General features: G+C 28.8%; 3 protein-coding genes across 7 annotated transcripts; all 3 read left to right on the top strand.

Moving 5' to 3' along the window:
* The first annotated feature begins 7,810 nt into the window (after positions 1-7,810).
* NELF-B (negative elongation factor B) lies at positions 7,811-24,935 on the top strand. 3 transcript variants are annotated; one of them, XM_087152614.1, is made up of 11 exons: positions 7,811-7,832; positions 9,058-9,470; positions 11,000-11,116; positions 13,269-13,580; positions 15,063-15,211; positions 15,298-15,400; positions 16,837-16,932; positions 18,389-18,448; positions 18,579-18,732; positions 21,215-21,513; positions 22,549-22,729. In XM_087152614.1, the coding sequence occupies exons 2-11, from the start codon at positions 9,162-9,164 to the stop codon at positions 22,678-22,680; spliced, it is 1,731 nt and encodes a 576-aa protein (XP_087008740.1). In that variant the 5' UTR covers positions 7,811-7,832; positions 9,058-9,161; the 3' UTR covers positions 22,681-22,729. The 3 variants fall into 3 exon arrangements, with proteins under 3 accessions (XP_087008740.1, XP_042911449.1, XP_087008741.1); XM_043055515.3 differs by lacking the exon at positions 7,811-7,832 and adding an exon at positions 8,511-8,726 and having other exon boundaries at positions 22,549-24,935; XM_087152615.1 differs by lacking the exon at positions 7,811-7,832 and adding an exon at positions 8,521-8,539.
* Positions 24,936-28,542: 3,607 nt separating this feature from the next.
* Positions 28,543-47,882, top strand: LOC107440252 (DNA repair protein RAD51 homolog 3). Of its 3 annotated transcripts, none has more exons than XM_087154275.1 (8): positions 28,543-28,879; positions 31,567-31,807; positions 34,217-34,368; positions 34,454-34,581; positions 37,585-37,719; positions 40,724-40,915; positions 44,484-44,547; positions 47,140-47,882. In XM_087154275.1, the coding sequence occupies exons 1-7, from the start codon at positions 28,762-28,764 to the stop codon at positions 44,526-44,528; spliced, it is 1,011 nt and encodes a 336-aa protein (XP_087010401.1). In that variant the 5' UTR covers positions 28,543-28,761; the 3' UTR covers positions 44,529-44,547; positions 47,140-47,882. The 3 variants fall into 3 exon arrangements, with proteins under 3 accessions (XP_087010401.1, XP_087010402.1, XP_087010403.1); XM_087154276.1 differs by lacking the exon at positions 47,140-47,882 and adding an exon at positions 45,365-46,589 and having other exon boundaries at positions 28,609-28,879; XM_087154277.1 differs by lacking the exon at positions 47,140-47,882 and adding an exon at positions 47,080-47,098 and having other exon boundaries at positions 28,614-28,879.
* A 4,048-nt stretch (positions 47,883-51,930) lies between these two features.
* LOC107440251 (small nuclear ribonucleoprotein E) lies at positions 51,931-66,087 on the top strand. Its single transcript, XM_087153868.1, has 4 exons — positions 51,931-52,283; positions 56,563-56,625; positions 56,703-56,781; positions 65,881-66,087. The coding sequence occupies exons 1-4, from the start codon at positions 52,203-52,205 to the stop codon at positions 65,943-65,945; spliced, it is 288 nt and encodes a 95-aa protein (XP_087009994.1). The 5' UTR covers positions 51,931-52,202; the 3' UTR covers positions 65,946-66,087.
* The last annotated feature ends 1,425 nt before the right edge of the window (positions 66,088-67,512 follow it).

The raw sequence follows: 67,512 nt of genomic DNA, 5'->3' as shown, positions 1-67,512 counted from the left end.
AGAATACAAAAGAAATAGGAAATAGAAAAGAAAAAAAAATTATAAACCAAATTTTTGACAGAAAAATTGGCGTACATGCTATTGCACAGGGAAACGCTCCACCCCCTGAGCCATCTCTGCTCTAATATATTTGTCTCTGGGCCAAGGGCTTTTTTGCGAAAGAATTATTGTATTTGATCAAATATTTCAAAAGATAAGATGTGAAACTTGACATATTAGGGTAAGAAAAATTTGGAACACTATAGCGGTTAAACTATAAAACCAGCTTTTTAAAACTTTGTTTACCTCCTATATTAAGATGATAAATCTGAATTTGTTGGAAAAAAAGTATCTAAAAAAAAGTGCGTTTTCTATCGTCCAAAAAAGTATATTTCGCTACGGGTAAAGTTATAATACCTATTATGAAAACTTATACATATTTCTAAAAAATTATAATTATCAAAGGATTTTATAGAATGAATATCCGACCAGCAGTTCTAAAAATACTCGTTTTTTTTTTTTTTCTTTTTTTTGTGAAGATTACTAAAGTTTTAATTTTCTAAAGCAGCGGTTTTGCTTTTTATTTCTTTCAGCCCTAAATGATTAAACTTCCCTTGGTGGAACACTCACTTTAAAAAAAAAGTTATTTAGCACATGTGAATTTGCTGCGAATAATAGTTTTTTATTTTTTTTCATTCTTTCATCTATACCAGGGCCTGATTATTGCCTAGGCCCAAAAGGCACGGGCCTAGGGCCTTTCTGGGGGCCTCAAAAATTTCTTATCTCACAACTGCATCAGGGGGCAGTTGTTGTTTGGGAGTTTGACTCGGTAGTGAGGATACTGCAAAGGAATAATTTGTGATTTACATATTGATTCTGACATAGATTTGAATTTAATCATGAATATAAATTTTCAGTATACAAAAAATTGAAATTAACTTTATATTAATTTAATTTTAATGATAAAGCACAAGGTATAAAAAAATAAAACAAAGGAAGGACGTAAAAGAGATTGATTTTTCAAATTGAATTTTATTTTATAATGACTTTGAATTTTAACAAGTCTTCTGATTTTTCTTCTTCATTCCAAGGTGAAAAATTAATTCAATTTTCATGATAAAGGACAAGGAATGAAAAAAATTAAAACAAATGAAGGAATTAATTTTCACTTTAAAATGACTTTTAATTTTAACAAGTCATCTGATTTCTCTGATTTAGTCTAAGATAAAAATTAAGTTTACATAAAAGGAAAAATATATATATTTACACAAATTAAAATATATGTATATATATCTTCCAGCGTGCCATATTTAAATTGTTTCTTACTTAACGAAGTATAATCTAAACACATCGTTAATTCTAAAATTATAACCTAACATTTATTGTATATTAGAGTGTATTGTATATTAGAGTATATTGTATGTTATACATGGTTATTATTATTTTTTTTGACTTAACAATGTAATATTATTTTTCGAATTATAGCTATTCGAAACAAAATTGGATAGCTAGATAGCGAAAAAGACTAATGAAAATTTTATTAGCCACCATAAAGCATTTTATGCACAATTTTAAATATATTCTATATCGAGTACATCATTATATTTTTTTTAAATTAATAACCATTTTATTCAATTGTATAAACAATTAATTTAATTTCGAAATTGCAATTAGTTAAAATTTAAATAATGATTTATAAATATGCACTCAACAAAAACATTTACAAGATTAGTATTTGTAATTTTGTTCAGTATTTCCTAAATGAAATATTTAAAAAATTTATTCTATTATTCTGAAATACAAAAATTGAATAAGCATTGCAGCTAAAAAGAATGTAATTGTAAGATGTAAATGAATGTATTGAAAATAATAACAAATCCAAAAAAATGAAACTATATAGAAAAGTCTAAAATATTTTATACTATTAATGAGTTGTTCCTCAGGCACAAAATCTCGCGTTTTAAAAAGCTCAACTAATTCAAATGAATTAAAAAGAGAAAGAGAGAAAATTTGAAGTGATAATTGACCCACAGGAAAAATTAGTGAAAGATCTAGTCAAGTTGATCTATAAATAACTAGATCAGTACGAAAACCTCAATAGCCTGGCAGTAAAGGCGTTTCACTAACTAAAGAATAAAAATTCTTTCGCTAATGGTGGTAAATTGACTTTTTTTCTCCCCAAAGGCGAAAGTTTACGCTACGCTTTGGAGCTTACGTTTTGGAAACTTGATTCGAGACTTTTATTTCCTTATTCAAATCACTTTTAAAAAAATTCTAATTATATTTATTGTGATTAACGAACGTTAGATACTTTTATCTCATTCAAATTGAACTTTTTCATAACTTGGAGGGAAAATGTTATAAATGTCCTGATTGGCGCTGTTTAAAACTATTATTTCAAACGTTAACAGCTTACTAATAAAAAAATTAAAACCTAATGCAAGCGTAAGAAAATCCGCTTACTCACGGGATAAAGAGCTAACCTGCCAATACGGTAACCCGGGTTCGAATTCCAAAGATGACTGGTTGATACGAATTTGCATCTGACTCGCACCAATCACTGTGCTGATGTAAAAAGTCCACATAGGCAGATGGATCCTGAATTAAATTCCACTTGCTGTCAGGCTAAAAGTGAGAGGTTTTCCTCTCCATACAAAGCAAATCCATCAAAAACTCCTCCGCGAGTTGAACATTGGAAGTCATAAACTCAAGAATTCGGTTGGCGGATATAAAATAAAATACCCTCCTCTTGTTTCTGCTTTGACTTTTACAGTAAAAATATGATTTAAAAAAAATTTAACTTTCCATAAAGTGAGAATTTCGTTTTGCTTTGCAAAAGTTTGTGTTGCCGCTACCTGGCGTGAAATTGACTTTCGACTTGACACTCTCCGTGGGGCGAAAGGGTCACACGTGGAAGTTCATTGGCAAGGGTCATGAAACTTTTTGAGTCTATCTAACCATTTATGTTATTAATTTTAATCTATCTTTATTATTTTATGAGTTATTAAACATCAAAATGGGTCCGAGACTTTATAAGCACCCTGTATATACTTTAGAAGTCGAAAGTTGAAGAAAAAAGAAAGAAACATTTTCGAAATCTAAAAATCACTATCAAGGGAGATGAGGTGAAAGAATAAAGTGTATTTGATTGCCATTGGAAACATGGATGGAGGGAACATTAATTAGTAAAACCCTCTTCAAGTTACAATCGTTGATGAAACATGTTTTCATGTCCCACCCTATTTTTAATGGTGATTCATTATATTTTGGTGCATTGTTTTACTTCCTTTTTAGTGAGGACTCTGAAAATGTACATTGAAGGCTGTTGTTGTAGTTCATTTACGTCGCACTAGAGCTGCACAATGGGCTATTGGCGGCGGACTGGGAAACATCCCTGAGGATGATCCGAAGACATGCCATCGCAATTTTGATCCTCTGCAGAAGGGATGGCACCCCCGCTTCGGTAGTCCGACGACCTGCGCGCGAAGTCGAGCACTTTACGGTAGAACAGTTCAACGAGAACCAATACCGCACACTAATCCAAGTGGTCACCCACCCGTACACTGACTGCAGCCAGTGATGCTTGACTTCGGTGATCTGCTGGGAACCGTGTCTTAACTATCAGTCCACTGCGGGACTTTTAATACGATATTATTTATTTGAACAATCGAATTTCGAAACAAAACGAGGATTTAGTAACCCGTTTTTGAAGAGTCCGATTAGGGTAACTTCGTCGTCGATCTTTTTCTCGATAGTTCATAATAGGGATATGGACTATGGATCATAACTATGTGGACTTCATAATTTTTTTAATGTGTTGATTATTTACAAAATAAGAAAAGGGAAACAATTCCTGCGCTTTCTCCTCCTACAAATTGTGAGAATTTGCGCCCATAATATTACAGGGTAACAAAAAAGTATAGGGATCACTTTTGTGGCTATCTACCACTAAAGTTTTAAAACCTTTTTACATATATAGCTTACTGATCTAAAACTCTGCTATTAGACTTTAAATTGCAATACTATTTTATAAAATCACAAAAATGCCTTTGAAGAAATTTGACAAAAAGCTAATTGGTCAAGTACAAGCATTTTTAGAACTTCGCTGGAGCCACAGGATTATACAAACCCATTTTAAAAAGAAAGGTATTGCGATTTCACTCAGCCATATCAGTCGCATCAAGAATTCAAAACTCGGATCGATGCAAAATATTGCAAAACCAAAGAGAAGTGGATAACCAAGCAAATTGAAGAAATCAGATTTGCAGAAGCTTGATAAGATGACATCAAAACCGGATCCACCAACACAGGCAAGCATGACTAAAGCTCTTAACGTAAGTCAGCAAGTTGTAAGCTATCAACTAAAATAAAAGTTGAAGAAAAAATGCCATAAAAAACCTAAATGTCATCATTTAAGAGAGAGATCGGTGCAGATTAGGAGACAACGTTCATGGCCCCTCTACAAGCTTCTCCGTAAGGACAGATGGCGAAAGTTCATTAAAACTGATGAAGCTTGGTTCTATCTATCTGATACAGGGGTGATTGTGCTCCGGAAAAAATCCGGATTTCCGGAATTTTCGCTAACAGTGATCTGGAAGTTTCCGGAGATCGAAGGTCCAGACGTTTCAAAATATCATTTATCACAGAAGTTTCCGGAAATCAAATTTTCAAAGGTGGAACTTAAAAACACAGTTTATTTTATTTGTTTGTAAGGGAGAGCCAGGAAGATACTTTATAAAGCTTATATTCATGATTAATATTCATTTTTTATCAGTAAATAATTGTTATAATCATAAACTCAAGAAAGAAAGACATATGTATTTGTAAATTTTAATTACTTCTCCAGGTCATCCTAGCTATGTGTAAATGGTATAGGTATGTGTAAAATTTTAAATATATTTTAAGTAAACTAAGAAATATAGGAAAAAAACCTTGTTTAAATTTTTTTCAATTTAAACTGTTTTTTTTTGTTTTTTTTTAAACTCAAGAAAATTTCCGGAATTTTGACTTAGGCTCACAATCACCCCTGCTGATACCAATGCTAAATCTAAAGTTCAATATCTTAGTAGCGGGCAGAACAGGCGAGACTTGACACCATCAACTACGGTGCCTCATCCCAAAAGCGTAATGGTTTGGATGGGTATATCCGCCCATGGTGTGACCAAACCTCGGTTAGTGAAACCTGGGGCCAAAATAAATTCTGAGTATTATATACAGAAGATATTACAGCCCTTTCTTAAGGATGATTACTGCAGATTGTACCCTAATGGTAATGCTGTGTTCCATCAGGACTCTGCCCCATCGCATGCATCCAAGGTCACCCAGAAATTCCTAACAGATCAGCAAGTGCAATTCCTGAGACCAGAACAATGGATTCCAAACAGTCCTGATGCTGCACCATGCGACTATTTCCTATGGGGACATCTGAAAAACAAACTGAATAAGCGAAGAATTTCTACATTGAGAGGCCTTCAAAGAGCTATTAGAGAAGAGGTGAAGAAAATCCCCCAGAAAATCATTTTGCGGGCTTTAAAATCCTGGCCGAAGCGTTGTAGACAAATCTATTATGCCGGAGGTCGACATATTGAGAAGCATCGCTGAATTTATGTAATAAATTTTGGAAATATAAACATCTAAAAATGATCCCTATATTTTTTTGTTACCCTGTAGATTAAAAAATATTATATATTCAATTAAAGAAATTATATGAAATTTTATTTTATCCAACTAAGTTTTTTTTTCCTTGTAAATACAACGTTTCGATTACGTTAAATTAGTAACTTGTATGTCTATCATTAAAAGTATCTTGCAGAAAGCAAAAAAAAAAATAATAATATTATTAGCAATAATAATTGTATTGTAAATTAATAATGATCATAATATTCAATAAATAATAGAAAATTATAAAATCAAAATTTTTTTTAGTGAAAAGAAAAATTTCCTTCCCCAAATAACTCTTTAAGAAAATTATGTATGAAATGAATGTATTTTAAAATAATAGTTCTTAATATAAGATTATTTTATCTATAAAATGCAAATTTGGTAATAAAAAAATTTTTTTATAAATTTTCTAACCTTATAGAAATATATTATTTATACAAATTGCTTGTGCATCATAATTATATTGTTAAAGCCAGAATAAAAGTAAAACATCTGTTTTACTTATGGAATTTTGATTTTTTTCAGCAATTTTAATTTTAATTACTGTTTTTGAAATTTATATTAGCTATGTAGGGAAAGATAATTTTTGATTTAAATTAATATTCATGAAAATTTATCAAATTACTTTAAAGTGAATTTTTATTTGTTTTCCAACACTCCTATTTTTTTAAAAAAAAACCCTCCTATTTTCCTTACTATTTTCTGAAAATTTTAGTTGCTGTCCCTGTTAATATATATGTTATGTGTATCGGCAAGTAGCGAACCAATGTACAAGTGATATAAAGTAGTATATATCTTAAATTGTAATTATAAAACTAGTTTTTCACGTTACCAGTTGAAGCAAATCTACTTACTAAACTTAAAAAAAAACTGATAAATGTATTAGATTTTTAATATGAGCCGATGACCATTAATGAAATATTAAGAACCATAATTATAAATTATATTATTGTATACCATAACTTCATTACTGCTGTATTTATGTACAGAAAATTACCAGGAAGCTCAAATGACATGAATTTTGAAATTTTATTGAAAAATAATTGAATAATATTTTTAATAATTTTTGCTTTCTTCTTTTTATAAAGGAATAATTCGAACAATGAAATATTTACAGTAGTGATAATTATTCCTTAGTGAAGTTAGCTTAAATAATTTCACTTTTTTTTTCTTATTGAACATTTCGTTCCTATTTTACATTTAAATGAAAGCTATTTTTATAAAGTTGCTCTGTTATTCTTATATTCAAATTATGTGTAAATTTTTTTTCAAAAACAAAATTTCCATTGCCGTTATTATGATACTAAAAAAATCGTTAAGTTGCCTTGGCATAGATATGTGTATCTATTCTTCTTTTGGTCTTTGATTTTATTCAGGTCAACGGGTTCATAGATCTGGTCCGACTTCGTCAGGCCATAAGAGAATAAGCAACAGCATAGATATGTTTCAAAAGAACATTTCTCAATGAAAATGAAATTTCACGATAAAAAAAAAGCCCTGATTTCTATAATTTAAAATGGGTCTTCTCATAAAGTTTACGGTACAGATGAAAGAATTTTGTTTTAAAACTAATAATTAGTTTGAGTTTTTTCAATTTTAAAACTATACATGTATTGAGTACTCGACTGTCAGTAACAAAACTCAGAAAAACTTAACATTTTCTTTGTATTTAAAGATTAGCTTTTTAGTTGAAGTAGAAAATTGTTAGTATAGATTAGGATTCTTTAATTAGTAAGCTTTTGCTTAAGAACATTTTAATTTAAGGAACTTAATTTATGAATCAGCTATGTTATGTATTTTTTAAATTCCTGGCTAAACTTAAAAATTTTGCTCCATAAAATCATTTTATGGTTTAGTTTTATATAGCTATTGATGAAACTTTGATATTGTTATTGTACTATTAAATACAAGAAGAAAAAAAAAATTCATTTCCATATACCAGAGTAAAAAAGGAGAGAGAAGTATCAAAACATGGAACCGGTCTTTTCTCTGAATAGTTTTCCTTCATATTTTTATCACAAATTTGTTATAATCTACTGAAGAAAAAAGGAAAGAACACCGCTAGATGATTGACGATCGAAATGAGGTGGAGGTGGCGTAGAGCAGAACTCTCTACCTATGGCAACACTTCACATGCTTTCCCCATCAGCATGTGGAAAGTGAAGTGTTTAGCAAGCGAAGGAAGCAAGTGTGTTAGTTTCTCTCTTGATTTTCATATAGATTAAACTCTTTTATCTCGGAAAATTATATGGAACTGAAAACTACATTAAACATAGTTCTAAAGAAGAGTATCACGGAAATTGAAAAAAAATATTTTTATTAAATACTGTTGCTGTGCTGTTGTTACTTTACGTCGCACTAGAGCTGCACAATGGGCTATTGGCGACGGTCTGGGAAACATCCCGGAGGATGATCCGAAGACATGCCATCACAATTTTGATCCTCTGCGGAAGGGATGGCACCCCCGCTTCGGTAGCCCGACGACCTGCGCGCGAAGTCGAGCACTTTACAGTAGCACAGTTTAACGAGGACCAATACCGCACACCCTCGGTCCCTACGCAGACTGCTCCAAGTGGTCACCCACCCGCACACTGACAGTAGCCAGTGATGTTTGACTTCGGTGATCTGCTGGGAACCGTGTCTTAACGATCAGTCCACTGCGGGACCTTTATTAAATAAAAAGGAAAAATATTAAGAAAAGGAAAATATCGTAGTACATTCCTATACACCTGAAAAGTGGATGAGAGGGAAGGGAGAAGGACTAAAGGCATGAAATCGGTCTTTCCCCAATGCGAGTGAAAAAAAATTTTTTATTTGGTTATTCAGCAGATTTGAGTATTCAGCAAATATCACGCAGTACAAAAATAATCAGCTGAAAACCATGCTGCTTGTTTCCGTTGTAAATAAAGAATTGTGATCTTTATTTTTTTTAACTAACATTTCGCAATTATATAATCTTAAGATCTACTTATTGGCACATTAATTCTTTGATTTATATATTATAAAATCTGCTGAATGTTTTTTTTACTGTATATGTATTTAAATTGAAATTTTAACAATATTTAATCGACTTTAAAACAGATAAGGTATACTCATATAATTCTTGCGTTGCTAACATTTTTATAACTATTTATCCATTATACATTTAACCTTGTTTATGATTATAATCTGATTTTGTATAATTTCATTTAAGTAAGAGAAGTTTCTTGAAGAATTTAAGGATTGTGCACTTTGTTTTAACTTATATTTCGTTGTTAATTTTGCCTTTATTGTGTATCTTACCTTTATTATTAATCTTACCAACATTGTTTAACTTACATTTATATTATCATATTTTATTTTATTCTATTTTTAAGACCATTCTGAATTCTCACCATTAAATTAAGGATTTTAACTAACTAAAATATTCTTTTACAGATCTTAACTAACAAGATCCTTTTTGGTATTGATGAAATAACGAAACCTTAGCACGTGTGGGGCACACATATTATTAGCTTCATCATTGTTTTTAAGTTGAAAACATGTCTGGACTAGAAGAAGTGGGAATACCCGGTAAAGATTATTTAAGAGACTCTCTGACAAATTGCGCTGATCCTTTAAAGGCCATCGAAGATTTTCAAACAGAAAATGGCATTCTCCTTCCCTCTCTGAGACCAATGCTGCCTCTTCTTGACCGTCACGGTGTTCCTCGTCAAGAGTTTCATCTTTCTGTTCTGGAAGAATTAAAAGATACTTTAATAGCTCAAATTGAAAATCTATCCAAACATGATGGAAGAGAGAGGGAAAGGAAACTGAAAGAACTTCTCCAAAAAAGTTTTATATTAATCAATGTAAGTGGTTATTTTTCATGCATTAACGGGGATACTTCCATATCGTGATCAGTAGAGTCAACTACCATCGCCAAGGTAGAAAATAGATTTTAAACTTGCACATTTAAGAAAAGTAAAACAAGTCAGATGTACTGTTTGTCTGAGATAGGTACTCTGACCGCCACTAAGTCTGCGGCAGTCTGGTGCGATGGAAACAAGAAGAGGGCATTTTAGGGAGGGTAGCTTCGATGAAGAGGTCTCCTTTTCTTTCGCTGAAACCAGTCCTAAAGAGGGACCCCGCATGCCTACAAGAAATAATCATACCTCGTTACCATAGTCACCGCCACAGCTCCAGACGAATGTCTGGCAGAGTACCTATCGTAGACAAACAGTGTGTCCAAGAGTGGCTACTAGTTATACCTTTCGAGATGGTCCCTTTCTGTGATGTTTTTTGTTAGTTTCTTGTGAGCCGCTGCCTTGAAGTTGCCAAAACTTGGCTATTATTTTGCCACTGATCATGATACAGAATTCTCTTCGTATTAACTCATAAATTTTTTTTCTAAATTTGAGAATAACTTTGTCGTTACAGATATTACATTATTATATCTCTTGATGGGGGATATTTCTGTTTTGTGATCTGTCTCCCCAACTACGATCGCCAAGATGCCTAATAGGTTTTAAACTTGCAATTTTAACAACAACAAAAAACATATAGATGTTTGCCCGGAGGTGGCTATTAGTTGTACCTTTCCAGTTGGTCCCTTTCTCTGATCAGTGTTTTCACTACAACGCGAGAATCTCGCATATTTTTTTCTTTTCTCGCATCAAAAAATGATTACCGCGAAAAATTCGCGCATTCTATAAATCAATTTCAAAATTCACGAATTTCTCGCATTTTGGTAAAAACTTCGAATTACGTCATTTAGAATAAAATCCGTTTATCTTTTCTTCCTGGATCTTTCATTATTTTCAACATCTGCCCCATTATCTAGCTTCCCTATTTACCAGTATTGTTCAGAACCTCTTCGAACAACAGAACACAACCATGGAACCCCTTTCAGAATACATTTCTCTGCAACCACGCGTTTACCGTAGGAAAAGTTTCTTCATGTAAGACGTTCAAAATTTTTATGCACTTATGTAGGATGGACAAATACCGTGTAAAGGCAAAATCTTCTATGATGATGCACCAAAAATATTCAATGCTTTAAAAAATAGAAGGCGTTAACAATGTATTATAATTAAAGAAATGATATTTTTTTCAAGAGTTTTTGTTTTTTTAGAAATCTCACTTAACTTTTTGAAATCTCACCCTGTTTTTGAGAAAGGGTGAGAAATTCTGACCCATTTTTTTTCTATGATGAAAACACTGGTGATTTTTTTTCTTAGTTTCTCGCGGGCCACTGCCCGGAAGTTTCCAAGACTTGGCGATAATTCTGCCACAGACCGAAATATCCCCACTTGATAGCATTTCAGTTACAAAATAGTTACAAATTTAGTTACAAAATTAAATCATCCTTTAAACATTATTGAATCTTTTATTTGTTTAGGTGCCTAAGATAAAACCTGTTGTGCTATGTATCTTGAAACATATGGATAGAGTTGAAGAAAGGTATTTAAAACACCTTGTTAGCAATAAGCAGCTTTATGATGAATGTGATGTTCAAGTGAGTGCATTTTTATAATGTTTATTCATTTTAAAACACAATTAAATAAGTGAGTTCTGGGACCCAGAGTTTTTGGATTCGGCTTCAAGTTTTTCTGACAATGCCATTTGAAAACAGACTGGACAGTTCCTTTATTATTATTTTTTTTGTTATAAAAAAACAATTTGTTGTTGAATTCATATGCTTTAGAAAAAAACTTTTTCTTTTATTATAAAACAGGTTATGGGTTTTGGACATCCTAAACTAGTTTTGGATAGGACACTTGGGTTTTACTGTTTTAAGCTGTCCTAAACCGACTAAAACTGTCTTAAAGTGTCCAATACCTTGAACATTGGTAAAAGGTAAAAATTCTATATGTGTAACCATTGTACACATATATTAATAAATATTTTATACTTTTTATACAATTTGCTTTAACTTATTAAAGGAAAATTATTTAATATTATTGAAAAAGATTTCTAACTTTTGAAGCTGCCAATTCAATGAATAACAAAAGTGAATGCCATAGCTTTTAAATACGAATAAATGTGCTTTTAAAACTGATAAATTATGTTTTTGCATAAGGATATATATAATGCAATATTAAAAATAACAAAAAAAAATTTTAATGAAACATAAATTTTTTTTCATTCTGTTTCTTATTCAAAATTTAACCTTTTATTTTTCGCAATATTTTTGTTAAAATTGTGACATAATTTGAATAACAGGTTTTTGGACAGTTTAAGCCAGTTTTGGACAGGACTGTTTAAACTGTAGATTAATCCATTCTGTCCTAAACCTTGCCAATTCTTTTACAAAATGTTTTCCAATGCTGCTTCATCAATATTTTTTCATCAAAATAAAAATTCATATTCAATATACATTTAAAAATTGAGAATTTCATTAGTGTATTTTGAGTGGGATGGTTGTACCAGATTAAGTAGTAATTTTCATTAAGTTTGTAAAAATTGTGAGTTTTAATTTCTTCATGATTTTAAGTTTTTTATTGTAATTTTATTTTTTTATAGTATTATTTAAAATACTACTACACAAAATTTTATTAATCAACGAAATACATCACATTAAAATTGTATAAAAAACATTGGGATTTTTTTTAGATGTGAAAATTTATAGCAATAATGTCGGAAAAAAATGATTGAAACACTGCGTGGATTGATTATGATATCAACGCAAACCAAGTGTATCAAAGAGTGATTTCTTGCACCCACGATTAAACTTCGTGTACTATTATAATTTAGGTATTTTTTAAAAAATTATGAAAATATCAATAAGAATAACTGAGGTATGAAAAACATCATGATTTTTCAGAAAAGAAGCAAAAATTTGTTGGAATAATTGCCGAAAAAAATGATCTAAGTACTACCTAAGTGATCTAACTACTACTAAGTGATCTAAGTATTGTATTAACAATGGAATCAGCACAGGTTCTGAGTGATAAAATGGCGACTTAAGTGCACAATTTAAAATTTTCATGTGGACTATATCAAATAAACACTGAATTTGTTTTATTTTGACCGAATTTTGAAAAGAAGGACAAATGTACTGCTTTGATTAATTAATTTTATTTTTTTTTTAAAAAAGTCCCCACTCGCAGTCATATTCTATTTAGATACAAATTGTGGGGGGGGGCAATGAAAGAAAGAATGTCATTTCTACTGCAAACTATCTTTTAAACTTTCATGATTACAGAATTTTTATTTTTTTTTTACTTATTATCAATTTGAAATGCTAGCTGAAGCTATTACAAACTTTTTACATTATTAAATGAGAATCACAAGCATTTCTTTCCCCTTAGTCATATTGAAATTTAGAATCCCATGTTGTAATGGGTAACTGTGGGAGTATTTAATTGTTTTTTTTTCCCATGTGACACAAATGTGGGTTAGTTCCATAGAAAAGTCCTCCATCGTGGCTATTTTGTTCCATTGCTTGATTCAGGAGTTCTTGTCTTTTGCATTGGGTTCAAAATTATAAGGCTTCAGTGTTGTATGTTGTGCTTATGCATTAAGAGAACCAATCTATTGTTTAAGCGGAAGCTTTAAATGTTATTTAAATCTTCTTCATATTATTTAAATCTTTATATAATTTAAATTTACATTGAATATACTGATATACGAAGCAAACTTATAATAATTATTTTATTTTTACGCAGGTTAAGCGACAAATATGGCAAGATAACCAATCGCTGTTTGGGGATGAAGTTTTGCCTCTTCTTAGCCAGTACATAAAAGAAAAAGAAGATTTGCTTTTTAAGCATTCAGAGCCTATTTCCCAGTTTTTTGCTCCCTCCCCCAAACAAAGAAGACAGGGTGATGTCATCCAAAAATTGTTGACGATGATCGGACATAACGTGAAACTTTATGACATGGTCCTGCAATTCTTAAGAACACTTTTCTTAAGGACAAAGAATGTACATTACTGCACCTTGAGATCTGAATTACTTATGGCTCTTCATGATTTAGAGGTAATGTAAATTACCTAAAGTATTATACAAAGTTACAGAAGTATTATTTATAATTTCAAATTCTAAAAGTCAAAAACTTATAAAAAAAATTTCTAAAAATTTTATAGAATTTGGTTTTGCTTAGTGAGTAGCCAATTTATCCTATTTTTAGGTCATCTTCCTAATTTTTGTACCATCTTAATACTATTTCTCTATTTTTTTTCTGAAACATTTCTTTTAAAGAGAACAACATATTAGTAATTCATTATACTGAGGATATATTAATCACTTCTTATTATAGCGTAATAAATTATAAATAATCATTTTGTTTAAAATTACATATTTTAGGTAATTTTTGTTCTTAGTGAAAGGAACTGTTATTTTAAAAAAAGACCACAATCTTTCATTGATTATAAAAATTACATTTAAATACTCCTATATTAAAACTCCCCAATATTTTTCGTTGATCTTTCTAAAATTGAATGTCTAAATAGTTTTGTATTCTTTCTTGTCTTAAGACTACATATGTCCCATAGTGGACTGATGGTAAAGACTCAGTAAAACACTGAAGTCAAGAGAATGTGGAAAAAAACAATATACAGAAATTAGATTCTAATTAAATAATATATAAAGACCTGTTTGAACATTTTAATAATAATATAAAAACACTTTTTGACATGTAATTTGCTGTTTGAATGTAAATTAATGCCAAATATTGGGCAACACTTTTAACGTATTTATCTAAAGATATGAATGTTAAGTTTCACAATGATTTTAACTATAAGAAGCTTTACTTAAAAATAAGAAAATTACTATTGATAATAAGTTTAAAAAATTTTTTACAGATAATTTAAGTTAATCGGTCTCTTTCACAATATTTTGATTTGCTTATGGTAAAATTCAGACATAGTAACTATATAAATAGAATTATAATAAAAATTTTCAGTCCAAAATCACGCTTTGGCAACCACTTTGACGAGATTTATAAAAGTTCAAAATTCACCATTGAAATTTTTCTCAAATTTTCAGTCCTGCAGTGAATTTATCATAAAGCACCGCAGTAGAACATCGAAGTCAAGCATCACTGGATGCTGTCAGTAAACGGGTGGGTGGCCACTTTGATCAGCCTGCGTAGGTACAAAGGGTGCATGGTATCAATCCTCGTTAGACTGTTCCACCCTGAAGTGCTCGATTTCGCTCGCAGCTGAACAGGCTGCCAAAGCCTGGGGGTCATCCCCTCTTCAGAGGATCAAAATTGGGATGGCATGCCTTCGGATCATCCTCAAGAAATGTTTTTCCGACCGTCGCCAGTAAAACATTATTTGCCTCTAGTGCGATGTAAACAAAATACCTACCTCAGATGACACACTTTTAAATTATTTAAGTAGAAATTTCAAGATAGTGGATAAAAAAGATTTTTTAATTTTTTCTTTTCATTATGCATGTCTTAAATTTTGTTAAAACTGCTTATATAAAAATTAATCTACCAACTGTTGTTTTTAGATCCAGGAAATTACTCATGTGGATCCTTGCCATAAATTTACCTGGTGCCTAGATGCCTGTATTCGGGAAAAAAACGTTGATGTCAAACGCTCAAGAGAACTTCAAGGATTTTTGGATAGCATCAAAAGGGGAAATGAGCAAGTTCTGGGGTAAAATTTCTTTTGAATTGTTATCTCTTTCTCTTTTTATGTAACAATATGTGCTGAGTTCTTATGAATTATATTTCTTATTTTAGGGATTTATCTATGACTCTCTGTGATCCTTATGCAGTTAATTTTCTAGCAACATCAGCTTTAAAAATTATAACATATCTCATAAGTCAAGAAGGGTATGCTAGGGTGAGTTATTTTATTTTGTTTGTGAAATGAATAGATTTTTAATATTTAGTTAAAGCGACAGTTGTTAAAAAACAGATTATATGCATATTTTTAATGGGCTGATGGAAAGGAAATATTAAATTATTTTTTTATTTTATATTCTGGGAATAAAATTATTGGTGCAAGTTTGAAGTATGATTCTACTTTCTTTCTTTGCTCAAAAAATTCTCATACGTAATCAATCTCATCACACTATCTCACTGAGGAAATTTTATTACTTCATCACAATATTAATCAAATAAATAAAACTATTTTTATATGATATTTTAGATTTCTAAATGAGCTATATTGTTTGCTGAAAAAAAATTCTGTGTTAATAATTCAAAAATATAATTTAGGCATTCTCTCAAAAATTTAATCTGGAATATAAATTTGGTAAAGAATATAAATTGTAAAATGATTGTATGGCATAACTTAGCTGAAGTTTCACCATTCTAAGATACTGATTTGTTTAAAAAAAATTCAATTAATATATTTAATGTAGACATAGATAGCCTGGTCGGTAGGGTGCTGGGCCCATGTCCGAGAGTTCGTGGGTTCGAACCCCGCCAGCCGAAGACTCCCCGTGTAGTAAAGTGACTGATGCACGTTAAATCTGTCGAGCCGCAAAAGTCCTCCATGTTCCCATAACAAATCAATACCTCTGGGGGTACTGGATTGGAAATCGATCGTTCTTTGATTCAGGTCAAAATTACGATCTGTGGATGAATAAATGGATGTATGAATGGGTCCGCCCTATAAACGGGTGTGACGTATGATGTGGCAGATGTCGAATTCTTGGCCATAGGTGGCGCCACTGGAAAACAAGAACAATCGCACCCCCTCTGCCTAAACAGGCATATGTCAACAACAATATAGACATAACAATTCAGATGTGAACTGTGAATGTAGTTTAATTATTTAAGTTTAATTACTCCCAAAAAATCTTGGTTGCCTCATCTAAAAGTCCTGTTTTGAGATAAATGTGTTTCAGTTATAAATTTTGGAATCATCATTATCAGTAAATTATACTTTTGCATAACTTCATTAGTATTTAACTGATCAAGTTAAAATTTTTGGACAATATTTTTGTCATGTTACTCTTAAAAAAATTGTAAAAAAGAAAATTTCATTTAAGCTTACACTTGAGAGTTTTTGTTCTTATTTTGATTGATAATTTTTATCAGGGAGTTCAAAAGTAGAAAGCAACAATGGGGGTGGGGTGGCGATTTAGAATATTGCAATGCAATAAATATAGTTTTGCAATAAAATGTAAATTGTGTCATGGCTAAAGGACTCTTTTTTCCCCATTTGTAATATTGCTAATTATTCTTATTTTTATGATTCATTAGAGTTTTTATAGTTATGTTTAATCATTACAATACAGCTTTCAATTTTAACTTATTTTTATTTTAAAGGAAAATGCTGTTTTAGTTTTATTGCTTCGTATGCTGGCATTGGGCTTACAGGCATGGGAAATGATTAGTACTCAGATATTTAAAGAACCTAAACTGGTAATTATGTTACGGTTACTTTTAATTTCTATGCATTTTATTTTTATTCTTTGTATATTTGAATTTTTGTTTTTAAAGTTTTTTATAATATAAATTTTCATTCATTGAAAAAAAATACTTGTTTTAAATTCAGTTAAATATTTCTTGATATTGTGAAATTTTATGCACAATGTCTTTAAAAATTATTAACAAAATATTTTCATAATCATATTTTTTTTTAAAATCTATTATTAGTTGATTATGGTATATAAGAAAAGTCCTTTTTTTATATACATTAAGTGAGCTAGTATTCTTCAGTGTACAAAATTTAACGAAAAAATTAAAATTCTCATAACATTATTCACAAATTAAACCAAATAGTATAAATTTATACAATAAAACTTTGTATTTGAATATTAACATATTTGTAGTTTTATTACTTGTTTTATTAATTAACTATTAAAAAGTTGTTATTAAAAGATAAGTTTTTAAAATTTGTATTTTATTATGTGAGGAGGAAAAATTTTATCTACTGATCTTTAATGTAATGTTATTTTAATAGAATGGGAGTAATGACTTATGGTAACATGAACTTCTTACGCAAATAATGCTTATTTTTTCATTCCCTCATTGTAAAAAAAAAAATGGCACTTTTGTGAGGGATTGATTCTGATGATTTTAAAAACTAGTTAATAAATATATTTTTGTTTCACTGTGTTATATTTTAAAGCTGTTAAAGGCTGACATGTGTTCTTAATCATAAATATTCTTTTTAGTATAACTAAAATTATTATTCTTGCATCATGTTATCAGTCCCTCACTTTATTAAAATTGTGGTAATTTTAGTATTTTTTAAAATATTAAACATGGCTGCTATACTTTTCTTATCTGGTAGATTTGCCCTTATCTTATTTCGAAAAATTAGAAATTTCTGGCATGTTTTTTTTATTTTTTTTATTTCATTACCTGAAAACCAGTATTGTAGAGAATGAACCTATAATTGTGTTGCTATCTACAGCATAAAAAAAAGATTATTTTTAGATTTTGGAACAGATTGAAATGTTAAACAAAATTATGAATATTAATAATGTTTCTTTCAAGCATTATTAATATTCAGCTTCATTAACATTCATAGTTTATTTCTTTCGCTGAACCTTTTCTTTAACTAGTCTTGTTTTATCAACAGTGGGCTCATTTAAACAGTATAATTGTTTAACTATCCTAAACACAGTAAAAACAAAAAGCAAAAAAATTTTTGTTCATGAAATTTTGAAACAGATTAAAATGTTAAAAAAATTATTATTTTATTTAGTTATTTTTTTGAAAATTTAAAAGATATTTGTTTTGTTTGTTTGTATAAGGAGTTCTCAGAATTTAGTTTTTCTGAAAACAAATTTTCATGTATGGGACTTCGTCTAGTATAACTATTTTAAACTGTATAACTTATTGAAAAGTTAACATTCATTGTGTATTTCAGGATGCTCAACTTGTGACTAAATTTCTACCATCTCTGATGTCACTCATTGTAGATGACCAGGTAATTTATTCCTTATGACTCATGACTCTTTTTTACGTATTAATACAAATTAATACATGAAAAGACCTTATGACTCTTTTTATGTATTAAACGTTTTGTAACTTTACTAAAGACATTTTGCTTTTTAAAGATTCGAGCTATCAATGCTAAATTGCCTCAGGATGATAGAGAGTCTGCCATCACTACTATTGAGCACTTTGGTCCACCCCCCGATGCATATCAGGCATACATACAAGAAAATGGTGTTGCTTCAGTGTTAGCTATGTATTACACACTACAGAATGGTAAAAAAAAATTATATTTCATCTGGATTTTTTATTTAGAAATTGGCTAAATTATTTCCATAAAAACATCATTAAAATTATTGCAAGATGTTTTGTGGCATTAAAAGAGATATATCATTCAAAGACAATGCATTATTCAAAATGAAGTTATTTATCTTGTTTCAGGCTTGACAATTATTTCATTTTTTTTTTCTTTGTTTAATAGAAGGATTGCTTTTGCTTGATGGAGAGCATTGCTTTGTTTTTTCAATAACTAAATTAAATAATTTTCTTTTTGTTTTGAATTTTACAACAATTATATTTGAAAATTTAAGTTTTGCATTTCAATTTTTTATAAATATAAACATTGCAATTATAGGACTTCCAAGAACTTAAAATTACACTGCTATTTTTGTAAGTAGAATAAGGTCAATAATTCGGACTAAAAAGTTGTTCTTTTTTTTATGATTTTAATAATCATTGTTACATTTTGATATTTCATTGTATTATGGTGTTAAAACATCACCTTTGTCAATATTTTAAATTCATTCAAAGACCAATCATAAATATCTTGATAAACGACAAAATGCTTGATAAACGACAAGAATAATGGCATAATTGCATGAAGGTAATTGAATTTTGGTTTTAAAAAAAAAGAAAAAGAATCAAAAAATTGACTTAGAGTTTTTGTATTTTTAGCTTAATCCTGAAAAAATACAGTAGAAAGCTTGCAAAATATCCAATTTTAAAACTCATTGCAACAAACAATAGCCAATCTTGTTCAACCTATATTGACTTATTTGACTGACTTATATTGACTTATTTTTTGAAAAAATTCACGTGTAACATATTTTCTCAGTTTCATTAAAATTAGAAAATAGAATATTCTTTCTGTCACTATTTTTTATTTTTCTTTACTATGCAGTAAAGCATTATTGGATAAATTAATCTGCCGGCGTAAATTAGTTTTTGCTTTTAATCTTGAATGAAATACATTTTGTCTACATAACTGTTGTGGTTCTGTTAATAAAATAGGTAATATTATGAATTTTTAAATTTTATCTAGTTCTTGATTCATAATTTTTTTATTTATGTTTTATAACAATTATCAGAAGACAAAGTAAATATTTTCAGAACACATACTTTAAGTTGGAAAATTTTATTTTTACTGAATGTTCTTTAAAAGAGTAAATTTAGTTGCTTATTTAATTAAAAATGATATGCCGTTCTCTAGAAAATGTGAAGTGCCTTTTGCTTTTATGTAAGATAATATTTTTACAAAAATATTTTCTTGTTTTTAAAAGTTAATATATTTATTTAATCGAACAATTCAAAAGCATTACATTTATTTTATCTTAAATATCATGATTAAAAGCTCAATTTTAATGTCTTCTGACCCTTGTCCCCAACCTTAATGCCAGGTGTTTAAAGTGAACTTTCTTTGTATTTACAAAACATGCTAAGTATACATTGTACATATTATTGTTGCTTAATGTTAACAGTAGTAGAAATATCTATTTAATTTTCCCTTAGCCTTTTTGTATTTTTCCTATTCATCAGATATAATGTTGCCCCTTAATTTCCTTACCACTACTGTCTTTTAGTTTAGTCATAACTATTGTCCTCTAGTTTGTTTGTAACTGCTGTTTCGTCCTATAAATATCATTTAACTCACCAGTGGTAGACCACACGTAGGACAAAATAATTCTTACTACTCTTTATTCTTCACATGCAGGTGAAACATAGTAAATAATAAGTATTGTTAATTAAACATCTTGCAAAATATAATAATTAATTTCCAAATGAAAAATAAATAATTTTTCCAGATAAACATTTAAAAAAATTTTTAATGCACTAAATTTTCTTTTTTAATTTTATTTGACCTTCAAAAAATTTCACTGAATTATAAGATTTTTAAAATGTTATTTCTAAAGTGTTGCAATTTATTATACAAGTTTTAATGTCCTTTTGCTAATTTAATCTTATTATCACTACGGTATATTTACAATGAAAATTTAAAATTATGTAAATTATTAAAAATTTAAACATTCTAATATTTAAATGCTTTCTAAATTTCAAGTGGTAGTTTTTATTTTATAAGAAAATATTTGATTTAAATAAATTTTTTCTATAAAAAAATTTATTTTTATGATGTTTTAAGACAACTAATGTTGCAAAAGTACTATAATTTATTCTATATCTAGTATTTATGTCATTTTGTTATTTGAAATGTATTAACATAGCAATATATTTACAAAAAAAAAATTAATGAAACTATGCTTATTTACTTAACTTACAAAAAACTTTACAAAATTTAAACCATCTCATATTAAAATGTTTTCTAATTTTTTCAAGTGAGTAAAGAAAAAAAAACTTTTTTTTTTTTAAATTATTTGATTTAAAATAATTTTTAATGTTTTTTTTTTTCAAAATCAGTTAACTGATTTAAAGTATCAAACCTTGTACAAAACAAACATTTATATTTTTGATTTCAATTCTGCAGCTCGACAGAAAGATCGCCATGGCTTGATGAGAGTTCTTGGCACTCTTGCCTTGTGTGAGAATGACAGAGCATTCGAAGATCCGTTTCTGAATAGTTTGATTTCTTTTTTGGTCACCAACTTGCTGGAAGAATTTTCTGCTGAAGACTTCTGCACGGTGGTATTTGACGAGTTTTTTCTAACGGGACTGGCTAAGGAGAGTGTTGTGGGGCACATTTTAAAACTGTTGGCTTACGTATATACGAAACTTCCACCCAGTCGATTGGATAGTGTGATGAAGGCACTGCAACCATGTGCACAGGTTATTAAAGTTATAGTGGATTATAATGACTTTTATCTGTTACGTTTAATGTATTAAAAATTTAGCGTAAAAATGTTTTAAAATTCAGCATAATTATATTTTGTCATTAACTATATAACCATGGAATAAATATATATATGTAATATAACTTTTTAGAAATGTGAATATAATTTTAATTAATTTTATTTTTTCAGTAACAATTTCGAAATTCATTATAAAAGATGTTTTTTAAGAATTCATAATAATCTGCATACTATGCAAATTATTATTGTTGTTTTAATTATTATTGTTATTTTTGTTTAAAATTAATTGCCCGTGGGCATATAGATCCTTGAATTTTTAACTTTTTTGTATTTAGTTTTAGAAATATTAATTCATAAAAAGTGAACTTTCTCTGAAAACTGAATCCGTTTCCAATGTATTAGTTCACTTTTCAAATCTCTAAATTGCATTGAAAGTTGAGAGAGTGGTCATTTTATATTAAAGTAAAACATTAAGATTAAAAGATTTTTCTTTTAAAATCGGTATCCTAAATTAAATTTATCAGACCGGAGACATAGTCAGTGATGTGTTGCATGGAATTTTATGTTTTTAACGTTATATATATATGAGTGACTTAGAAAGCTTCAACTAATCTCTTTATGTTATTCTTGTTCTGTAAATCTTTTTTTTTTAATTCACTATTCTAAACGAAACGCTCTTTCTCACATTTTAATATTCACATCTGGTCTTTTAAGCTATATTTAGTTCAAGTATACATTATTTTACATTTTGGCGATTGCCCTCGTTACTAATCTACGAGAGCTAAATTTTCCTAGTCCTATTTTAATTATTGTTTCTCTTTTTCCCTGAGACCTAAAACAATAAAGGGGAAAACTTATGCTGCTTTCCCTAGGATCTCAAGCACACAGATATCAGAGAGCGATTTGGGCTCCACCAATTCTTAAAAATTCATTAAATAAAAGATTATTTCATTCACTTATGTTTTGTTTATGCCTTGCACTCTGTCTTGACTTATATATTTTTTTATTTTAGCACTATGAAAGTATACAACCTGCATTTATCGAGATACAGAAATTGCTGAAAAATCATCAACCAGTATGCATTCCAAAACAAATGGAGGTCGATTCTCCACTGCTTAGTGTACCTACTCCTGCTCCTGTTTGACTTCATATTCAGTGTCATTCCATTCACTCTAAGCATTAATTCAGTTTTTTTTTTTAAAAAAAGAAAACTAAATCATTTGATATGTCTCTATATTACAAACATGCAAAATGTGATCTCGTTGCTTAATTATGTTGTTTGTATTGAAAGACTATGGGCATATATTTTTCATCTCATTATTTCATGTCTTTATATTCTGTTATGAGATTTGTAAATATTTTTTTGGTTTAAGTTTGTTTCATATTTATTTTGAGTGTCAAAATATCATGTTTTGTGTTGCTAAATGTTTCATTTTTTTTTATTTCCATCACTTCTATTAAAATGTTTTTATTATTACAGTAGGGAACCGATTATCTGGAACGGTCGGGACCATCGCCATTCCGGATAACTGATTTTTCCGGTTTTCTGAATCGATACAAAAAGCCGTCTTATTTTTATTGTTAAACCCAACTAAAAAAAAAAAATTTGGGAAATAATCTTAAAAAGAAGAAAAAACGATGAAGTAATACACTAATGATTATTTCCAAAATGATGGTAAGGTAAACATCTTTAAAAAAAGAAAGAAAAATCGTAAAATCTTATGAGGAAAAAAAAATTTTTTTTTTTTAAAATGGCGAGAAAATTTATTGAATTTTGTTCCGGTTTTTGGTTTTCTGATTTCCGGATAACGGGTTCTGTACTGTACTAAATTCATGTTTCTTTTAATGGATTTCTTTTCTTCAGTGCTGAAGAGCAGTTTTTTGTATTTTTTGGAAAAATTTGGATTTGGAAGATTTTTTTCTTCCAAATATGTCTAGAATGAATCACTCCCATTACATAAGGTTTTTGAAAAGTATGGAAACTGTAAAATATCTAGAGAAAAAATAAACTTTGAACCAAGAATCTAAAAATACGCATACAAAATATTTTTGAAAATTCATTCAATGAATCAGTTTTTCATCTGGCTTGTTCACTTGGAAGCAACCTCTAAAATCTTAGAGAGGAAGCCCATTTTTTATTTCAAAAATATTTTAAAAATACTTCCTCCTGGAATAAATATTCCATATTGACTTACAGAATTTTTCAGCTTGGTCAAAAATGGTATTATAGTTGCTAAATGAAGTATATGTTTTATAAAATGGTGAAATGTGTCAAAAAGTACATGACAGATCAGAAATTTAACAGTAGTTGTGCTTGATATTTTGAAGGGGGAAAAAACTGCTTCGTTCCTCCAATTTGGATCTTTCTTTAGGAATAGCCTCTTCGTGAGGGGATGGGTTGAGTAATAATTTAATCTTGATAGGTGGTTGTACAGTTAGTTTATTATTTTGTGGTAATATAGTTTCTTGTTTTCAAGATTACACAATTTTTTTTTTGTAGCAAAACCGAGTTCTTTCCAATCTTGTATGAAAAGAACGCAGGAGTCATTCATTTCTGTCTCTCAATTGTTGGTTTAGCCAATATTGAAAATTGGTTCTTTTTGTTGCTATTAAATTATATCAAACAATTTTTGGGTACATTCAAGGTTTTTTTCTCGGTTTTAATCATAAATTAATGGTTATAATTAATTAAAAATTTTAGTATTCTTTTTCATTTCAGAGGGCAGTAAGAAACCTGTAATCTCATCATTTGTACATTGTATCAATACATTGTACCTCTTATTGATGTTACTAATATTACTTTTTACTACAATTGATAAGCAACGTATAATTAAATAAAACATTTTGTATTCTTTTCCATTTCGAAGTGCAGTAAGAAGCCTGTAATCTTATCAGCTATACATTGTACCTCTTATTGCCGCTACTAATATTCCTTATTACTACAATTGATTAAGCAACGTTGGCATCAATAATAGTTTGCGATTTTTGAAGCGCTCTTTCTTTGAAATGGATGAATACTAAAAGTTTTATATTTTTTATTGAGAAGAAACCAAAAATTAAAATGAAGTAATCAAGCTACATCATTGAAAACAAATGGTTGAACAAAATATAATATACATGCATATTGTTTTGAAATTTTAAGATTACATTAATACATGCTTGATAAATGGTTATGCATTATGTAATTTTTTGATGATGAAATATTTGTTTGTAACATCCTATTCATGAAAAAAAGTTACTCAAAAAATTATGAAATTTTATTTTAATTTTTTTTCCAGTATCTGTTCCTACATGTTTCATTATGTCTATTTACAGATTTGTTAAATTACTAACTGATATTACAAATTTTTATGTAATTTTCTGAAGACTTCAATGTGTAAATAAATTTTTATTGTGCTACTTTATTTTTTCCCTTTTCATAATATAATATGGTACAAAAATACTTGTAAGTTTTTATTGCTTTAAAAAAAACATTTCTATTTGTTTTTGAGGTTGATTTTTTGCAATAAAAATTCATCCACAATTTCCAACAAGCTAGAGCATGAAAATATTTACTGTTAATACTCGTGACAATTGTATTCTATATTTATTGTTTTTAATAATTGCAATATGATTGTGATTGGTTGTTGCTGTTAACAGTAATACTCTTAATTGCATGATAATTTTGTTTATCTTATGCAATGTTATTGTTGATGATATTTATTAGAGGACTTAATATTTCATGAGATTATATTTTAAAAAAACATTATTGCAATGGTTGAAAAATATCGATACGTCACGATATTTTTCAATGTACCTAATTTAAATTTTTTTTTTTTACAGTTGTCAATATTTTAAATAATCTATCAATATTGAGGATAATTATCTAATTTCACCTTGAGGCTAGCTTTATCAAAGGATTTTTTTCACCCTTGAAAGCCCTAAGTCTATCTTGATATAAGGTTTTTATATGGAAGGTTGTTTTCCAAGGTTTTTGATTAAAGTGATGTGCATAGAATGTAGCAGATGGTCACAGATCTCGTTTTAAGGTTAGAAGGTTTATGTGTAAACCGCAGAATAATTTGCTATCAGGGAAGTATTTAAGAAAGTGGACTCTGACTGATGTGTGTGTTAATGAAAATGGACACAGCAAAATATGCTCCCGTTTGATCGTTAGCCCCAATTTAATAACTAAACGAGGAATTTCGTACTTTTCCTTACTTATTTAAAAACTAAAATCATTATCATTAAGTCCTGGACTTAATGGTTGAGATGGCAGGATATCTCTTTGCATGCAGATCACCAAACGATAAAATGTAATTTAAAATTGTGAGTTCTTACAACAAAAATTTTAATACTAATATTATCAATTAATTGAATACGCAACAATCTTGTAAAAACAATTTTTGACATACAAAGTTTTGTTTAAAAAAAGTGATTTAGGAGAACAGACGATATTACATTAAAAATTTATTGGAATTCATTAATTAGTTCTTTAGAAAAAGAACAATTTTCATAAGAGAAATTTGAAAAATATAATGAAATGGCGTATCCATTTTCATAACCACGCCTTTTTATCTGTGTCTATTTTCATAAACGAGCATTTTGAGCAGTATCCAGTATAAAAAGATAATCAACAAGAAATATTTTACCTACTACATTTTTTAAATCCATTCGGTTACTGCGTGGAAACCTCAAAAGAAAATTTTTGCATAGTAGTTTCACGAACTTCAGAAAACAATAAAAAAATAAGGTATTATGCTCGTTCATTTGGTTGAGGTTTTTTGAACAAAATTTTTTTATTATTTAATAATATTTCTGCTGAAAAGGTTTGCATTTGTATTATTTCGTTTCCCTGGAAAAACTTTTAGGTTTTTATATCTGTTTATCTTATCATAACAACTGTGACAAAAAATACTGAAACAAGTTTTACCATTCACTTTTTCGTTTTACCTAAAGTGACAATTTTTTTTTAAAAAAAAGTTTTAACAGTCATTTTTTAGGATGAAAGGTTTGAAATTTCAATGTTATTACTTTATTAAAAAACGGTTTTTAGAAAACATTTTCGTGAAAATAAAAATAAAAATTTCCTTCAGAAGGTTGCTGTAAGGTTACATCCATTTAGTGCTATTAATCTACCATCTCAAAAAGGGGTTTATGCATCAGAAACATCTACATGAAAATATTGATACAACATACTCGTTTGTAACAAGTGGATATTTTTAATTTCCACAGCGTTTTTTTTTTTCAGAACTGTAGTTCTCTTTTCTATATAGTTTCCTAACTTCAAAGTTTTTAATCTATTTGAAAATCAAGACTGAAGCTAACGCACTTCCTTCTTTTATAACTCTCTACACGCTACGGTGAAAACATGCAGTATTGCCGAAGGTAGAGAGTTCCGCTCCACGCTAGCTGTAACCTATTTCGATCGCCAATCGTTTCTCCTACCTAGTACCCGAATTCAAACACGTAAATATTTTGCATTCAGCATGAATGCTCTCTCAATCAGAATTTCCCTGAGAGACCGTCCTTACAGTATGCAAAAAAAACATTTACTTTCAAGTCAAGCATCACTGTCTGCGGGTAGGTGACCACTTATTGGATCAGTCTACGTGGGGACCGAGAGTGTGCGGTATTGGTCCTCGTTAAACTGTTCTACCGTAGAATGCTCGACTTCGCGTGCAGGTCGTCGAGCTATCGAAGTGGGGATACCATCCCCTCTGCAGAGGATCAAAATTGTGATGGCTTGACTTCGGATCTTCCTCATGGATGTTTCCATACCGTCTCCTATAGCCCATTGTGCAGGTCCAGTGTGACACAAATTATCTACGACAACAACCATACCTGCTCTAGGAACTAGGTTAGAAAGTTTGCAACCGCTTACTACGGCTTTTGCGAGGCGATATTTTCAAACGGATAATTTTGTTTTCAGTAAAAGAAATAAATTAGATAATTTCTGAGCTCAAATCTACGGTATTTCATAAGATATTAAAGTTAGTAATTTTATAAGATATATAGTGTATAAGATATTAAATTAAATAATTTTGGGGAGTCTGAGGGGAAAATTTGTTTTAGTTATTCAGATATATATTGTGAAAAAAGGTGACATAGTTGCTAGATTTTCAAAAACTTGCTTTTTTGGCAGTCCTGATTTGGCCTTTTTCTATTTGTTTATTACTGTTTGTTCTTGTTGAAATCCGTGCATCATCTTGCGTTAGCGTTAGCATATTGTTCGAACAGCAAGATTAAGTTTATAAATTATAATTCAGGTTTAAATTTTAATGTTGGCATTTTATTGCTGACAAGGTAAGAAGTGTTTTATAGCGATTCTTTTTTCAATTGTTAAGTTTACATATTTATTATTGATCAAATCACATTTTATCAAATCACTTAACTAAACTTCTACTTAACTAATATTATAATTAAAAAAATGATATTTGCGTACCGTTATTTCATGTGATATTTAGTCTTAGAATTCATTGTAAACACAATTAATAAATAAACAAATACAACGTTTGCAAGAACTACTATTTAAAAGAATCTCAAAACGGAATGATCACGTTCTAAGCCAAATGGCTTCAAAATACACCAGTCCCGCATTGGACTGATCGTTGAGACACGGTTCCCAGCAGATCACCGAAGTCAAGCCTCACTGGCTGCTGTCAGTGTGCAGGTGGGTGACCACTTGGATAGGTCTGCTTAGGGACAGAAGGTGCGCGGTATTTTTCCTCGTTAAACTATTCTACCGTAAAGTGCTCGACTTCGCGTGCAGGTCGTTGGGCTACCGAAGTAGGGGCACCGGCCCCTCCGCAGAGGATCAAAATTGTGATGGCGTGTCATCGGATCACCCTGAGGGATGCTTCCCAGACCGTCGCCAATAGTCCATTGTGCAGCTCTAGTGCGACGTAGATGAACTACAACAATCAAAATACACCAGAAACAGTAACCCAGAAGTATAGACGGTAAAGAGCTTGCAGCGCTTCCTAGTGTAAAAAACATCATCGATATTTTTCTTAATATGGCTGTTAAGCTCATCACCATCAGAAGCAGACTTTTTGTGTAGCAAAATAAGGCAGCCGGCAGCGGGTCTTTCGAATTAATGCGTAACTTTCAAAACAAACATATGTGATGTTGAAACCATAGAGGAATAGTAAAAACTTATAATTTTCATTTGTAATTATTTCATATTAAAAATATAGCATCGAAAGTATGCAATCAATAAAATGTAATTATTAGTTAATTCATTATGTCTAGAGATTTGTCAACTTTCCCAATATCATCCAGTGTTCGTTTTAAACTTTGTAATTCTGGATTTCTAACAGTCGAGGATTTGTCAAACTTTAAGCCTAACGAGCTTGCCAAAGGTATGGGATTGTCAATCTGTTCTATTTTTTTGCCAGTTTTTATTTTTTATTATTATTAAATCTAAGCGAGTTGTTAAAGATTTAAGAATAAAAGAGAGTAGGTTTATCAAAATCTTTAAGTTTTTTTCTTTGGTTTGAATATGAGTCACGATTTTTGTTTTAAATTAGTCATTTCCATGCATTACGGCAATATTCTTTATATTATCCTAAAAAATAATTTGACAAGCACATAATTTAAAAATGACATTGAACCATCTTGTGCAATATTGGGGGGAATTTTTGTTTGAAACAATTTTTCAACGATTGAATAATTACTCAACAGCGCAGTACTTTTTAAAATGACTGAGGACTTTGAAATTTGAAAAGTTTAGAAAAATAATACTTAAATTTAAGATCTTTAATTTAGATGACACATTTATCTGAGGGATATTATTAGCTTTGCTTTGTTTTAATTGATTTGATGATATGGAAAATTTTTCCTCCCAGGATTGGATTTTTGCTATGACAATCAAAAACCTTGGAGAATAGTCACAAATTCGTCTTCCATGTGTAGGTTTCTCTTAAGTACTTTGTTTAAAACATTGCTATATAAAATTATGCCAATATTTGCTTACAAGTAAATAATAAGAATAATACTGTTTGTCAAAGTCTAGTACTCTTTCAGACATTCGTCTGGAGATGTGGCTGTGACTATGGTAATGAGGTATGATTATTTCAAGTAGGGGTGTGGGATCCCATCTTTAGGACTGGTTTTGGCGAGAGAAAACGAGTCCTCTTTCTTCGAGCTATCATTGAAGCTACCCTCCCTAAAGTGCCTCCTTCTTGTTTCCATAGCACCAGACTGCCGCAGACTTGGTGACGGGAAGAGTACCTATCTTAGACAAACAGTATGAAGATTTTTGTGTCATTATCTGTGACTCACTAATCATCAAATCATGTCAACTTCTAGGCAGTTACTCCCGAGAAACTTAAAATAAGATATCACACATATTTATCGTAGCCACTCTCAGGCAAACCTTTAACATAATTTGAAAGCTTAAAATCCATGCGACTTCTAGGCAATTGTAGTTGTCTCGACAGGTCACTATACGGAAATACTCCTTAAATAATCATCACTAATTGTATTAAGTAGAAATTATAATTTTGATTTTTATTATATCAAAGGAATTTAAAAATTTATTGAGTTTTTGAGATATTGAACTAAATATATTTTGTTTTAACTGTCATTCCATGTAGCAGAATTTTTTCGAGCTTTCTGCGACAAATTTCCTTAGAACTAAAATTTTGCTTTAAGATACTTTTAATTGTAACAATTACTAATTTAAAGTAATAGAAACGTGAAGTTACAGTTGCTAATTTGAAGTATAGAATAAAAAATTTAAATGTAATATTTTTTTAATTTTTATATTATACATGATATTCTTGCATTTTGTAGGTAGAAAAATGCACTAATTATTTCTTTCGAATTTTTTAGATCATTTCACAAATTAAAATTCGCAAGTAAATTAAACGATAGTAAATATAAAATTCGGACATAAATTAAAAATTGTAAAATCTGTGTATTAACTCCCAAAATAAAGATTACGCAAATATTACTCTTTAAAAAAGAGACACTTAAATAAGTGTATGTAAAATATGGTGTTCTTTAAGGAAAAAGAAAAAAACATAATTTCTGGGGCAAACTATCTTTTAATCTTTTGCGATTTCTGAATTTTTTATTTTATATTATTATTCTGAAATTCTAGCTAAAGCCAGTAATTACTGTTTTCCCCCCTTTTTTTTAAAAAATCTCAAATGAGAATTGAAAAACCATGGTTATTTCTTTCCTATCTGATGTGCAAGAAAGACATCTTTAAAAAAAGATTCAGCAGAAAAGAAGAAGAAAAAAAACATTTTTTGAAAAATTATGCAGAAAGGAAAACCAAAATTTCCCCTTTCTCAAATGAAAAATCTTTCTGCAAAACCTCTGTAATGTTACCGTAATTCTGTAATGCTACCGCAATTCTGACACAGGGCTGTCATTATTTGTTACATTTTATCATGTGATTTTTTGTTGTTGTTGTTGTAAATTTTAAAATCTTACCATTACATAATCTAACCTACAATTACACTAGTCTAAATTGTAACATTTAATTAATTTATAATCACAGTCGTCAAAAGAGAATAAAATAAATAAGGATATATTGCTAATTTTAATTTAATTAAATAGTAAAAGATTTAAGGCAATCTGTACTTCTAGTAATTTAACTATTTACGGTTTCCAAGCAGGTCACATAAGAATAGTATTTCTTGAATGAATATTATAAGAAATGTATTATGTGTAATACATTTCTTATAATATTCATTCAAGAACTAGTTATGTATTAATTATAGGAATAGTTACTATTTCTTATCCTCTCTGTTTTTGAAAGAAATAATTTATTTATTGTTACCACAAATATAAATGACTCAGTACTACAATTGCTCTTCATAAAGTTTTTAAAAATTAAATTGAAGTTGTCGTGATAAATTTGTGCTAGCTCTTATAAAATCTTGCTTATACCTTTTGTTTTTTAAATTTTAATCTTTATCTGCTTAATTATATTTTTGGGGAAAAATGGCTCACATGCGATATTAGTAATAGGATAATAATAGAGTAATAGAATATTCCTAGGTAAGCAACTCTTTTATGCTCTTGTATGTTTCAGAAGCTGGATTGTCTGCGGAAGAGGCACTAGAAGTTTTGGACTTAGTCTTTCCCCCAGTTTCGTCTCTTTCTGTTACTCATAGTCTTGGTCTGAGTGCATTTGAAGTATTAAAAGTTGAAAAATCTTTGAATCCCATCACAACCTCATGCGCAGCACTTGATAGAATTTTAAAAGGTGGAATACCATTGAAGAAAGTTACAGAAATTTGTGGCTCACCCGGATCTGGAAAAACACAACTTTGGTATTGTTTTCTATTGCCCATAAGTAGCTTGTTTCTACATGCACAGATTATTTTTGCAATTTTTTTATTCACTTTAATTCTTCCTTATAACCAAAGAAATATTTTGTTTATTTAGTGTGTTACAAGAAAAAAACATTGACTTAATAGCATTGTTTCTTTAATTTGTAAATAATTAATAAAAAAGTGGTTAATGGTTTGGTTTGTATGGTTAGTGGTACAAGCCATCAGTAGCTAACTCTTATTGTATTACTGGTTTGTATGATTGCTGGCAATTGCTGCCTGCTTATTGTTATCAAATTTTCAAGAACAGAAAAATATACAATTGCATTCTTTAAATATTTTACTCTATGCTGAAATAAAATGTATTTTTAAAGTCTTTATTAAACACTTATAGAATAGAATTTGATTAATATTAAATTGATAAATCACATAATTTCATGCATTTGATTATTGTATTGAGTTCTTTATGTTCTATAAAATTTGATTAAAGAAATCAGTTTCACCTACTTGGAAAATACTTTCTTAATTCTTCCTATTTTATTTTTCCACTTTGTCAGTAACTTAGTTTTGAAAGTAAATAGATGGTATTTTAAATATTTAATATAAAATAATATAATTGCAGATGTTTACTTAAGCTTTTATTTTTATTAAGTGTTTTCTTGCCTGTTAACTTTAATTAAGTTACAACTTATGTACATAAAATGTGTACTTATATATGAAAATAAATAAATTAATAGAATTAGCAATGTACTTGATTGTAAACTAAGCATGTTATTCAAAATTGTTTAGGTAATGACAAAATGTTATGTTAGGTAATTTAAGAATTGGAGAAAGATTTGATTGATAAATGCTTTTTAGTAATACTTAAACTAAAAATGGCTTAGGGTTATTCTATTAAGTAAAGTAAGTAATTATTGCATAGATTTATATACAAAGTCTCAAAGAAAAATCTATTTTTATGAGTAAGTACAGTGTTTTCATCATAGAAAAAAAATGGGTGAGAATTTCTCACCCTTTCTCAAAAACAGGGTGAGATTTCAGAAAGTTAAGTGAGATTTCTAAAAACTAAAAAAACACAGACTTGAAGAAAAAAATCATTTCTTTTATTATAATACATTTTTAACGTCTTCTATTTTTTAAAGCATTGAATATTCTTGCTGCATCATCATAGAAGATTTTGCCTCTACTAGGTATTTGTCCATCTTACATTAGTGCATAAAATATTTGAACGTCTTACATGAAAAAACCTTACCTACGGTAAACACGTGGTTGCAGAGAAATGTGTTCTGAAAGGGGTTCTGTTGTTCTTCGTAAAGGTTCTGAACAATACTGGTAAATAAGGAAGCTAGATAACGGAGCAAATGTTGAAAATAATGGAAGATCCAGGAAGAAAAGTGAAACGGATTTTATTTTAAATAGCGTTATTCGAAGCTTCTTCCAAAATGCGAGAAATTCGCGAATTTTGAAATTGATTTATAGAATGCGCGAATTTCTCGCAGTAATAATTTTTTAATGCGAGAAAAGAAAAAAATATGCGAGATTCTCGCGTTCTCGCGCTGTAGTGAAAACACTGAAGTATGTATAAGGTAGAATATCAATTAAAAACTCTTATTTGCCGTTGCTGTATTTGCTATAGGATTAGTTTAGTATGAAGAAAAATGAATTTTGACAACACAAATAATAAGCAGAAAAATTTTATTCAGAATATATAATCTGTACAAGTATTATATTTCTTTATGTTAGCAATGCTTGTGAAAACACATAAAGTGTAGAGAAAGAAATTTTGCTCTGAAATATTCAGGATATTAGTGTATTTGAAGTAATATAAGGAATAAAATGTTATCAGTGTTTCTAAAATTCCTAATGCATGCACACATAATAATGCATATTACCTTGCAATGCTAAAAAAATTGAACATATCAGAAGTTAGGTAAGAAATAACTCCAATAATAATTTCCTAAGAGTATCAAAGTTATACTAAAAGATTTCGAGCAATATTTTTGCATGTTTTTTCAAAGCATCAAACTATTCCTTAGTATTGTTTCTTTACACGCGCTGAGCATGATTCCAAAATTTCCACAAGGTAACAGAACAAATTACGGAATAATTTTATTTTCTACTTGGGAGGTGAAGTTTTTAACTGTAAAGATGGTCTCCATATTAAAATGTAGCTTATCATTACATTATATATTTTTTTAAAACATTTTGTGACATATGAGATAGATAATTATTTTTTTCTCAATGCTGTATATTTAGCATATTCTATGTTACAACATTTTTATTTTATATAAAAAATTTATGACAATTTTCGACTTTTTTTTACAAATTAAGACTTATTGTAATATCCATTTTAAAATGTATGAATTTTGTATTGAAAATGTAATTTAAATCTTATTACATCCATTTTAGCATGCAACTGTGCACGAATGTTCAAATCCCGAAGTCAATCAGTGGTTTAAGCGGTGAAGCATTTTATATTGATACAGAAGGAAGCTTTATTGTTCAAAGGCTGGTGCAAATAGCTAATGGCTCCATTAACAAGTATAAAGCTGGTTTAAAAGGTTCGAAAAAAACATTTCATTATTGTTTAATGTTTTAAATCTATTTTATTTATTCATTATTTTAAATATTTTATTTAATTAATAGGTCCTGATATTCTAGAGTTTAGTATAGACAAAATTTTACAAAAAGTACATTACTACTCTTGTAAATCATATACAGAAGTTATTGCTCAGATAAATGTTTTACATAAGTTTCTTGAGCAACATAAAAATGTGAGTAATTTTCTTGTAGTATTTTTATTGTAACCCGCCTTGTACAAATACTTGTAAATGTATATAAATCAGAGTTGGCAAGGTTTAGGACAGAATGGATTAATCCACAGTTTGAACGGTCCTGTCCAACACCCCTTTGCCCGAAACTGCCTTAAACTGTCCAAAATCCTTTTATTAAAATTGTCACAATTTAAAAAAAAAAATATTGTGAAAAATAAAAGGTTAATTTTTGAGCAAGAAACAAAATGAAGATAAGATTTTGTTTTATTAAAAAAGTTTATTATTATTTTTAATATTACATTCTTTATCCTTGTGCAAAAACATAATTTATCATTATTGAAAGCATATTTATTATTTTTTAAAGGTATTCAATTTTGTTGTTCAATGAATTGTGGAGCTTCAAAACAAAAATATTTTCCCATTATATCATTTTCCTTTAACAAGTTATAGCAAATTGTACACAAATATCAAGTATTTATTAATATATGCAATTATGTGTACAATAATTACACCTTTCAGAATTTTTTCACCTTTTACCAAAGTTCAAGGTTTTGGACACTTTAAGACAGTTTAGGACAATAGAAAGAAAATTAAATAAATAAAAAATTTATGGCAAATGATTAAAACATGAAATCATATTTAAAATGTATTTTGTGTTTGTTCATCTAATCTTTTAAGCATCCAGTTTTTTTTTTTTTTTTCAAAATCTACAAAAATTTTTACTGTTTATTATTCTTTATCTGTCAAATAATTGGAAAAATAGTATGCTTTGAGGAAAACAGCCTGTCTCAATCGAAGATACCAATTCAACCCACTGGCGGTTAAGCAAAAGGGTAAAATTGGGAGAATGTTTCTCCCCTATACACTATTCAACTATCTATTAACATGGAAAAACCGGTTTTGCTATGCAGAGAAGACTGCAGATTAAAATGCGAATTTTTACGTGCAGAACTGTCAATGGATTAAAACTCTGTGTTCTCAAAATTTTACATGTATGTAAACTTTAATTTTTTATTTTGAAATTTTAATATCTTCACATATTTCTTAATATTAGTTCATTCGTAATACATTAGCAGGTTACTTTCTTTGTAATTTAAAATACATTTAAAATTTTCCGTTTGAAATGTTGTTATGTATAGTACATGCAAATAAAAAAATTTATACAAATGATTAAAATTAAAAATTTATTTGAAATACATTTTATCTTAATTAAACTTTTTAAATGTCTGTGTAATTCTTATTGCTTATTACTTTTTTTCCAATTAATTAAAGAAAAACTAGTTTTGCACAGACTTTGTGGATTCAATTAAAATTATCATTTTTTAAAAAATTTAAAGTTCTTTAATTTTTGTTGTTTTTAAAATATATTTGTATGTAAATTAAAATTTTTCTTTCTTAAATTTTAACATTATTGTTAATACCAATTTAAAAATTGCAAAATGACTTAATAATTTGATTTCAATCTTGGAATTTTTGTATCTAAAATATTCTGTTTGTTGGTGTTGTTGTTGATTCAATATGCAACTGACAAATTTAATAAAACTGGCTAAAATGAGAAATTGTAATTCAAAAATATTTGGCAAAATTATAAAAATATGTTTACCTTTACTTCACCTTTACCTAAATAAAACTTTATTTCAAAGGTTTAAAATTCTTATTCTTAAAACTATATTACAAAATATATGCAAGCATTTTGTTTCAAATTGTTTTTATTGCAATGTTTTCATGAGTTAAGCAACTTTAGCAGAAAGCAATTTGAAAAAAATTTAAACTTAATGTTTTTTTTTTCTTCTACCTAATACCTCATTAAATCTGACTTAATCAGATTTAATGTTAGTAAATAATATTCCAAAGCCCGTAGTTAGTTTGTTACAGTATTTTCTTGCCTAGTAAATTTAAGTTATGCATCCTTTTCCAGCGATTTTCTTTGTGACATGAATCTCTTATAGTCGAACTACTTCATGTGCCGTGAATATCAAGTGAACTCTGCTATAGTGAATGTATTTTATTTCTTTTATATGTTTTTTTGTAACCCATGGTACACATTAGAATTGAAGTAGTTTTTGTTTTATAGAATAGAGCTTAAGTAGTTCTTGAAATTCTGAGCCCAAGATCTCTTTTTTTTTTTGTAGTCGTAGTTTAAGGATCTATAAGGATGTTCTAGAATCAGATTATCTTTCCATTATCTCCCATATTTATCTAGAGAGAATTATGTGGATATTATATAATTCGCAATTTTCTTTTAGTTGCCAATAAATATTTTTTTTTAACAATTTCCGTTTCATTTTATTTAAAAAATGTATTTTATAGAGCATAATTACAAAATTTTAATGTTTTATGTTTTTCTGAGCTTTTGTCTTAGCTTTGGCACTGATTGAAAAATGATACTTGATAAAGATAATACTTGATCTAACTCTACATCACCCTTAATAATCTCTCTCTCTTTCTCTCTCTCTCTCTCTCTTTATATATATATATATATATATATAAATATATATCAAGTAAACACCAGTTTGGTATTCTTAAACTTGGGTGAGAGTGAATAAAAAAAAATTTCACTAAAGGATCTCTATCATCTCGCAAAAAAAAGGAGCATTTTTAATTTAAAAAGAGAAAGCCTGAATCTTAAAACTATCTTTGCTCTGATGGCTTAAAAGAAATGTGTTTTTAACTTTTTCACAATTTCTATAAATTTATTTGCTCATTTAAAAAAAAAAGAAAAAACATAAAATTATAAAGAAATTTTATGAGCATCGTGCTTACTTTTATTTTTAATTATTTATTACCACTGTATTATCTTTTGAACTTATTTAACATGCTTAATAATAATCTTGCAGATTTTATTTATTTATAATTTTTTTCACTTATGCACTAGTTATTTTCCAAGTATTTTTTTTACCTTTATTTAGTTTTGTCTTAAAATATAATCTACACATATCATATAGTTTATTCAAATAACCAATATATTTTTAAATAAACCTTTTTATATATATATAATCTTAGGTCTCTTTAATTGTTGTGGACAGTATTGCTTTTCATTTTCGCTATGGTTTTGATGGTAGCTATTCTTTGAGAAATAGACTCTTAAATGGCATAATGCAAAGCTTAGTTAAAATTGCAAATGACTTCAATGTTGCTGTAAGTATTTATTAAATCTTTATTTTAATTGTTTCATTCAAAAATTGCAAATTACTTTAATGTTGCTGTAAGTATTTATTAAATCTTTCATTTAATTTTTTTATTTATTCACAAAATGAGACTATCGGAGGAATTTAATCTTTTTAGATCTTTGCAGAAAATTCTGTGGTACTTAAAGTTATACCCTTCAGCAGATTGCATTAAATTTTAATATTAGATTAGTATTAAATTTAATACAACTATTAGATCAATATTTTCATAACTTTTAAATATTGGAAGCTTAATAATTAAATATTTTTACTCTGTTCAATTTGCAATGACTTTTAGTTTAGCCTGTCAATAGAAAGTGTGCATTACACTATCTATGTATCATTTATAAGTCATTAGGGGGACATCAGTGGTTTATTGATAGGGTATGGCATATTTATGCATGGCAAGTTAAAAGAATAATTTTATAAGCAATTTCCCTATGTTATTAAAAGTAAATTATTATTTATGTGTCTCATTTTTATTATTATAGTTATAAATTTCATGCAGTTTAAATAATGAAGCTCAATAACTTTTATGATTATTTTTTGTTAGCTGTGAAACTTTAGTCTTGCAATTAATTAGTGCTCTAACAGAAAACCAATATCAGGAATAATTTTTTGAGTAGCTGCCTTAAGTTACGTCCTATGATACACTGATATTATTTTCTATAAATGTGTGAATAAAATTACAAAGTTTAAAAAAAATAATGGAAGGATTATGTTTCTAAGATTGCTTAAATGTGTCATTTTATTCTAAAAGAATGAGTTATGTTCCAAATAAAGGGAATTGAATGAGTCATTCTAAAAAAAAACTTCAAACCTATCTTTCAAACCTTTTGTACAAAAAAAAAAATAGTTTCTTTTTCTGAATTTTTTAATAACAATACTTAAAAATTTTCGTTCTTTATTTAAATTAATTAAAATGCAAATGTTTTGCTCATTTAAAATTACTGTAAAATATTTACATATTAAAATGCAAACTCTTTGCGCTTTTAAAATTACTGAACTTTGTATTTTGTTTATTGAATGCACACTTTGTGTATATTTTATATAGAGTAAAATATATAATTGCTAGGGGGCCAACCTCTGAGCAAGCTGACCCCTGGAACTGCTTTCCCAATTCTTTATTTTGCACACTTTTTGGATACTTGTGTGATATATTCTAGCTTTGTATATATGAAGTTTTAAAATATTTACCTACTTATTAAAATGTTTTGCTCTTTAAAAATTACTGAACTTTGTATTTTGACTATTGAATGCAAACTTTGTGACGATATATATATATATATTTTATATAGTGTGAAATATATAATTACTAGGGGGCCAATCTGTGAGCATACTGACCCCTGGAGCTGCTTTCCCAATTATTTATTTTGCTCACTTTTTGGATACTTGTGCGATATATTCTGGCTTTGTATATATAAAGTTTTAAAGTATTTACTTACTTATTAAAATGCTTTGCTCTTGTAAAATTATTGAACTTTATATTTTGTTTATTGAATGCACACTTTGTGTCAATATATATATTTTATATAGTGTAAAATATATAATTACTAGGGGGCCAACCTCTGAGCATGCTGACCCCTGGAACTGCTTTCCCAATTCTTTATTTTGCTCACTTTTTGGATACTTGTACGATATATTCTGGCTTTGTATATATGAAGTCTTAAAATAATTACTCAATTTAATTTATAAGTGTTTCACTGCTTGGGTACATAACATGTTCTTTATTTTTACATAAATTTATAACAACTTTGTTTTAAATGGAATAAAACTAACAGAAAATCTTGGAAAAAGAAAGTATAGCTGGTTGATATTCGTTTATAAAACGCGTATCTTTTTCATTAAATTATGAAGCATCTTTAAATTTAAAACATTGTTCTAAATTATTATTTAACCTGAATAACTTAACAAACATAATTAAAATAAAAATATCCAACCGTTTGTGTGAATTCTTCTCTTTCAGCCTTCCATTTCTGCTTAACTTATAGCTCAGTTTGTTTCAGCTATTCTTCGTACTCAGCAAGAAAATTTATATTTAAATCTGTAAGCATGTATGTTTAAGAATTCATATAATTTGTCTTTAGAAAGGTCATGAAGTCTAAAGCCGTCCACTGCTATGAAAACCAAAAATTGCATATTTCAAAGAGGGGAGCTTTTCTCTCCCAGTATTCTTTTTTCTTACCTGTATGAGCCAAAACTGTCTTAAAAATTTACCGAACACTCCTGCTTAAGATAGTTGAACCTCATAACTATACTCTAATGCTCCTGGCAAATGACAAGGGGAGTTATTACTGCTTATTTTAGTAGAAAGCAGTATTTTATTCATTCTACATCTGATTTCTTATTTTCATTTAATTGTCAATTATATTCTTTTACTAAAGGAATGTCAATAGAAATAGTGATCATTAGTTTGACACCCATTTGCTCTTAAACAATATTGTTCTTAATGATTAATTTTATTTTGTGTCTATTTTTTAAAATTTTGTTCTTTTGCCCTACAAATAATGACTTGAGTATTAATGCATTTAAATTTTTTACAATATGTTGTATGCATCATTATTATTACTTAATGATTTTTACAACAATGTTATTAAAAAATATTCCAGGTTATTATATTTTGTAATAAAAACTCATTTGTAATTATGAACTATTAGTACAAGTTTCTAAGACGATTTATACCATTTATAAAATATTTTTCGCAGTTTGAAATTTAAGTAAATTAAGATGCATATTTTTAATAAAATGTTATATGATTTAAATGGTAGCAACTCTAAATTTATATTGATGCCAAAAGTCAAGCTCCCCTTGCTCTATCAATATGAAATAACTCCCCCTGATATCAATTCTCTCATTCATCTCCCCATATCTCTTGTTTTTTTAAATAATTACTGCACTTTTTTTCTAAAAAATTTCCATCATAATAATCAATTTTCTCAGCTCGGCGACTATTTAATGTCAGATTCGTTTTTCAGGTTGTTCTTACTAATCAGATGACCACTAAAGTCAAAGATGATGGGACTTCTCAATTGATTCCAGCTTTGGGAGAAAGTTGGGGACATGCTTGCACCACACGCCTACTGCTGTCTTGGACAGAGAATGAGAGACGCGCTCACATTTTGAAATCCAATGCATTAGAGGAAGCGGAAGCCATGTTTGCTATTACAGTTAGTATTTTAATTATGCTTTTCTGTTTTCAAATACATTATATATATATATATATATATATATATATATATATATTCGTGTGAGCAGAACAAACAGGCACAGGATTTTAAAGAGAGAAAATTAATTTTATTTAATCATTATGTGATGATGGACAAGAGAGAGAGAGTGGCACAAAATTGTCGTGTTGCTTCATAAGAGTTATTGAATATCTTGCAAAGACAATTTGTAAAATGTCTTGTTTTAGGAAATGAGGGAAATCTTAATGGTAATTGTAATTAATTTATTAAATAGGTCATGCTATTCCCACAAAGAGCAAAGGGAAAAATGTCTTACTTTTAATTAATGCATACTTCAACCAAAAAATGACGATAAACAGAATAAATAATAGATTAAAGGACAGGATGTGAATTTAAAAGTGTGAGAAAGCATTTCGTTTTGAATAGTAAATTAAAAAAAGGAATTACAGAAAAGGAATAACATAAAAAGATTAATTGAAGCCTTTTATGTTACATTGTTTTACTTTTTTGTTATAAGATGTTCAGTTTATTTTTATTCAGAACTCTCTTTTTAATTTAATTTTAAAAAACTTTTTTAACTATCTTTGATAAATTAAATGCCTTTTAATATTCGAAATTATGAGTATACATAATGCATAACATTTCAAGTAATTTTATTGTCAATCGTAATGTGAAAAATATTGCAATTTTTCTATTTTGATTACTATAAAAATCCCTGTGTGTAAATATTTAGTATATTATGTAACAATTATGATGAACTTTATATTATTTCGTAAAATCTACTGGAGTTTTCCTATCCTTGTTGGCAGCTATGATATATATATTATATGTATTTTTATGCTAAGGAATAAAATAATAATTACATTTTGTAAACCGACACAGCCTTGACAATTATTCAATCTGTTTGATTCAGGAAATTGTCAATTTGCCAGAAATCATATTTCGATCACCAGGCACAGTATCTCTGTTTTATTTTAAGTGGAACTCTGTCTACAGAAAGTTTTACACAAGTAATTTTTGAAGATAATAAAATTTTTAGAGATAATTTGCACTGATAATAAACAATAAAAGACATCACTAATTATTTATGTTTTTTCAAGCCAAAAATAATAGTATTAACGATAAAATCAACTCACTTTCTATATAATCATTGCCAGATTTTCTGTAATTTCTGCAAACATTGACACTTAACAGTACAATACAGATATATGAGAGATATCGAACTTTCACTGATTGGTTCCAATGCCTTGTTTATAGCAACAAAAATAAATTCATTATTTTTATCATTTGTTCATGTTTTCCGTCAATTTATTTACATATATGAATTTTATAATTATTATATATTAGTAAACTTAAAATATTTCCAAACCATAAAGAATCACTTTTGGATTAAGAATTATGACAGACTTCTTAAACTTCTTTCTTGAGCTCTTCTTTCTTTTTGTTTGAAATTTTTTTAATTGAATCATTGACAAGGTTTCAAAAATGGTCTTTTCTGAAAAATAAAATCAGATGAGCTTATTTTTATTTGAAGAAGAAAAATGAATAAAAACCTTGTTTTGATTTTTTTTTAAAAGCTAGTCTTTGTGTTCTTTATATTTTTACCATTCAAAATTAATATACATATATTTAAATTTATTTTATTGATGGCTATTTAATAAATTAATATAAAGAAAATATGCTCTGATATCATGTATCAAATGTCTAATATTGCAGCTAAATGGAATTCCTTATAAGATATATGTTAAATAGCTGTGTTATATATAGCATTCCAGTGATGAAAACAATCAATGCTATGATTTATATAATGACTATTAATATGTGATGATAGACATATAATGATTTATGTAATGACTATGAATTATATAATGACAGCATTTAAAATATATTTTTATGTCTTTAAGTTGCGGAAGTTTGACTTATAATTTCTTAAAATAAAACTTGGTAAAAAAAAATGTGAATATTTCATGCATTACTACTACAGAAATATTTAAGGCAATTTTCAGTAAGTGAACATACTTATCTTAAAAATACATAAAAATATAACAAAAAAAGATAAGTTGAAAATTTCAATAGTACTTATTTATGCAAAATGTTTTGGGCATAAGAAATTAAACTTCATCCTGTGTTTTTTATTAATAATTTAATAAATCATTAGTATTTTTTATTATTTGCCTTACAATTCTAACCATCAGTGAAAAGTCTCAATATGCCAACTATATATGTATGAATATAGCCTATATATTCTGATGTAATTTGAATTAACATTTCATTTGAGAGTAAACAATTGGTATCAAATGAAACTTCTATTAAACCTCAAGTGTGCATAAATATAAAAGCTTAATACTAAGCCTAATATATTCCAAATTCTAAAGCAGTTATTAAAATATAGTGTTTAATTTCGCAAATTAATGTAATTTTTATGGTATTTTATTTTAGTTATAAGGTAGATTTCCCTCAATATTTAAGTGTAATTTAAATTAACATTTCATGTGAGAGTAAAAAATTGGTAAATTTTTTTTTAAAAAACTTTCAGCTTACATAAATATAAGAACATTAGGATTAAAAAATTCCTAATATATTTCAAATTTTAAAGTAGTTATTAAAAGATAGTGTTTAATATCACTAATTATTATAATTTTTTGGTATTTGAATTTAGTTATAAGGCAGCTTCCTCTTGATATTTAAGTTTAAGTTCTAAATGAATTTAATTTAGTTTTTAGATTTTTCACAGCTTTAAAAATATTGTTTTACAATATCTAACACAAAAAGACAAATAAAGAGATTTTTTAGGTAGTAATTTTTTTTAGTGCAAGAGTAACTATAATTTTGTTATTCTTGACTAAATTGTTTTTTTAGAAATGGAAAAAAAAAACAGACATCCTGTGAGGAAGAACTTCTTAAATGAGTACATTTCAGTCAAAATATTGTCCTCAGACTTAATTATCTAGAATAAGGTTCACTTCGTAAATAAATCACTATATGAGAAAATCATTTGTTATCAATTCAGCTGAAGGAAAAACAGATTGGTTCATATTCAAAGGAGGTAAACGCAAGTTATAATTGTTTATTTTACAAATTTTGTCGGAAAACTTAATTAAATGATATTTAAATCATTAAACAAATTAATTTTGACTAAATGTTCACATGCTTTGCTATTTTTCTGGGCAAAATTGGAAAAAAAAATTATAGAAAATTTATAGAATTTCTCACCTATACAACTCAATATAATTATTTGTAAAGCTCATCAAAATAAAAACTAAATAAATAATTGTTTGTGTTTCAAACTTTGCATTATAATATGAAATGTAAACCAAAGAGTAATAATGAATTGTGAATTAAGAGTAACTTTTCTATATTTGTATAATAGTTCTAATAAATTGGATATCAAAAAACTTAACTTATTAATAAAGGATCATTTTAATCCATAATATTAACAAACTTTTGTTGACAAGCTTCTCCAAAAAGTATTCAAAATTCTGTTTATAATTTTCTAAAAAAAAAAAATTAAAAAAAAAGGATTATTAAAAATTATTATTTTTTATTTCAGACAGATGGCATTAGAGATGTTGTTCTTGCTCAGGTTCAAATGTGATTCCATTTAAAGAGGCATGGTAATATTTTTTTGCAATTAAAAATTATTATATTTTATGTTAATTTGATTCTCTACATGCAGTCACATTGATTTAGTGTTGTCTGAAAGTGAAATTTTTCTGTAAAATTCAGAAGGCTATTTTCTTGATGCTAGAGTTTATTGCCAGATTTGAACAATAAGAAACTTCCATCTTCTGTTTAAAATGCAGAGTAAAAAGAAAAAGATAAAATATAACTACCATACAACCATCTTAATAACTTTCTTGGGTTCTAAAATGAAGAAATGAGTTAATTTTGCAGTATAAATACATCAAAAATACTGTTTTTTCTTTGTAGAAATATCTATTTTAAAAAGGACAACACACTGCATGTCCTGTAGACTTAGATGAAATGAAAAACTGTATGCAAACACAAAATTGCAGTTAAAAAAAACTTCTGCTGGCAATTAACTCTTGTAACTAGTTTCAACCCTCTCTTCGCCATCTTATTTTGACGAAATTTAGGTGCAAATAACAGAATGCAAAAAATGTTTTAGTTTTTATTACTCCATATTAATTTATACCACAGGGATAATTTTGATAAAAAAAAAAGTTTTAAATAGAAATTCAAAAAAGTTATAATATGCAAAAACACTTTTTGAATAGCTGAAAAACTACCAGAAATGTTGGAAGAATTTATCTACAGAATGCTGTCAATGTTTTAATAAAAATGTCGATGTGAGTTTATTTGTTTAAATTACATGAATCTCAATGTGTGATTTTGAAATTGTGCGATATGAATCTCGTATGATTTAATGTAAAATTGTGTGAATGCAAATTTCTGTGTAAAATTTTTAAGCCCTTGATGGAAACGCCCACTACGATTTGAACACGTCTACTTCGATGGATGGTCCACATTGAACAGTTGACTTGCTGCTTGTGATTGCGACATTGTCCTCCTCACACTATTGCTTCTCAGTCTGGATCACACACACACTCGACTGCTAAGGGCAACACAGGAGCGACTATGACCATGAACATACTAGACATTTCACGATCAGCACTCAAAAAATACGGTGATCCCGGCTTCTCACAAAAAACAATGAATCAACTAGTGGTACCCGTTCGTCCAATTCTACCACACATAAAATTCTGGTGGAGTACTATAGTGTATCTACCACTACAAAAATATAATTCCAATTCACTAGTATCTAAGACAGGTTAACTCAATTCTATGTTGGAGTGCCTTTTCATAGATGAAGGTTGACATTGTTGATAACTCCTTACTCCACACTAGTTTCAACCATTTTGGCAAAATTTAACAATCACCAATTTAAAAAAAAATATTTTAATTTTTATAAAACTTTATTTGATTGTTACACGTACCAGCATGCCTGAAAGTCAAATGTAAAGATGTCATAGTGGGAAAAATGTGGCGTCAAGAAATGAGAAAGAAAGAATTTCTTTTCCATCTCTATAAGATTGTCCTAAGAGTTAAAGAAATTTGATTGTTTTTCGTTTTTCATTATGAGTAACGCTGAAAATGTTTAACAATGTAAAAATAAAAATATAAAATAATTTTTCATCGTTAAAATTTTTTTTTGACTGCAGGGTAAATAAGGGAACTGTGATTCTTTTTTGTTTATAAGATACTAAAAAATTCTTTCTGAATGGTGTTCTTCCTTCGTCAATATTATACAGATTTGCTTTTATGACTTAAATACCATTTTTTAAATAATTTCTAATAAAAAGTGTAACACTTTGACGTTAGTCTTATTTCTTTTAGGATGAAAAAATGCAAAACAAGTTTATATTACTATTATAAGAAATGTTTTTAAAAGTTTGTTAAAACCTATCTTTCTTAAATGTGTCTTATTCTTAATGGCGGAAATTTAGAGAAATTATCATCGAGATTCGTATAATATCAATGTCAGAAAATGCATTAAAAAATTCTTCATATTTTTCATTTTGCTACAAAAAAGTGTTAAATAATTGCAATGTAATATATTCCTGTAATATAGTTCAAGTTGAGGACAAATGCTCGACTTTAAAAACTTATTGAGAGTGGATGGGAAAATCCCAACAAAATATCAATATTCTCTCATCATCTGAAGCAATGGACATATATTTTTCAAAGATTTGTATGTAATTTTTTTCATTTAAAAATAAAAATTAGTAAACTCAGAAATTTTTTTAAACATTTATGTTTAATGCAATGACAATGTTAAACATTTAAGTATACTTTATAAAAATTGTGCGATAAAAATATCTCACAGTGATAGGGAGAAGTGTGTTAGTTTAATGAATTGAATCAGTCTGTGTAGGGACCGAGGGTGTGCGGTATTGATCCTCGTTAAACTGTTCTACCGTAAAGTGCTCGACTTCGCATGCAGGTCGTCGGGCTACCGAAGCGGGGATGCCATCCCCTCTGCAGAGGATCAAAATTGTGATGGCATGTCTTCGGATCATCCTCAGGGATGTTTCCCAGACCGTCGCCAATAGCCCATTGTGCAGCTCTAGTGCGACGTAAATAAACTACAACTTAGTTTAATGAATTAACTTGTGTCATTGCAGGATTCTCAACATCCACAATATTATTCCCCAATATTTTACTGTAATGTTTTTCTTTTACAGATTTGAAGTAAACAATTTAAATACCTTTCCAATATTCTTAAAAAATACAAGAACTTCTGTCCACTCTCAGTATATGTCATGTAGTCTAGGTTCAAAGAGACCAATGAGATCAGAAGTAGGAACAGCCATCACATAAAACTGCATAGGAAAAAGGGTTCAAGTATTGCAAAAAAAGAACTATAAAACATTTACAGTATGCTTCCTATTGATCAAACCTGTATATTATTAAACATACCGTTATTATTAACTGATTTTGTAAAATATTACGATACAACTTGACTCCAAAAATTTCTTTTTGTTGCAAAATTGTGAAATTAGTAATTTATTTTGGTTCGTATCTTTGTTTATTCTTCTTCCTGTTTTAAAAATTTTCATTAAAAGCATAGCTAATTTATTGATCCAAACAACTCCTAAAATCTAAATATTTTTGTTTCATAATGTTGTAAAGACTGCTGATCCATACAGAAACATAACACTGCATTTGTTGGTCACAAAATCATTGAAGAATTTACTATGATGCTTTATATGAAACAGTAAAAAAAATAATTGTTAAATAAAAATCGATCAATTAAATCATGAATATTTCTACTGAATTTTTTGTCTGAAACTCAATGTCCATTTATTACTTATTATAGATTAAATATCTGAGAGTCTTGAAAAATGTGTTGCAAAAATGAATGTGTGAAAATTTGTAAGTTATTATAATTTATGTAAAAATGACAAAATAAAATATTGTATTATAATACCTCTCTGCTTTAAATCTTCTTAAAATAAATCTTTTTCAATTTGTTTCGTTTCTGGAAAAGACAGTTTTCCTAAATCTAAAATGGATGTTATAATTGATAAATGATAATTGGAAATGTTATAAATGATGATTGGAAATGGTTTTAATGAATGGGAAAAAAATTAAGGAATATATTAAGCACTCTTTTAAAATAGTCGAAGTTTTTAATTCAAGAACATGGTATAAATAATTGTTAATGAGAACACCAATTAATACCATGTTGTAAACTGTTGTTAGTTAGAATACAATTGCAAGTTATAAACAGAACATGTTAATGAGTGATTAATTGCATGTCATATGCAGTTGTTAATTTGAATGCCAATTAATACCATCATGAACAACTTTTAAATAAATGTTAATTAATTTCGTATTATGAATATTGAACAGCTGATTGTTTACCTAATTAGTAAGGCAAGGTCAATAAATAAGGTGCTTTTAATCAGAAAAAAGTGTTTTTCAAACCAGTTTAATGATATTATTAACTTATTAAACAATAAATAAATAAAATATACATGAAAACATTGTTTCATTTGAAAAAAATCTTTTAAATTTCCAAACACTAAAGAAGAAAAACATTGTTTCATTTGAAAAAAAAAATTTTTAAGTTTCCAAACACTATCTTTAAAATAATTGTAAGATTTTTTAAGAAAAAAAATGAATTCTTTTAATTGTTTTTTTCCTCTGTTTTCTTCTTGAGACTACTTTTAAATCCCACTTGTCCCACCAAGATCTTAGAAACAGTTTGTCCAATTTCTATTCTGTATTATTGAGATTATAGGTTAGGAAATTTACTGAATTGTGTCATCGGTTTAATTTTTTTAAAACTTTATTGAGATAATCTTCAAAAATTCCTTTATTGTTTTAAAATGGACCTATATACAAAAGCAACCATTATCTTAAAGTTTTATCTGAGAACGTTAAAAGAAAATAATAAATAAAAATAATCAGGGGTCTGTTCAGGGTAAATTTACTACCGATTCTCTTTCCAGCCTCTTAAAATTTTGTATCTGTATCTCCCAATAAGAAAAAGTAGTTTGTGCTTTGACAGATAGTGCAGTGTTGTAAGTCTAAACGGTCGCTTACGCTGTATTATAGCAAGCTTTTTTTCTTCGAGTTTTTTTTTTTTTTTTTAATTAAACAGCAAGGTGCTCCCTCTGTAAACATCACACGGGAAGTTGAAATTTGAACATTATTCTAAACATTCAAACATTGTTTTAAATTTATTCAAACAGACCTTTATTTTTTTTATGAAAATTTTTTCTCTGAAACTTGTTTTTATATGACCCTGTGGGAAATGTTCTCATAAAGAAAATAACTTTCAGTGCAAGTACTGCTAAATGAATGTTTTTTTTTTTTAAATTCAAGTTGAAATTTAACTGTTGACAATGAATTTTTAAATTTGGATACAATTTTTAAGCCCAAAATTTTACAATAGCAAAATTGTTTTTGAATATATGACAAAAAATATATAAAAATTTACCATTCATAAATGATTTTTATTTCTAGTGACAATTTTTGAAAATATCTTCTTACTTTACCATATTTTTGTGTTGATTTTTTAATATAGTTTTTAATTTTCACAAATTATATCTAAATTTTCATGAAATAGGTACCTCTCATAAAAACCTTGACAGACCCCTGATAATAATAAAACATTTAATGTAGTAATTAACTAAGTACTCCTCTCAAACCATAAAGGCAGCATCTCATTAGCTCAAAAACTGTATAATGTTTGTGTTTATACACTGTACAGATAATTTATTTAAACGAGTTGTATAGCTTGTAAAATTTTTTATGAATACCTGTAGAATGACATCTTTAAAGAAATGTGGAATATCATACCCATCATTTTCCAAAAACTAACAGTTTTTTAAAAGAAAAAGGAAATTTATTTGGTGAAGCTTTCATACTTTGCTTATAGGGATTATGAAATAAAAACATAAATAAGAGCGTTAGTTATTAATGAATAAGAGTTTTTACAAAAATAGTAACAACTTCTCCCTTTTAAGGTACATAGCTTAATATGAAATTTTCTCAATACAGTCATATGGGGCCATATCCAAAAGTTCATGGGATCGATCCCAGCCAGTCGAAGGCTCCCCGTGTAGTAAATTAATCGTTAAATTTTTTGAGCCGCAAATTCCTCCATGTTCCCATAACAAATCAATACCTCTGGTGGATCAAGGAGTTTTCTTGTCTTCTGAATTGGTTCAAAATTACAAGGCTACGGACTTGAGCATTGGTAGTCGTAAACCCAAAATTGGGTCAGCTGTTTAATGACGGATATAAAATAAAATACAGTCATATGATGAAATGTAATTTTTCAGTTGTACTGATTTTCCAGGATTCATATTTCTTGTGTGGATAGCTCAGTTTTCTTAAATCTTTCATGAACCTGCAAACGATATTTAAATATCTGTGTTAGATATAAACTCACCCATCTTTTAAAAATACATTTGTGCAATGCACCAAATAAAAATAAAAAACGGACCACCCTTAAAAACTTTGATCTAATCTTTACGTTCCATGACTCAATCTTAATGGGTCAAGGGAGTGACCTGAAATATGCTAATTAATAAGTGTAGACGATATTTTAAGTTAGGAAATTAGACACAAAAACTTACTTTTTCTGAATAAACATACCTTTACTTTAACGGATTCAAATTTTAGACCTCCAAAATATAGGGGATAGCCTCAATCTGTGAAAAATAATCCCAGTAATTTGGTCAGGAGAACGATCCTTAGGTTTAGACCCCTTAATGTTAATTTTACTTTTTGCGTATTTCGTTACATCTCAAGAACTTTTTAATTTAATTGAAAAAATTTTGCACACAGTTATAAAATTCGTTTATCCAAAGAAAATTCTATGCAAAAAGGAATTTTTGGTAAATAATTGGTACTTTTTTATTTTATTAATTAATGGTTGAAAAAATTTGAATTGTAGGGTATAATATTCTTTACACCATTTTAAGGTATTTTTTTAAGTGCATTAGTTTTGCATGAGTTTTAAGTGCACTGACATTTTTTTTAATCCAATAAATGTCCCGCAGTGGACTGATCGTTAAGACATGGTTCCCAGCAGATCACCGAAGTCAAGCATCACTGGCTGCGGTCAGTGTGCGGGTAGGTGACCACTTGGAGTAGTCTGCGTAGGGACCGAGGGTGTGTGGTATTGGTCCTCGATGAACTGTTCTACCGTAAAGTGCTCGACTTCACGTGCAGGTCGTTGGGCTACCGAAGTAGGGGTGCCACCCCCTCTGCAAAGGATCAAAATTGTGATGGCTTGTTCTCGGATCATCCTCACGGATGTTTCCCAGACCGTCGCCAATAGCCCATGGTGCAGCTCTAGTGCGACGTAAATTAACTACTACTACTCTAATAAACTTTATTTTTTATTCTTTAGTTTATGGATGGGTGGTCTAATGTAAACAATAACAAACGTCCTTAAACCGGAAGAAATTTAGAAAATTTCCGGTGTATCCCTCCGCTTATGTTATGACTACGAGGCGATGTGTGAACAAGCCTAATATTCTATGCAGTTTTGTTATTGTAATTTGGATTCAAATCTGAATTGTACCATTCATAAGAGCTTTCAGAAATGTATTGATTCTCAGAGGTCGTACGGTCAAAAAAATTTTTGGAAAGTTAACATCTGATTGTGAATAATTCTTAAGGTTTGCCATGTTTTGCATTTTATCCCTTATTTGGCTACATTTGAATAAAATGTCGCCAAAAATATCTTTAAATATATATTTTTAAGTTAGCCTAATTAGAAAATATTCTAATGATTATAATATTCATATGATAATGCTGAAGTTTAAAGGCTGAAAGAAAGAACTCGGTACATGTGAAATACTGTGAAAGATATGATGCAATAATATGATGGCGCGTTTCTTCAATCTGCGGCGCAAAAATATATCGGAAGCAGTTACCCGGAAATCTTGAAAGAGCAATTTTACCACTAGCGCCACCACCCTTAGCTTTACACGATCACCCATCCATTTCTTACCGATGATGACGCCATCTTCCCAGTCATCACCTCTCTCTCATAGTTTTCTATGCAAGTTCAAAGCATGGTTTCACTCCAGAAATTAGGTTGGTCTAAGACGCTCATACTGCTCGTTTCTGCCCGTTTTATAATAGACGTTACCGGTTAGAAGCCGCTAGATTCCCCATTTTAGTATTTTTCCTGCTATTGTTCTTTCCTCGTGAAACTTAATCGTAACGTAATTTTTAATAACATTATCAATTTGTAGTGTATACTATCAAATTTGGAACAATGTCGTCAACCTACAAGCCTCAGAAAGTTCAGAAAGTGATGGTACAACCCATCAATCTCATCTTCAGATTTTTGCAGAACGTAAGTAGTCCTAGTGTGTATTGAATAGTTTGAGTTGAAATTTCTAATATATGTCTGTATATTAATCTTCGTATTTGTTTAATGCAAATTTTTTTTCTTGGTATTTTTGCTGTTCAGCTTTAGTTTGAGTTATTGAGTTACGTTCTTCATAAGAAGGTTTCATATTTTTTTGTGTTCTTTTCTTAAAATTTTAATAGCAGTTGAATATATTTATAAAGGTTTTTTCGAAATAAGAAGTAGGAGGATTTTCAACTATGGAAGGACTATCTCTGAACTCTGGGTTAATTTTTGAATATGCCTTTAAGGCTTTTGTCAAAGGAAAATAATTCTTATATATATCAGCATTTTTGTTTTAACTCATACCATATGTTTTGAAATATCTATTTAAAAAAATAACTTGCTTGAATGAGCTAGGTTTTTTCTCTCAGTAAGAATTGTATCCTCGTATTACTCTTCAAAATAGCTTTATGTGTGATTTTTAGGTTTTTTCACTTATTCTGTCAGAAAGCAAAAGTGTCTTATAAGTTAAATTGGCTATTCCGCATAAAATTGAATGAAAAGTAGTTTTTATTATCATTAAAGGATTTCTAATGTATGATATTGCTATTTATAAAATGAGATATTATATGGAGTAATTCGAAAAGAATAAATTGTTAAAGAAGTTGACACTGTATTCTTATATCCTGACTTTTAAAAGAAGCTCAATTTCGGGGATAGGGAAAATTTCCGTATTGTGATTTGTTTCAGAATAATTGCCAAGCCTTAACAACTTCCTGGCAGTGGCCTGAAAGAAATTAAAACTATCACAGTAGGGGACTAAATTTAAGGGTTTAATTCACAGCCATCCCTTTGCAAACCTGTATGTGGTTTATTTTTTATATTAAATTAGATGTTTAAACTCAAATTTGCATTTGTAGTTGCTGCTACAGATCACATTACGGACACATCCCATAGTGATATTTTCGTATCGTGAATTGTCACAACAACTAGAGTTGCTAAAAGTTTTTAAACTTAAGAATTTAAAAAATAAGATTTAGAGGTTTGCTTGTGGGATGCTCCAAGGACCCATAGCAGAGCTCATTCTAGGCAGGGTAAAGACATTGCAGCAGCCTGCTGCCCTTTTAGTCTGAAGAATCCACCCTGCTGCCCCTGAAGTTAATTAGTGCCCTGATGTAATAGACTTGATACCCTTTTTGCCCTTTCTTTCCTCAACTCTTCTTTATTTCCCCCCAAGAACTCCATAATGGATTTTTTAAACTTTTGTTATTTTCAACTGTTTTTATTTAGTTTGTCGTTGCTGTCAATGATTTATAGGGAAAATAGCCATCACACCTTGTTGCACTTGTCTTTGAAAGTTTGCAGTTACTTCCACTATCATTGAATCATATTTATTATTAATCATTTTGATTATTAAATCATAACTACAGACACTTAAAAAATACATTTATTATTTTATTAATATATGCATGCATTTTAAATAAATTACTAAGCTAATTAACTCAATATATATGTTAATTTATTAATAAAAATTAGTAATTAATATGATTGCTTTGCTAAATAGAAAAATTCTTTTACTAATTTACAGTGCTTTTTAATAGAACGTGTAAAGCCCATAGAAAGAAATTATTGCCTTTTTAGAATAATAATGCCCCTTTTTTAAACTTTTGCCCCCTGCCCTTTTTTCTGGCTAGAATAAGCTCTAGTTTTATAAATAGGGTGGAACACTATTCTTTATTAAGAACAGGGCTGATATACTATGCTGATCTGTAACCTCTGAACTTTCATTCACACCAGCAATCTATATGAAGGTATTTGACTTGCTGTTACATGTTTTAACCCCCTCTTTTTTCCCCCCAAGTTATGTATTTTCTTTATTCTACTTTTATTTTTATATAAATTAACTTTCTAATCTTAAATTATCTAATAGTGTTCTCAATACAAATGTAAAAAAAAAAAAAAAAAATGCACATTACCTTCATGACTTCCTGAATTGCCTTCTTAGTTGATTGTGCATATTTTTGTTTTGCTTTCAGTATTAAGCTTTCGATAGCTTCTTTGTCATACTTTCGTTTTCAATAACAGAAATAATATTATTTCTGAACTTGAACCTGCAGAGTTTCAAATTAAAAAAAAAAGACTGTAGTTTTTGTAGACTATGCTTGATATAGAAGAAAAGGAAGAGGAGAAGGAAAATTTCGTGATTTTTGTATTTTTATTTGAAAAGAATACAGTAGAGCGTCGATTATCCGAACGTCCAATTATCCAAATTGTGTCTGAATTCGTTTTTTTTTTTTTTAAAGTTTGGAATATTTTTTAACCTATTGAAAATTTTTCTAAATTGAGAAGAATAAATAATACCCCCCACATCTGAAGACCATATTTAATTTACAACCTTTTTAGCAGTTTTCTTATAGTAGCCGTACATACATGTATTGTGATGCAGTTAAACCTACATACCCCTTTAGCCCTTTACAACAGAAAATTATCTTCCAAGAATGCAAGCTTCATTTTGATAGTCTACAATGGTTGGAATGCAGAAGGAGTTTATGAATTGATAAGTTCTATAATTGGGCAATTGGTAGTTGTAACATATGGTTAATAATTAGTGAATACGGTGCTTGGAATCTTAAATCTTGGAATAAAATTCTTAACTGAAAAACAAACGAAACTGAAGTTTCTGAACCAGTAGATCTTTCGGATGAAAATGGCGAAATTGTGAATGAAAATCGGAACTCTGCATACGAAGTGAAAGAAGTAGGTGATCAAGTTCAAGATAATGGACCTTCTCATATAGAAGCAGTCAATCCATTAGATTTCGCAATGAATTGGCTAGAACGTCAAAATAGTGTTGATCCAGTTCAGTTGATTTATTTAAAAAGAATGAGGGATAAATGGTTGCTGAAAAAAAACTAGGCTTTGAACTGATATCTTTGCTGGATTTCTTTTGCAATGGAAAATAATGAAAAATGTTTTAAAATCAGTAATTGACAAAAAAATTATAAAAAACTGAAATATGATAAAAATAATTCAAAATGAAAAAAAGGAAGTTTAAGAAAATTTAATTAAAAATATTTAAAAATTGAAAAAGGAAAAAATTTTTAAACACGCCAGAGCTGTTTTAGATAGTACTGCCAGTCCTAAGCCTACAAAATGTGTGAAGGGAAGTTAATTCATAAATAATAATCATTTACACTAGATTTTAAACAACTTTCCAATTATCCGAACCATGTTCGGTCCTGAGCAGTTCGGGTAATCGGCGCTCTACCATATTGAAGTAAATTCGCTTCTGCAGAATTGTTTGAAATCGAGAAATTTTTGAGAGGTCCCTATGACTTCTTATCCCGATGCCTCTGTTGTCAAAATGATTTGTTTGCCGTCATTACAAGGCTATTAATGCTTGTTCTCAAAATGTAATTGAAGACCAAATTGTGGATATTTATATTCAATTTTTATCTTTTTTTGAAATTCAACACTTTGCTCTTTTGCCTATTGAATTACATCATAATTTTTATTTTTTTAAACGTGTGTTTGTATTATTCAACAGCCACTTTTGCTAAATAGCGTATGTCCAAAGAAAAAGGAGCAAAACTGAAATAAAATAATATTGTGAGTGTCAAGACATGTTTTAACTCCAAAATAAATCATCTCTCTTACAACCAGAGTACATAGCATTTTTTAAAAGTGCTTATTTTTTATTTCCTCTTTTGAGAGCCCTTAAAGATACTTTATACATATAGGCTGTAAGAAGTGCTTAATTTTGTCCTTTTTAATAATGGGTGTTTAAATAATATTAGGTATATAGAACTGTAAAGTTGACTTCATGTAGCAGTTGTTATAATAGATCACACAAATGGAAGGTGGTACTTACGAGTTGAGTGTATGTTGTTTAAAAAAGCAATGTAGTTCCTATATTTAGAAAAAACACCCTTTCATAGCTGTCTTTTCATTTGTTTCTTATTCTTCGTTTTTGTTGCAAGCCAAGCGTTCTGTACATACAAGTGTTTGTATATTATTAAATTGTTCACAAGGTAAGTGCTTTATAACGATTTTTATTATAATATTTTGAATTTTTTTTACCTTTCAAACCACATGTTTACTGACATTTCACTATTTATGTTTATTATTATTGGAATAAAATTGACTTACCCAAACATAAATTTAATGAAATTTGTAGCTGTGTACACAAAATAAGAAAAATAATAATTTTGTATTACATTTTTTTCAGTTGATAGAATATAATTATTCATGCACTAATCATTAATGATATTTTTATTTTTAGAAAAGCCGTATTCAGGTTTGGCTGTATGAAAATGTAAATTCTCGCATAGAGGGATGCATCATTGTGAGTAGATTTCTACTGTAATAAGTGTTTATTTTCTGAAAAAAAGTTTTTGTAATTAATTCGTGCATTAATTTCAGGGTTTTGATGAATACATGAATTTAGTGCTTGACGAGGCTGAAGAGGTGCAGTTGAAAACCAATGAAAGAAAGGCTTTAGGTGACTTTTCTATTTATTATAATAAATTTTGCCATGCTTAATGGGAAAACTTGGCATTCTCAAAGAAATTTATTTTTGCTCTTTAATGTCTCGGAAAATTAAATTTTTTATAGAAGGTTGGAAAGTGAGTTTTGCTATTAGTTATTGAGATTTAAATTATATAATTCTGAAGATTGTTCCTTACAAAAATCCCGCATTCAATGAATGTTTTACTAAATCTTCATTTTGTGTTGTGATGTTTCTTTCTTAAAAGGTTTTTTTCCCCCTGCTTTTTAGACCAATTTACCGACAACTATAATGACGATAAAATCTTGTTGAATACCTAGAAAAGGATGACCTTTTTGTCGTGCGACTTAAAATTTTTCCAATGTCAGAAATTTTTTTTCTCTGTTAAACCCTTTCCTAGTCAAATGTGTAATTTTTGTATACAATTATTTTGAGTGAGGATTTTGATGATCGGCATTACATATACTCAAGAGTTAAATTTTTTCGTGTAATAATATGTGTTATAGTATGTTTTTTTTTATTGTTCTGTGAATTTTTCTTTTCGAGAGCTAGTAATACAGTTATCAACTCTATTGATTCTTCTATTGTCTATTAATTTTTTACATTGTACAGTATCTGTATTTTAGTGTTATCGCTGAATTATACATTGTTTATTTTCAGCAGTCTCCCATCTTCATTGTTACTAATTATTTTCCTAATTCATGCCTTTGTGTTTACTTTTCTTATTAGTTCTTCCAATGAATTCTTAATTTTTGCCCACGAATTCTGGTTAAGCATGCTTGTTTCTATGTTTAAAATCCAAATCCATCTGTTCAAATAATTGGTATTTATTTTTCAGTTATCTATAGATTTTATTATTTTAATTCCAGTAAACAAATATGCACTGCAATATTTTCAAATCCAAATCAAGAACCGGATTAGTTTGAGTGCTGTTTATTTCTCAAATGATGTAACCTAGATTATTTTTTTCATATTACTATATTCATGGCTGTTAAACTATCTAGAAAAGTCATGGAAATCGAAAATTGTTCAAAAAATTGCTAAACTGTAAAGGAATTTAGCATTTCCAAGCCAAAACCTGAAAAGTTAGGGAGGGCCTAATATGCGATCCTAGTACCGACATTTTTTGGCAGGTAGTAAAATTTCACTTAATTGTGCTATGCCATGGTTTTGTAACTTCAGGGGTCTGTCTGGGTTTTTCTGAGAGGTACCTATTTTGTGAAAATTTAGACATAATTTGTAAAAAATTAAAAATTATTAAAAAATCAACACGAAAATATGGATTTATCGTTTCTTAAGGGATACAAAAATAAAATTTTAAGAAAAAGTATTTTACTACCGTTAAACGGTTGTAAATTCAGCCTGGACAGACCCCTGAACTTAAGTAACTGGAATATAGGTATTAGTTGCTGCACTCCATACCGGGTAGAGAACTGGGTGGGCAGGCTTCAGATTTATTGTAATTTACTTTGCTTGTTATGCAAATACTATAATATGTTTGCAATACTATAATAACCTGTGAAAATGGAAATTATTTTTCTGTAAATCCGTTCACCTGGAAATTCATGAATTTCAGTATTGAAAAAAATTTGTCACGATTTTTTAAAAAAAAGTCCTGGATTTTGGTTGTTGCAAAATTTTATTTTTGAAACGGGATTCCCCAGCCCCCTCCCCTTTTCATGGTGTTCTGAAAATCTGAATTTGTAACAAAATCCCCACTCAGTCATATTTTATTAAAATATAAAATGTTTTTCTTATGTTCTTTCAAAAAATGAAAGAAAAAATATCATTTCCATAGTGAAGTATATTTTAAACTTCTGTGATTTCAGAATTATTATTATTTCTGATTTATTATTTTATCAGTTAAAAATTCTAGCTGAAGCAGATTTTTTTAATTCTGAAATGAGACCAGAAAAATCAGTGTATTTCTTTCCTTTCTGATCAACAAGAAAAGTTTTTTTAGATTATAATTCTTCAGAAAAAAAAATTATTTGCTCAGTTATTATTTTTTCAGCTATTTTATTGCTTCAACTCTTTCTTTCCTGTATTTTTTTAATTTAAAATCAATAAATATGAAGATGCAGAGTATAACAAATTTGGTTTTACCTATCTTTTCAATTAATGTTATTATAATGCTTTTTAAATTTATTATTCTGTTTTTGTCGGCGAAAATAGTTACTTCGTTAAGTCATGAAAAATTCTTGGAATTAATCATGGAAAGTCCTGAATTTGAAAATCTAAAATGTAGCAGATACCCTGTATTAAGATCTCGTGGAGCTTAGGACTTCTTGCTGTTCCGCTTGGAAGTTATAAAGCAATACTATAATAACCTGTGAAAATGGAAATTATTTTTCTGTAAATTTCTAAATTACAGGGATGAGATTTTTCCGCTTTTTCACTTTTATCTCTTGTATTTCAGCTTTTTTATCAAAAATTCAGATTTTTCTAAAAATTTCACTTTTTTTAATAAGTATTCCGCTTTTTCTGAAAATTCACCGATTTTCAAAGAGTAACAGAAAATTCAAACTACATAGCTACCAATCCTTTCTCATTTTTACTTATTTTAGCTATTTTCTCCCCTTTAACTCGCAGCAGATAAGATTTTCCGAATTTTTTACCCGCCCTCCAGATAGATCCGATTTTTGTGACAAGCCCTTTAGGGGTCCCAAGCCTGGAATCTGCTAATATCTCGATTCTTAATCACACGCTTTTAATATCAAACATGGCTTTTCATATTTGCGTGTTGCGATTCTTATTCACTCGATTTGAATATTGTACGCTGCGATTCTTATTTACGCGATTTAAAAATCCGATATTGTGATTCGTATTCACGCAAGTTTAAAATTCAAGGTCTTGATTTGCTCGTGCGGTTTATAATATCAAACATTGATTTTCGTATTTATACGTGATTTTAAAAAGAGCCGTTGGGATTCGCATTCTAAAAATTATGCATCATAATTCTTATTTATGCAATCTAAAAATTACGCATCATGATTCGTATTTACGCGATCTAAAAATTATGAATCGTGATTTGTATTTACGCTTTTTAAAAATTCTATATCCCAGTTTGTATTTTCTCATTTTCAAAATCGTATATCTAGTTTCATATCCATGTGAGTTCAAAATCCATAATTGTTATTCATATTCACGCAATTTTAAGATCAACTATCGCGATTCTAGTAAGAAATAAATTTTTTTTAATTAGTTACTATAAAGGTGACTGTTTTTCTAACGACGATTATTAGTATATGTAAGTGTTACAACATCAGAGAACCTGGAAGGGAATATATTCAAAACTTACATTCTGTGCTTGCAAAGAAGAAAAAATAGGATTTGTCACAAGATGTTTGAAGATGGACTAACGACTAAATATAGCAAACATAAAAGATATAGCAAACAAAAGCAATCACTTAAAAAGGGATTTAATTTAATTATTTTTTTTTTGGAAAAAAGAGTTAATTAACTCATGATCAAAATTTTATTTATAATTGTTGTTATTTATACTATAAAATGCAAAATTCTTATCAAATAAAAAGCAATTATCTAAACAGTTGGATAGTCATGTAATTTTTCAAACTAAAATAGCAATTTTTGTATGTTAAGGAGTTACTATATATTTCTACTTCACTGTTATTGATATGTTTCAAAGGCTCTAGTTAGATTAGACTATAATATGAACATAATAATTCGGTCCATTGTTAAAGTTTTTTTTCCCAATATAATTTAAAAAGTAATATTACTGACATATTTGTTATAAATCACATAACAGCATTTGTTAAAAGAAATGAAATATTAATGTATATTCTCAGTAGTTTTAATTTGCTAAACCAGGTAGTTTTTTAAGTAATAATTTTCTCTTATGTGAACTGAGGAAAAATATAATTTCCAGCTTTATTTTTTCAATTGATAATTTTTATTTTCACTAAATGTTAAGTATCAATGTAATCATTTATATAATGATAGATTAGTACACAATTATATGTCAACACATTATTTATTACCTTAAACTGTCTGGAATTTATTATTAAAGGGTTGCGCTTGCGTAAAATTTACTATCGTGTAAATTCAGCTTTTTTGCCTTTTGGCTAATCTCATCCCTGAAATTAGTAAAGGGCGTTAAGTTATTATGATGGTAACAAAAGAATCTTCTGCGAGATTTTAGTTCAGACTTGCCAACCTTCCGGATTTAGGCCGGAATCTCTGGCTTTTTCTTTATTTTAAACACTTCCGGATTTTATGCAAAAATCTCCGTTTTTGTTTTTTTAAGAACCCCCGCTAAAATACGAAATAGAAAAAAAAAATATTGGGGACGGAGCATTCCTCGCGACTTTTGGCATTTTGCCGAACTTTCGAGGACGAAGAAATCGCGTCATTAATTACGTTTCCTACGAGGGAGAAACTTAAGATTGTGGTTGGTGCAGCGTATCCAGTTCGACTAGAGCGCAAGCAAATGATCCTTCACTAACCACATGACTTGCAGCTGTCTGGGGGGTGCACATGACGCGTCTTATCGAAGAAAAAATGCTTCTACTCGAATCGAGTAGCAATTCTTTGTGCTTATAATTTAATACCGCTCATTTTTCAAATAATTAGTTTTTTAAGTGGCATTGTTCATTACGAAAATGTCGGCGAAAAAAGCGAACACCATTTAGTAAGAGCTGCACTGAACAATTTCCATTCATTCAATCCTCAAGAAACGGCGAAAGTTATGCGTTTTGTTCCACGTGTGCATGTGACTTCTCGATTTTGCATCGTGGTGGGATAGGTGATATTTTGAAACATATTCAAACAGATAAACATCAACGTAACTCAAATATTCTTTTGAGTAACAAAAAAAATTGATCTTAAAATTAACGATGACCAAAGTGTTATCTGTGCCGATGACATCGTATCTCACTGAGCAGAACATCGCCATCAATGCCTCTGATCATGCTGGACCGTTATTTAGAGGTATGTTTCCTGCAGGGTTGGGTTTTTGACGTCAAAAAGTGGTTTTTGACATGACAAGGGTATAATACTGGTTTAAACCGTCAAAAACCCGTCAAAAATGTCAAAAACTAAAGTTTGCCAAAAAAATATATAAACTTCAAAACTACCAACAGTTGCCATGCATTATATTGAAATTTAATTATACTATAGGTAATCAGCAGGTTTTAAAATATTTTTTAATTAAAATTAAGGTAAAATAACAGATTTAAAATCTCAGAAATTTATATTCAAATGCATGTGCAGAAAAATTTTGCACAAAATTTTTTTAAATATTTATATTTTGAAAAAAAAATTTCTTTTTTGATACTTAAGAAAATTAAAAGTTTATTACTATGCATTTTTGACATATAACTAATATTTATAAGGAACTTACAAGTTATGTTGTATAAATACAAACTTGATACAAGTGTATGAAAAAATTTTTTAATGTTATACCGAATATCTTTATTATCCAGATTGTTAATTTGAATTTAAAAGTAGTTATATTTGTGAATAATGATAAATATAATTCATATTGTTTATTATATTTATTTATAATTATTACACTTATCATTTTAAAAAATTTTTACCTCTTAATTTTTCCCCCCACTTGTATTAAGAATACAAATAATGCATACAGTCGGACCCCGATTTAACGAATTCATCGGGGCCAAAAATTTTATTCGTTAAATCGGGGTCATTCGTAAAATCGGGGTTCAAAAAAATTTTTTTTTTGTGCATATGTATTATTAAAAATTACTAGTTATAAACGACTATCAAAGATAAGAAAGGAATTTCCTGTTTGACTCATAGCCCACGTGACAAACCCCCGGAAAATGACCTTGCAAGTGTAATATGTCTTATTAACTCTGCCCACCTCCCCAAGACGAATTTTGTTTTTCCCTGTTGCGGTCGTTTCTCTTGTTTGAGACGAATATGCACTTTTTCTATTTTATTCCTCCCAGGAAAGATTTTTTTCCCTTTAGAATTTGCCAATTACAAAAAAAATGCAATATTTTTCTGATCAAAATTAATGAAAAATATTTTTTCCGGATGCTGAAATAATTCGTTAATTCGAGGTTAATTATTCGTTAATTAGGGGCTTTTGACTCTGTTTTTGCTGGGGTTGAAAAAAAATTCGTTAAATCGCGAAATTCGTTAAATAGGGGTTCGTTAAATCGGGGTCCAACTGTATCTTGAAAGCAAGAAGTAATTATTCAACAGCTGAATATTTAGATATTCAACAAAACTATGTATATGGTATTCAGCAAAATGAAATTCACAAGTATTTGGATAAACTAAATTTTCAGCATAGTAAATGAATAGGCTGAATATACTGTAAATCGACACTAACTACTCTGTGTATTTAACAGAAAGCACTTAAATTTGTATTGTCTTATGTTAAAAAGATTATAAAGAAGATTTAAAAGAATATTAAAAAGATTTTTCTTTAAAAGATGTCTAATGTGCAAAACTGCTAATGTTTATCTTTAAAAATGTCTAATTTTTAGTATAATCTATACTATACACTAAATTTGGTTATAAATAAATTTCTTAATAATATCACTGCAGATTTTCAATAACACATGAAAATGAATACATAATATTACAAAAGATGTGAGCTGTCAAAAGTACAAGATTTTGGTTACTAGTATTCAAAATATAAGTGTTTTCAAAATTTAAAATTTATTTTTTCTAGAACATATTTAGAAACACTATCCTTTATAAAAAATATATAAATTTTATGTATTAATTAAATTTCACATATAAATATAGGTTTTTGACATTTTCGACATTTTTGACAGTGAGGTTTTTGACGTGACGGTTTAAACCATGGTTTAAACTGTCAAAAACTGTCACATGTCAAAAACCTGCCAACCCTGGTTTCCTGATAGTGAAATTGCGTGAAAATACAGATGTGCGCATACTAAAACTTCAGCAATAGTGAAAGAGATGACAAAATCAGAGAAGGAAAGTATTGTTGAGATACTTAGGAGACTTTTCAATAGCTACGGATGGCAGTATTAAAACTAACTGCATATTATATCCTATTTGTGGTACCTATTATAATGAAGAGTTATTGCTCATAGATACTTCACTGTTGTGTTCACCAGTGTTATCATCTGAAGGCACTGGAGTCAATATAGCAAATCTGTTATTGACTGCTCTGAGTGAATGTAATATTGATGTCAACAATTGCCTAGCTTTAGGGGCTGACAATGCCCCTGTAATGATTGGTAAGAAATCAGGGGTTGCTGGAATTTTAACAACTGAAATTCCTAATTTATGTGTCATTGGCTGCCCTTGCCATTTGCTCCACCTTGCTGCGGAAAAGGGGGTATCTGTGCTCCCTGTATCCATAGAGGAGTATATAATTGACATTTTCTTTCTTTCTTTTTTAGACAAAAGCTCTAAAAGAAAAGAGAAGTTGAAACAATTTCAAAAATTGCATGACACTGAAGTTAGGAAATTGTTTAAACATGTGTCAATCAGATGGCTCTCTCTAGGCAGATCTTTAAATAGACTTCTAGAGCAATGGGAGCCACTGCTATGCTTCTTCAAAGAACTGAGCACGGAGAATGCAGTGCATTAAAAAATTACAGAAGTTCAAAAAAGAATAATTCTGAGCCTGGTACCTCAAAAGTTTTAGTAGCTACTGGTGCTAAAAAGAGAACCATTAACTGTGAGTTCTCATCCAACTCAAATAAGTTTAAATTGAGCAAGGACTTCAATGATGCACTATCTAATGGTGTTTCATCCAGAGAGGAAAGAATATTCATGTTTTTATCAGATGATTTGTATAAGTCTTATTGCTACTTCTTAGCACAGTGTTTACCTATATTTGAGGAACCGAATGTTTAACTTCAGTCAAGCTCTCCTCAGATAAATGCACTTCACAATCTTTTATTGTCAACTTTAAAAAAATTTTATGGTTCGCTTTTACTTCTTTGCTGGGTGTTAAATATCATTGTAAAGAAAATCAGAAGTTGGATTCAGATTTTATTATAGGACAATCTTCATCTAAAATTGTGAATACTTTATAGTTAGAGTAAAGAAAATAATTTTTCCGATCAGCTAGGACAACAGTTTGTGATTATATGATCCGCAAATTTCCACTCAAAGATGACATACTTATAAATGCTAAAGTGTTCAATTTGAATGAGATTGAAAATGCTTAATTTTCTAATATAGGATTTTTCTGTAACAGATTTCCTGTCTTCACAAAGCTTTTAAATTTTGAAAATTCTGATACTCTCAGTTCTCTTCTCTTCTCTTCAGCTAGAAGATTTGCCAATTGATGTACATGCTGAAAGTAGAATGGATGTTAAGTGGGCAAAAGTGACCAATTGCTCAAACAAAAAATATAATTTAATATGTAAATTTATCCTTTCACTTTTCATATTGCCACATAGCAATGCAAGCTGCAAACGGGTTTTTAGTCTTGTTACAAAGACGCAAGCCCAGTTTTGCTCTCAGTTATCAAGTGAACATTTAGAGAACTTAATTGACTGTAAAGTTAAGCATGAGAGTTTCTTGTTTTGAACAAAAATGTTCTAATACGTTTTTGAAAGAGGCAAAATCTTGCACTTTTAATTCTATTAAACAATAAAGGGTTCTGAATAATGATGCTAAATTAAGTTTTATTAATGGGTTATGTGTTTTAATTCATATTAAATTTATGTTGCAGATTGAACATGATAAACGTTAAAAAATAATTTTAAGCATAATTTTTATGAATGATTATTATTTTATGAATATTTTTTATGATTATTATTTTATGAAATAATGAATAATAATAAAAAAAATTTGATTGGCACCTATAAGTTATCAAATTTGTCTCTATATATTATTCATAATAAAATTTTTATCTCATGCGCTATGCCGCAGTTACAATAAAAAAATGTCCTGTTTTTTATTTTGGCAAGTCTGTTGAATCTTTTTAAACAGAAGATTCATATTCCATATATCGTTTTTCATATAAATTGTCATTTTTATCTCTGATTTAAGTGAAGTCTGTGTATTAGGAAGTGTAGTAAGTTGCTTTTTAGCAAATAATTCTTTAGTTACTGTGTTATGTATCACTGTTTGTTTAGTCTTTTTAATGAAATTTTTTTTTTTTTGTAGGTCGCATTCTGCTCAAAGGAGAAAACATTACACTTATCATGATCTGTGCGAACGAAGAAAGTTAAGCTGTCTCTTTGCATCCTCTTTCCTGTCTTGATGTAAATAATCTCATTCTCTAATGTTTTCATGTGAACCTTCTCATAAATTTCCACTCCACAACATTCTTGTGTTTAACTGTTATCAATAAAGCTCTTGGAAAAAAAGTCATCAGGTTTTTAGTTAAATTTTTTTTTAAAGATTTTGTTTAACCAATTGTTACTTTTTAACAGTATTGTAAAGAACCTCTGGGAAGAAATCTGGGATGTTCGGGACATTGCTATCCCGGATGCCTGTATTTTACGGTTTTCTGGATCGGCCAAAAAATTTCGTTAATTAATGTTTTATCGAACTCAACTTATAATGAAAAAGTGTGTCACATTTGGAAATAAGAACAAAAAAAGGGAGGCTTCTTCTAAATTTAAAAAGAAAAAAAATGGCAGGCATAAATTTATGAATAAAAAGAGTTAATTTATTGAGTGCAAAATTTATTGTGAACGGTTGAAAAGTTAAGATCCCTTCGGACACACTAAAGAAAATAAAACATTTGTCCTTTCCCTGTCCCCTCTCGATTTACAGCTCTTCGAGGTGATGTAAGAAATATTGAAGTTTCTACAAACGGAGAAAAATTCCCTCACATTTTCCTCTTCTCAACTTCAGGAATGAGTCAAATTTCCAGTTTTTTTTCCTCAATCGTTCTAGTTCAAAGCAGGAGAACTGAACAATTTTTCGATTTTTCTGGATACCGGATAAATGGTTCTCTACTGTATTAATACATTTTTTTTCTTAATTATGGCTATTTTTGCAGTTCAATAATACTATTTGGGAAGCTGCGATATGCATAAATTTTTTTGACTATTGTAAAAATATTTTACAAAGAAATTTGATTTATTTGCAGCAGGTATTTTTTCCCCTACTTTTATCAGATTTTCCAACACGATTTTCCATTTTATAACAAGCCTGATATTCTTCTGACTTTTGGTAGAATTTCTGCCTATCTAATGTTTAGAGGAAATTAAATTTCATAACTTTATTTCATTCTTTTAAATCTCAATTTAAATATGAATTTTGACAATTTTTATGACTGTCAATCATGGGTGCAAGTCTTCCGTCCCCAGGACGGATTTCCGTCTTTCGAAAATGTCCGCAGACGGAAGTCAGACGGAAACAAGACTGACTCGAAGACGGAAATCGGAATTTTTTTTTTCTTCTGTCCTTAAAAATATTTTTTAGGTCTACGTTATTGGTCTACTTTTTATGTCCTGTTGTTATTTTATCAAAAGACAGATGAATAAATATTTTTTGTACAGTATTTAAACTTGATGTATTATGGTAAAGCTTTCTTAGATAGTTTGCTTATGTCGAGGGGGTATTGTGTATGTTAGGTATTTCAGTCAAAAAATTTTCAGTCTTGGCCTTTTTTCCAACTTGCACCCATGCTCAATGCACTCATGTAGTTTAAAAAAAAAATGTTTTAAATAAGTATGTAAATTTCAAATTGAAATCATAAGAATAACATTTTGAGGATGGAATGGAAAAGTAGCTTTATTAATTATCAAATAAACAAGCAACAAAACATGCAAACATTTTTTTATG

The sequence above is a fragment of the Parasteatoda tepidariorum genome, chromosome 10 (assembly GCF_982258835.1).
Source record: "Parasteatoda tepidariorum strain Cologne lab strain chromosome 10, Ptep-v5.0, whole genome shotgun sequence".
Lineage (NCBI taxonomy): Eukaryota > Metazoa > Arthropoda > Arachnida > Araneae > Theridiidae > Parasteatoda > Parasteatoda tepidariorum.
Note: the sequence above shows the minus strand (reverse complement) of the source record. Positions and strands in the feature narration are given on the sequence as shown.

Bases quoted from the DNA above. Each gene is read 5' to 3' on its own strand.
- LOC107440251 (XM_087153868.1), top strand. From the start codon at position 52,203: ATGTCGTCAACCTACAAGCCTCAGAAAGTTCAGAAAGTGATGGTACAA. The intron at 52,284-56,562 runs GTAAGTAGTCCT...TTTTATTTTTAG, and splicing joins TCTTCAGATTTTTGCAGAAC to AAAAGCCGTATTCAGGTTTG. The intron at 56,782-65,880 runs GTGACTTTTCTA...TTTTTTTTGTAG, and splicing joins CAATGAAAGAAAGGCTTTAG to GTCGCATTCTGCTCAAAGGA.
- NELF-B (XM_043055515.3), top strand. From the start codon at position 9,162: ATGTCTGGACTAGAAGAAGTGGGAATACCCGGTAAAGATTATTTAAGA. The intron at 15,212-15,297 runs GTAAAATTTCTT...TTCTTATTTTAG, and splicing joins GGAAATGAGCAAGTTCTGGG to GGATTTATCTATGACTCTCT. The intron at 16,933-18,388 runs GTAATTATGTTA...TGTGTATTTCAG, and splicing joins TATTTAAAGAACCTAAACTG to GATGCTCAACTTGTGACTAA.
- LOC107440252 (XM_087154275.1), top strand. From the start codon at position 28,762: ATGTCTAGAGATTTGTCAACTTTCCCAATATCATCCAGTGTTCGTTTT. The intron at 31,808-34,216 runs GTATTGTTTTCT...CATCCATTTTAG, and splicing joins TCTGGAAAAACACAACTTTG to CATGCAACTGTGCACGAATG. The intron at 34,369-34,453 runs GTTCGAAAAAAA...TTTAATTAATAG, and splicing joins GTATAAAGCTGGTTTAAAAG to GTCCTGATATTCTAGAGTTT.